Source organism: Sus scrofa, chromosome 1 (genome assembly GCF_000003025.6).
Source record: "Sus scrofa isolate TJ Tabasco breed Duroc chromosome 1, Sscrofa11.1, whole genome shotgun sequence".
Classification (NCBI taxonomy): domain Eukaryota; kingdom Metazoa; phylum Chordata; class Mammalia; order Artiodactyla; family Suidae; genus Sus; species Sus scrofa.
Window position 1 is genome coordinate 263087184 of NC_010443.5, and position 55940 is coordinate 263143123.

Below are 55940 nucleotides of genomic sequence, written 5' to 3' on the forward strand. Positions count from 1 at the left end.
TTTCCATTCCAAGTTCCCTGGAATAGTACATATCCATTTGATGTCATCTAGACTACCTCTGCTTTGATGGCTGTAGGTTCCCTGAGGTCCCATGTCATGTTGGGAAAGCAAAGGCCAATCTGACTCCCAGAAAATATTTTATGAGAATTTATTTATGGCTTATATTCTACTGTCAGCACAGATGTTAAAAACAGCTCAAACTATCTATACAAAATGTATGTTTAATTCATTTCATTTCCTTCCTACGGAACATAATAATACCACATTACAAAAATAAAGATGATTATCAAAAGATGCTAAAATAAGTGAGATTTTAACTGTATCCCAAGTTTTCATGTCCCTATCAGGTGGTCCTGCCATTTAACACAACACTTTCTGGTTATTTATGGCAAGATGAAATAATAACCCTGGAAGATGACCACATCTTAATTCCCAGAACCTGTGGATCTGGTACAGTAGATGGCAAGGGATAATTAAGGTGCAGGTGGAATTAAGGCTGCTTTATTAAGGCTGACTTTAATATGTGATTAACTTAGATTATCTGGGTGGACCTAATATAATCAAAGGAGTCTTAAATGTAGAAGAAGGAATCAGAAGAGTCAGAGAGAGATTTTAAGATGTTATGCTTCTGGCATAGAAGATGTAGAAAAGGGACAAAAACAATGAATGCATGGGGTCTCAGGTGGCCTTGAGAAGCTGGAAAAAGAACAGAGACAATTCTTCAGAGCCTTAGGAAGAAAACCAACAATAAAACTTCTGACATTCAGTACTATATGGTAACAAATCTGTGCAGTTTTAAGCCACTATATTTGTGGCAATTTGTTAGAGCAGCAATAAGAAATTGATATACCAGTAATGGGAAGATTTCAGGTATATTAAAGTACTCTGGTTATCTGGGCACCAGTATACATTAAAATCTTTGTGTCCTCCCCCTACTTCTCCCTAGTGTACAACAAAAAGTGGCTTCACAGAGCTACTCCTACTTAACATGGCAGGAAATGAGGATATTATCTCAGTAAAAGCATTTGACATTGATCACAAAGGTGACTGGATTGTTATGATCATTATACAACTATAGATGTGATAAATTCATTTGAGTAATAATAAAAGAAAAGAAAACACCCTCTCTCCTATATTCAGGATCTAAAGCAAATGAAATTCCTTCTGAAATAAATTTCTTCCCTGTGCCTCTATTTTATCACTCTTTTTTTCTTTTATCTCTATTTCAGTTTATACCTTTGCTTTTTCATTCCTTCTTTCATTTTCTCCTTCCTCCTCTCTTAGCTCTCATTCTCTCTGCCAATACATCTTCATTCTTTGTCACTCCATGTCTTTTAACTTGCCCCCACCCTCTCTCATTTTCTGTCTTTTGTATTCTCTCTTCTCTTCCATGTCAAATTCAGCTTTCTTATATTTCCTCTTCTAGACCCACATATAAGCCCATATGTTGCTGAGAAACAATGTTCATTCCATCCCCAATACTGACCTTCCTTGCATTTATGTTCCAGTGTGTGGTGGGTAAATATGCCCTGAGAGTCTATTTAAGGGACCTGAATTTTAGCTTCCAAGGTCCTCAACATCTCTTCATCATCAAAAAGAAAAGCAACAATCTCAGACTCTCACTCATGTCTACCAGCTGCAGACTTATGATCTGAGAATTATAACTAGACAAAGAGAAAGTCCACAGGGGCACGGAGGTGAACCTGTAATTTCCAGTTCAAGACATCCATCAGACCTGGATTAATTTCTACATTTCCCCCTTGGTTCCTCTAGAAAATGTGTCCCATGGGAGAGTGGTTTGTGCTGAGGACCTTAGAGAATGAGCCCATGGAGGAAGGACATCAGGCATCATCACTTTTCCTTCTTTTCTGGGCTCTGTTTCCCAGCCTTTTCACCCTTTAGCATAAGATAATCTCCAGAGAGTTTTAAAAATAATTACTAGCTCCAATGAGATCTAAAGGAGCGAATGGCTTCTGAGAATTAGGTAAAAATGTATCCAACTCAAAAGGCTCTTTTGGGGCCATATCCACAGGTGACCCAAAAGAAATTATTTTGTGTTTCTTCTCTCTGGCCATCATTAGAAAACGAAAAGTGACAAGAGACAAGGATAATCATTTTAGTTCTTTGGAGTATCTTAGGTTTGGTTACATCAACTAAAGTAAATAAACAAATAAATAAATAAATAAAATACATTGAATAAAATATTTTAAAGGAAGGAAAGACAGGAAGAATAAAAGAATGTTTAAAAAATAGATGAAAAATAACACATAAAGAAACAAACTTGCACTAGGGAATAAAATGCTGATGCACAAACTACCCAGAAATTTGATTCAACTTTTAAAGCTTCAGGCTCTTTAAAATTAACCTTTGGAAGAACATTATCATTTGTTGTGGCATTAGTGATTCTTAGGAATGAGATATACAGAACAAGGTAATATTTGTAGCTTAAGATCATGTTTGAGGGCTTAGTTTGCCCATTTTGAATTCTGAGTTTAAAAGATGGTAGGTAGAGCAAAGCTTTACCTGGGAAGCTTCTTTCCAGCTGTGATGACCCTGAATGACTGCCACAATGTCATGTGTATCAGAACAGAAGGACTGGAGAGACTCTCAACACAGACCTGTTGAAGTCCAACAGCATTTTAGATACAAGCCAGAGAAAAAAGTTACCAGAATATTGGCCAGTAACAACTCTCCAAAATCAAAGTGGACAAATCTGAGCTGTGCTGGAGTCTAGTGTTTCCTCAGTGGAATTAGTGTCAGTTACCTGGATGGTGATTCTTTGCTATTTGTCATTTGTCTCTGTCCTTACTCTCCCCATCTTCCTTTCCCACTCTCCTCTTGCTGCTTTCTTCAATCCCCAAATATACTCCTTGTCCTTAATTCTTAGTTCAGAGTTGGCTCCTGGAGGAATGCAAGTTAATCAATCTTCTATGGCTTGGTGATTTTTATCATGGACTGATGAGAGTCAGCATTTCTATCTTCACTATGATTCAGGAAGCACTTTTAAAGGTGTATCTTTTAGTGCTGCTTTAGGATAATACCCTTAGATCATGCATTTTATGTTCTATTCTATCTAGTTTATATTTTTTAAGCATAATTTTGACCTAAAAATGAATTATACATCTGCAAAAATGCAATTCCAGATAAATTGACACATGGAGAAACTCCTAGATGCTAGACACTCTGCTAAGCCAGATGAGAAAACCTAGACTGAGAAGGATCAACAACCATGCCCAAAGTCTCACAGTGGTGGATGTCAAGGGCTGAGGCCAGGATCTATGTGCAGGTATTCACCAGGTTCTATCAGGGCCTCTCATATTAATATTTTATTGCAATGTTTGGCTTTTGCTGAGGCTCTGTGGAAATACAAATATAAAAAATAAGGGAAATCATGATGAGAAGAGGGAGTGAAATGCAAAATAAGCAAATTCCCCCATCCAAAAAATAAGGTGGTATCTCATGGTACTTTTGATTTGCATTTCACTAATAATCAGTGACATTGAGCATTTTTTTCATGTGCTTATTGACCATTTGTATATTTTCCTTGGATAAATGTCTATTCAGGTCTTTTGCCCATTTTTCAATTGGATTGTTGGCTCTTTTCTGTTGAGCTGTATAAATTGTTTGCATATTTCAGAGATTAAGCTATTTTCAGTTGCATAATTTGAAACTATTATCTCCCATTCTGTAAGTTGTCTTTTTGTTTTTATTTTGGCTTCCTTTGCTGTGAAAAAAGCTTGTCAGTTTGATTAGGTCCCATTGTTTTATGTTTTATTTTATTTCTGTTGTTTTGGGAGACTGACCTGAGAAAAAATATGTAAGATTGACATCAGAGAATGTTTTCCCATATTCTCTTCAAGGAGTTTGATGGTGTCTTTTCTTATATTTAAGTATTTAAGACATTTTGAGTTTATTTTTTGCATGGTGTGAGGTTGTGTTCTTGTTTCATTGATTTGCATGCAGCTGTCCAGGTTTCCCAGCAATACTTGCTGAAAAGACTGTATTTTTCCCATTTTATGTTCCTGCCTCATTTCTCAAAGATTTATTGACCATATGTGCCTGGGTTTATTTCTGGGTTCTCTATTCTGTTCCATTTGTCTGTCCGTTTGGGTAAATTACCACACTCTTTTGATGACTGTGGTTTTATAATATTTCCTGCTGTCTGGGAGAGTAATGCCTCCTGCTTGGTTTTTGTTCCTCAGAATTGCTTTGGCAATTCTGCTTCTTTGTGGTTCCATATAAATTTTACAACTTATACAACTCAACAGGAAAAAAACCAACAACCAAAGTGAAAAATGGGCAAAAATCCTGAACAGAAATTTTTCTAAAAAACATATACGGATGGCCAACAAGCACATGAAAAAAGCTCCGCATCACTGATTATTAGACAAATGCAAATCAAAACTACCATGAGATACCACCTCACACCAGTCAGAATGGCCATCATTAAAAACTCCACAAATAACAAATGTTAGAGAGTGTGTGGAGAAAAGGGAACCCTCTAGCACTTTTGGTTGGAATGTAAGCTGGTACAGCCACTATGGAGAACAATATAGAGATAACTTAGAAATCTATAGATAGAACTACCATATGACTCACCAATCCCACTCTTGGGCATATATGCAGAAAAAAAAATTCCTTAAAAAAGACACATGCACCTGCATATTCATTACAGCACTATTCACAATAGCCAGGACATGGAAACAACTCAAATGTCCATCGACAGATGGTTGGTTTTGAAGATGTGCTATATATACACAATGGAATACTACTCAGCCATAAAAAAGAACAAAATAATGCCATTTACAGTAACATGGATGGAACTAGAGATTCTCATCCTGAGTGAAGTAAGTCAGAAAGACAAATGCCATATAATATCACTTGTATCTGGAATCTAATATATGGCACCAAGGAACTTTTTCACAGAAAAGAAAATCATTGATTTGGAGAATAGAATTCTGGTTTCCAAGAGAAGGGGCAGGGAATGGGAGAATTTGGGAGCTTTGGGTTAATAGATTCAGATTATTGCTTTTGGAATGGATTAGCAATGAGAAACTGCTGTGCAGCACTGGGAAGTATGTCTAGTCACTTATGATGGAGCATTATAATGTGAGAAAAACAATGTATACATGTATTTGTAACTGGGTCACTAAGCTGTGCAGTAACAAAAATAATGTATTGGTGAATTAAAAAAAATTAAAAAACAAAAACAAACAAAATTGTGGGTCTCTACATACTTGATACTAACAGATAAAAATCCAGGGATAAATTAGACAAAGATCTTGCTTTCTCTCTCTCTGCACATGTATTTAGAAAGGTTGAGGGCCCAAAAGGCAGCAGAATACAAACAGTTTGCTAGCAGCAATAAGCATTTGCTTATTGGCTGCAAGTTATTTTTAGGAGAGGGACTCTTTCCTGAGGTTCAAGGAACTTGTCTTTTGACGGTTTCATACCTTGATGCTCAGGGTCCTATCTGAGTGGATGCGGGTGAGAAGCAGAGCCATCAGACACAGCAATGGTGCCTATTAGGATTGGCTTCCTTCTGTTTCTTACCATTTGTCAATCCATAGACTTCTCTTTCTGGATCATCTCTTTCCTGTGAAATTCACAAAACTATACAATATTTTCATTATTTACAAAAGAAAGGCATGATTACATAAATATTAGGGTTGGGAAATGTTTTAATGTATAAATGTCTCCACTCCCAACAACAAAATACTTCAACATTTTGGAGCACAGCCTTCTAGGTTTTAAGAAAATATTCTATATTTTGGCAAATGGTCATAAACATGCAAATTTTCTATTCTGCCTTTCAAAAATAACATCAAAACTTTTCATAAACATTTTAATGGTGTTGTAATATTCCTGGGCTGTGTACTATAGTTGCCTTAACCCTCCCCTCATTGATGGAAACTAGGCTATAACTACTTATTCTCTCTTAAAGTTATACCACAATGATGTCTTTCCAATTCTAGTTCTAAGTGTAATTTTTTAATAGTTGATTTACGATGTTCTGCCAATTTCCTCTGTATAGCAAAATTACCCAGTGATACATACACACATATATATATATGTGTGTGTGTATGTGTGTATACATATACATACATATACATATTATCCTCCATCCTGTTCCATCACAAGTGATTGGATATTGTTCCCTCTGCTATACAGCAGGATCCCATTGATAATTCACTCCAAATTAATTCTAGTTCTTTTTTTTCTTTTTTCTTTTTATGGCTGCACCTGATACATATGGAAATTCCCAGGCAAGTGGATGAATTGGAGCTACAGCTTCTGGCTCATGCCACAGCCACAGCAAAGCTGGATCTGAATAGCATCTGTGACCTATGCCGCAGCTAGTAAAAAGGTTAGATCCTTAACTCAATGAGCAGGGCCAGTGATGGAACCTGCATCCACACTTCAGGGACACAATATTAGGTTCTTAACCTACTGAACCACAACAGGAACTCCTCTAATAATTCTAATTCTAATTCTAATTCTAATTCTAATTCTAATTCTAATTCTAATTCTAATTATTCTAATTCTAAGTAAAGCATTTTTCACCACTGAACAAAGGGTAGAAACTGTCCTATGTTGAAGCCAAGCCACCAACTACCAAACTCCACTGGCTCATATTTTGTTACAGATTTTGGCACTTGGATCAGTTTTCTTCTCTACAAATTAACTATCAGCTTGGGTGCATGCAGCATCTGCATGTGTGAACCACTCAACATGTGGCATATATATCCTCTGATCTCATCTTCAGTCATTCGACCTCCATTGCATTTTAGTCATCTATTCCCATGGTTATATTAGGAAGACTGAGATTGCTTTACATATTAAATTTAAACTTTAAGGATGCTATTCTTGCATTCCCCTCTACTCATCCATTACACAGAATCTTTGGCCTCATAAATTGATCCAGTCTTTGATCCTGTCCATTTCCCCAAATTAGTTTTCCTCTCCACTACAGATCTCATGGTTTCTCACTCTCTTACCTATTGCCAAAGTCTTTACTCCAATGACCTCCACCCCACCCATCTAGCAAAACTTCCATGTTGGATCAATCCAACTCTTCACCTTCTATGCTTCCTTACTTTCCATTTATTCCTCTATCTGATCTAGTCTAGATTCTAGTCTCACCACTCACTGACATCGCTCCTGGTTACATCACCAAAATTCTCCTTATTACCAAATTCAGTGGGTCTTTTTCATCCCTTAACCTTCTCCTTCCCTATGTTCCCATGGTCCCATGCTTTTTTTATTTTCCTTCCATATCTCTCATTCTCTGATGCCCTTTGGGGATGATCTTTCTCTGTCATTTCCTTATTTGCCAGTGTTCTCTCTGCTCTGTGTTCATCTCTGTTCACCTCTCTTTCTCTTTGGTCTTTCTTTCCCTCCTTTCTTCCCCTATTTTTCTTCTTCTTTCCACATTCATCCTCTTTTCTGATTATTTTTTATTCATCTCATTTCTTTTTACAATTTCACCCTCTTCTATAATGATGGGCCGTGAATATCAATATGGATCCAAACTATATTCCCCTACCTCCTGAATGTCTTCTTGTGAATGAGCCACAGGTACGTCTTAGTCAGTGTGTTAAAAACTTCTCAAATCTGTTTCTCCTAGGTCCCCTATCTCAGTAAATGGCACAAGCATACACTCAGTTGTTCAAGCTATATATTTAGGGAAGTTTTTAATGCCCTCATTTTACAGAGTCCTATCACTGTTGGCTCACTCTAAAATTACCACATCCTTTAAATTCTGATTCTGAAGGAAACGTAAATCCATAGAGTTCTCTCCACCTCCACTGCCTCAGACAGACTTCCGTAATCTCTTACCTGAGCAACTGTGACCACTTCCAAACTGATCTCCCTGCTGCTGGTCTTATATCCCATCCCTCCATCCTTGCCCTGCCAACATTCCCTCCATCTATGGCAAATACCTGCTCATTATCCTTTCTTCACTTATAGACATATGTTTTATCAAAACACTGTCAGTCTTTGAGCAAATCCTTCTAGAGTTCTCCCTTTCCTTTGGGAAAAAGTGCAAATTGTTCAACATGCTCTTTGTGGTTCTGCACCATTTATTCCTGCTAGTTTATTTGGCCTCATCCTGAACCTCTTCCCCTGTTGATGTGGATATTTCAGCTATTCTAATTTTCCTGATAACTGATTCTCAAATTTGTCATTTTTTCTCTTCTCCATTTGTTTTCTACTTCTTCTGTTTTTCTCCCTCACAAATGCTCTGTCTCTAAAATGCCCACATGATCTTTTACTGTTTGGATTGTCTTGGGTCTGTGCTTACTTGTGACTTCCTGAAACCTACTTTTCTTGAACCCTTACATTTGGATTTGATACCCCCTCCTCAGCGCTCCCATACAACACAGCAGTCATCTTCATTACATCATTTGACACACACTGTCCTCTCTATTCTGCTTGCTAGATTGGGAGCTCTTTTAGAGAAAAAAAAAAGTGTTTTCAAATCATTATTCACAGCACTTCACAAGATTCTTGGCATCCAGTAGTTAGAAAATATTTTTATGAATGAGTAAATAAATGAATTATTTAAAAGAAGAATAAAATACTACTCTTTCATTTGATTCTGTGTATTTATTTCTGCCAGTCTGAATGGAGTAGATTTCTTAAGGCTTCTCACACACATTATTATGGTTAAAGAATATATTTTGAGTCCTATTACAACTATCATTATGGGTCATAATTTTAAAAAACCTGTATGCATTCAGGTGTGTTTGTAAGAAGAAAAAAATCTCTATTTCTGACAAACAGAAGCCCAATTACTCCTGGCAATATACTTTTATTCCCCAGGGATGAATAGCAATTCTCCTCCCACTTCTGCACTGAATGTAGAAGAAAGAGGTCCACAGGATACAGAGACCACTGCTGCAGGAGAGCCATTGGGATGCAATGGAACAGGGCTTTAGATGTGAAGTTAATGTGTTTTTGTTTGAAACCCCCTCCTTTGCCCATTTTCTTTCGAGCCACTCTCACTGCAATGAAATAGAAAAAAAAAATCTATCCACCACAAGAATGATTGGGTGCATTAAATGAGCTTATCAATGTGAACATTCTCTAAATGAATCTGTGAGTAATGAGTCCTCATTTACATACCCAAAGGAGTTGACTATATATAGTATCTGACAAAGGCACACCTCCACACGGAATCGATAAGGGAAGTTCATTTATCACTCCCAAATTGTCCCTCAACAGAATTTATTGACCTTGGTTCCCTAGGTCCCATGCTGGCTGATAAAAATGAATACATTTGTAATTGCTTTGGATCTGGTTAAAAAGAGAGTGTACCACTTCCCCACTTCTGGATTGAGCTTATGGCTTCTCCCCATTCTAGATCAGTCTTTTGGGGAAGAATGAAAAATTAGTTCATACCTAGGATCTAACAGGTTTTAAATTGATCACTCCTGAAATAGGTATGGAAAATGCTTTTAGAATTCACTCAGCAGTGTGTGTGTGTGTGTGTGTGTGTGTGTGCGCACACGCATGCACACGTGAAAATGGTCTATTACAAAATCTTGCAGAAAATTAAAGTTCTGCCAATTACTTTTATAACTGTTGTGTCATCTCAAATAACTTAGGTAAATAATAATTATAATTCCTTGGGGTTTGTGCTTTTCCCTTTAATAAGATGTTCTCTTTCACAGTTTTGCTGAATATATGGCATGTACGTGAGCTGTGAACAAAACCTTCCAGGTTTAGGAAATCCTGTCATGGAGCAGTGAAAATGAATCTGACTAGGAACCATGAGGTTGCAGGTTCAATCCCTGGCCTTGCTCAAGGGGTTAAAGATCTGGCATTGCTGTGAGCTGTGGTGTAGGTTGCAGATGTGGCTCATATTTTGTATTGCTTTGCCTGTGGTGTAGGCTGGTGGCTACAGATCCAACTGGATCCATAGCCTGGGAACCTCTGTATGCCATTGGTATGGCCCCCCAAAAATACAAAAAAAAATTAAAAACCTTCCAGGTTTAAAAATAATAAAATGATGATGATACAATCCGCATTGTTTTTGCAAATAGTTGTAAATGCACCTATATAAAATTTTCTATTATGTTTCTTCAAAAACTACATCAGAAACTTCATGAATTCATTTTACTAGCTATATGATGTTACTTCCAGTAGGTGTGTATCATAATTGCCTTAACCTTTCACCTATTGATAGACATTAAGTAGACTTTGAAAACATTGACCAGGATTTTGTCTTGGAGCCCTGATAAATTCATTTTATGAGCAGCTGTCTTTGTAAATCCAGTAGCTGGTCTCCTAGCCTCTCTAGTCACTTCTGATCATCTGATTAAGGACTGAGGCAGTACATCCACCCAAAAGCTTTGGGGAAATGATGGGCCCCATCTTCTTCTCTTTAATGAGGAGTACATACCCAGATGACGCTTATCTGTTAAATCTTGCTCTAAGGGAATCAATGTATCATAGTGGTTAGAAACATGGGATTGAATGACCTGTCCATCATTTTCATGATGAGTGATCTCTAGCTAATTACTTTTGCTCTTAAGGCTGAGTTCCCAAAGGGTTAAGTGTGAATAATGCCTTTATTGTGGCACTGTTAGGCTGATATAAAGTATATATTACTGCAACTGGCCTATATTATTCACACAGTAAACATTATTAATGAATGATCATTATTATATTATTGCTATTGCTATTGTTGGTATTACCTTCAATGCTCATAGCTTGAAACCACAGATTTTTCACTCATCCTCAAACTTCCTGATTTCCCCCCATTTTTCTTTTTTTTCTTTGGCTGCACTTGAAGCATGTGGAAGTTCCCAGACTGAGATAAAATCCAAGATGCAGCTATGATCTATGTAACAGCTGTGGCAATACTGGATTTTAGACCCACTGTGCTGGGCCAGGGATCAAGCCTGAACCTCAGCAGAGACCCAAGCTACTTCAGAGAAAATGCCAGAGCCTTAAACTGATGTACTACAGTAGGAACTCCTTCCTAAAATTCTTGAATGTTCTTAGGCAGCAAATACTATCTAACTTGAGGACATAGTTAATTAAGGCACAAAATATAGTCAGATGAATGTGGTTTTTGAAGCCAGATAGACATGGAATCAAATCCTAGGGCCCCCACATACTACTGCTATAACATTGGGCAAGTTTTATCATGACCACCCAATGCTGTCATTTCTAAAATGAGGAGCAGAAGGTCTATGTTGAAAAGTTTTGGAAAGAAGTGAATAGTATTTGAAAAGCAAAAATTAGATGCTAAATCAGATTTTATTAAGTGTGACAATTTCTAGCCATAGAGCAGTCATTCAGCCAAATTGGAAAGATTGTACTTTTGTTTTCAGTGTCTACAGCCTTGGATCTTATTCTCCTTGTAATCCCCAACCTGCTTCCATCCTCACTTTGACTGAAGTGGTCCATGTCCTTGCATGGCCATCCAAACCTGGTCCCTAAATATTGAACTCTTTCTAGCCACTCTACCTCCATGAGTTGGCCATAGGGCTCTCTCTCCCAGGAATATTTACTTTTAAACCAAATCTATAGTTGGGATCTCAAAGCTTTTTTCTCTTGCTGAAAGAATCCAGCGGCCTATTGGGGTCGGTGTTTTGGGTAGAGATATGGAAAAGTCAATACTGATCTGAAAATCGCACTATACAGGCATAATTCTGCATGTCCTTTCCAGGAAAAAATGACCAAATAATCTAAAGAATCTTTAAAAATGAGATAGAGCATTCCGTTTCTCATTTTCTACAATCTGTTATAGAATCAGAGTTTGGTCCAAGGTGCTGGAGTCTGTCCAGAAAGCCTTTGGCTTTAGACTAAGCAGCAAACCATCTTTCACCTGTTTCTGGGAGATCTAGTGGTAAAGAATTCATACATACCTTAATTTGATATCAAGTTCTGACATCAGGAGATAGTTGGTTATGTTGCTGTATTCATTGTCATGAATTTTCACCTACTGGCTTAATTTAGTTTAATTTGTTTGTTTGTTTGTTTGTTTTGCTTTTTTATGGCTGCACTCATGGCATATGGATGTTCCCAGGCAAGGGGTGGAATTTGAGCTGCAATGCCAGATCCAAGAAGTATCTGTAAGCTACACCACAGCTCATGGTAATGCTGGATCCTTAACCAGAATTGAATGAGGACAGGGATTGCACCAGAATCCTCATGGATACCGGTCAGGACATTACTGCTGAGACACAATGGAAACTCCTGATAATACATTATTTGTTGTAAACAAAATAATTTTCTAATAAACTTTGATGTTGTACTGAATCTCCACATTCTTTACAAAAGATATAGACCAACAGTGTGTCATATGCATATTGTGGTACATGGAATGATTGGCCAATGTGGAGCTGTTGTATAGCACAGGGAACTCTACCTAAAGTTATGTGATGACCTATGTGGGAAAAGAATCTGAAAAAGAATGGATGTATGTATATGTACAGCTGAATCACATTGTTGTACAGCAGAAATTATCACAATATTGTAGAGCAACTATATGTCAATAAAACTTTTTTAATACTTCAAAAGATAAAAATAAAAAATATATAGAAATTTTAAGAAATAGTTTTATATTAGGAAATAAATCTCTCATGGGCTACATTAGAGACTCTGAAAAGATTAGAATTATTTTTAAAAGTGGTTAAATTTGGCTTTTAGGTTGTACTTCCTTGAATGTGCAAACAAGTGACAGGGGCCTCAGGATTACTAAGATTAAACCTGGGTTTTGAACAAGACCTAATGTAAGTTTTTTAAAGAGGTTGTCATGAAAAATTGAATTGGATGTGACATCTTCTATTTGATTTAAAAATTTATATTGTGTGTGCATGAATCACCTTTGATAGACTCTGGGTGGGTATACAACCAATGATCAAATTGGAAATAATTAAGGAATGTTGAGAGAAGCAGAGGATGCAGGATTCAATAGATCATTACACACAAAATTTTGAAGGGCAAAGAGATTTCTGATGTCAAAGAATTTATTTTGCTTACAGAAAACAAACTCTGGATGAAAATGCTTTGGTCAAAATCCCAGTTTCTCTTCTCACATCATTGACTATGAGACTGCCTGACTCAGCTATCCCATCCAGAAAGTATAGTTAATAACCGTACCTACCTAGCTTATATTCTTAAGATGTTCACATAACTTAATACATTCAAGCTATTAGCACAATATATAAGGACAGCATTTAATAAGCATTAATGTTTAGCATTGTCATTTGCAGAGATTGACACTATACTGAGAAAGAAACTTACACTTTTTCTTCATTTATCCAGCAAAATACAGTAAATGTATGAAAATATGAATGAAGACCTTCCATAAATCAAGAGAACATCTCTATTATACTAGGCTAAACTGAAAACTTTTCTATCCCAAGACATTCCACCACTCTTCCCTTCAACTTTCTCTATTAGTCCCCTCCAACTGATGTACCAGCATGAGGAGGGAGAACCAGAGCCACATGTCTGATTTCCTCCTCCTGGGACTCCCCATTCAGCCAGAGCAGCAGGGCGTGTTGTTTGCCCTCTTCCTGGGCATGTACCTGACCATGGTGCTGGGGAATCTGCTCATCATCCTGCTCATCCAGGTGGACCCTCACCTCCACACCCCCATGTAATTCTTCCTAAGCCACTTGGCCCTCACAGACATCTCCCTTTCATCTGTCACTGTCCCTAAGATGCTGATCAACATACAGACTCTGGATCAATCCGTCCCTTATGCCAGATTCACAGCAGACTTATTGTTTCATACTCTTTGCTGATCTGGACAGTTTCCTGATCACGTCAATGGCCTATGATATGTATGTGGTCATCTGTCACCTTCTGCATTATGCCACCATCATGAGTCAGAGTGTGTGTGTCATGCTGGTGGTTGGGTCCTGGGTCATTGTTTGTGCTTGTGCTCTTTTGCACACCCTTCTTCTAGCCCGACTCTCCTTCTGGCTGACAACACCATCCCCCACTTCTTCTGGGACCTTGCTGCCCTGCTCAGATTGTTCTGCTCAGACACATCACTCAACCAATCAGTAATCTTCACTGCGGGATTAAGAGAATCATGCTTCCATTCTTATGTATCCTGGTTTCTTAAGGCCATATTGGGGCCACTGTCCTCTGGGTTCCCTCTACCAAGGGCATCTGCAAAGCCTTGTCCATGTGTGGATCACATCTCTCAGTAGTGACTCTCTTCTATGGGGAAATTGTTGGTCTATATTTTCTCCCCTCATCCAACACCACTAATGACAGTAACATAATTGCTTCACTGATGTATGCAGTAGTCAGGCCTATGTTGAATCCCTTCATTAACAGTCTGATAGATAAAGACATGAAAGGGGCCTAGAGAAAACTCTGGAGTAAGAAAACCTATTCTTCCAATTGATGCTTAACCTTTCTTTTAAAACATCCCTGTGATTTTATTTCTTCATTTACATGTAAATACAAATTATTGAAAATATAGTTCACTTGTCTTCTTTCTTCAGCTGCCACTCAGAAATCTCTGCTACTCTTATTCTTAAACCTGTTAGTCCTATATGTGTCATAGGACTCAATTTTCCCTTTTCTCAGGAAACAGGGATTTTGAAATACTTTGAGGATGCTATGTCCCCTTGGCTGGTATCATTAAATGGAAGTTGCCAGGGCTAGCCTTCCCCAAAACTTTAAAGTTCTATAAACCCTGTCTGGACTTTCACATCTCCATTTCTGAAGCATTTTCCATTTCAGTAAGAATGTGGCTTCTCCCTGAACCCAGGCACCTAGGCATCAAGGGACCCTGAGTCCTGCCAGAACTTGCAGGGAATACATACTAAATTTTACTCTCCTTACATGAAAATGGATTGCTTTCTTGTCCTTCAGGAATACAGATCACATTTCCTTCCCCCCCCAATTCTTGTAGATATTCAACAACAACAACAAAAAATGTCATCTCCACTGATTCAGGTACTATAAAAGAGCTTATTTTTATTTTTTTAAATTGTTTTTTCTTTTTTAGGGCCACACCCACAGCATATGGAGTTTCCCAGGCTAGGGGTCTAATTGGAGCTACAGCTGCTGGTCTACAACACAGCCACAGCAATGCAGGATACAAGCCATGTCTGCAACATACACTACAGCTCACAGCAATGCTGAATACTTAACCCACTGGTGAGGCCAGATATCAAACCCATAATTTCATGGTTCTACACAGATTCGTTTTTTCCCTGCTATGATGGGAAAGCATGCAATGGTTAATTTTATATGTCAATTTTGCTAGCTATAGCACCCAGATATTTGGTCAAGCACATGTCTAGTTGTTTCCATGAAGCTATCTTTATGGGTGAGATTAACATTGCAATCAGAACACTCTCAATAAAGAAGACTGAGACTTATCCAATCAGTTGAGGACCTTAAGAAAAAGAATGACCTCTCACAAAGAAGAGAAAATTCTGTCAGCAGACTGCCTTCAGACTCAAACTGCATATTTTCCCTGAGTTTCCAGGCTGCCAAACTACCCTGCAGACTATACTTCCCATTTTCCACAATTACATTATGCATCTCTTTAAAATAAACCTCTCTGTCTCCCTTTATTTTTTCTTCTTTTTTGGCTGCCTTGTCGCATATGGAAGTTCCTAGACTAGGGCTCAGATCAGAGCCTTAGTAACCACCTATGCCACTGCTGTGGAAATTCCATCCTTTAACCCAATGCACAGATGCTACCAATCACATAACACCACAATAGGTACACTATAAATCTTCCTTACACACACACACCCTATTGATTCCACTTCTCCGGAGAATCTTTACTAATATACCTACTATGATCTTAAGTGCCCTAAATATCTGGTCCTCTGATATCTCTGAACTAATCACCCACAATCCCTCCCCCACTTAGTTCTGTCCAGGTACAGAGGTTTCATTAATGTAAGTGTTTGTAGGTGCTGATGTCCATGCTTTTGCCCAGGCAGCCACATGGATTACTTCCCTGTCCTCACTAATGTCTTCCCAATGAGCTCTACCTAGACCATATGGTGTGAAGTTATGAAGCCCACCATAGCACACTTGCTCCCCCACCATTCTTTTGACTTTACTTTTTTAGGACTACACACACAGCATAGAGAAATTCCCAGGCTAGGGATCAATTAAGAACTGTAGCTCCCTGCCTATACCACAGCCACAGCAATGTGGGATTTGAGCCACAACTGAGACCTATATTGCAGCTCATGGTAATGCTGGATCCTTAACCCACTAAGCAAGGCCAGAGATCAAATCCATGTCCTCATGGATATTAGTCAGGTTTGTTACAGCTGAGCCACAACGGGAACTCCTTGCTTTCCCCTTTTTATGCCTCCTATATTCACAGATGTTTTTACCTACAAAAACTTAAAAAATATTTATTTCAGGCATAGAAACTCATCTTTAGCCTAGTAAAGAAATGATGACAATTTTAAGATGGGATTAAGGTGGCAGAATAAAAGGACTGGAGCTCAACTTCTTTCATAAAAACAACAAAATTACAACCAAATGCTGAGCAACCTTCAACCAAATGGACTGGAAACTTTCAAAAATATATCCTACTCCAGAAGACAAAGAGGAGGCCACATCAAGAGGTAGGAGGGGTGATTATGTGATATAAGCAACCCCAAACCCCCAGGGAGGAAGTCACACAGACTGGAAAGTAACTGCATCAGAGAGATTCACCTACAGGAGTGAGAGTTCTGAGCACCACATCAAATCCCCATGCCTGCAGATCTGGCATTGGGAGAAAGAGCCCCTGGAGCATCTGTCATTAAAGGGAAGTGGGACTTGTGTGCAGGAGCTCTATAGGACTGGGGGAAATGGAGACTCCATTCTTGAAAGGCATACACAGACTTTGATGTGCACTGGATCCCAGGGCAAAGCAAAGTCTCCATAGGTATCTGGGTTGGACCTGAGTGCACTTCTGGAAAAACAGGGGCTGGCTGTGCCTTGTTGTAGGGAAAAGGCATTGAAGGAAAAACCCTTGGGAATTTTCATCAGTGTTTGTTTCTTTGAAGGTGTCCATTTTGGGAAAATCTGGCCCCACCCATAAGCACTGAGAATCTCCAGGGCAAACAATAATCCAGGTGGGATCACAGCCACACCCACCAGTAAATAGGCTGCCTAAAGATCACTACAGACAGAGCAGCCTCTAATTTCACCCAAAGACAAACCCCCACCCACCAGTGGGATAGGTATCAGTCCCAGGTACCATCAGGCAGGCACCAGTACCTACCATCGGGAAGCCTACAGCAATATCCCATACCACCTTCAGCCACAAGGGGGGCAGACACCAGAAGTAAGAGAGGATACAACTCTATTGTCTGCAAAAAGTCACCACACCTAAAACTGATAAAAATGAAAAGACAGAGAACTATAACTCAGATAAGGGAGAAAGAAAAAAAAACAGAAAAACAGGTAAGTGATCAGGAGACACTTGGCCTCCAGGAAAAAGACTTGAGACTGTTGCTGCTGAAGATGATGCAAGACATTGAAAATAAACTGGAGGCAAAGACTGATCATGTACAAGAAACACTGAGCAAAGAAATACAAGATTTAAAACTTAAGCAAGAAGAGGTGCAAAATACAATAACTGAAATAAAAAATTCATTAGAAGCAGCCAACAACAGAATACAGGAGGCAGAAGAATGAATAAACGAGGTGGAAGACAGACTAGTGGAAATCACTGATGCAGAACAGAAAAGAGAAAAAGAAAGATTTAAAAGAAATGAAGAGTGTCTCAGAAAACTCTGGGACAAAATTAAACACACCAACATCCGTGTTACTGGCAAGCCAGAAGGAGAAGAGAGTGAGAAAAGGACAGAAAAATTATTTGAAGAGCTAATAGCTGAAAACATTCCTAACATGGGAAAGGAATCACTCACTCAAATCCAGGAAGCACAACGAGTACCATATAAAATAAACCAAAGGAGGAATGCTCTGAGACACATACTAATCAAACTGACCAAAATTAAAGACAAAGAGAAAATATTGTAAGCAGCTAGGGAAAAGAAACAAATAACATACAAGGGAACCCCATTAAGGTTATCAGCAGATTTTTCAGCAGAAACTCTACAGGCCAGGAGGGAGTGTCACATATATTTAAAGTAATGAAAGGAAAATACCTCCCACCAAGATTACTTTACCCAGCAAGGATTTCATTCAGATTCAAAGGAGAAATCAAAAGCTTCACAGACAAGCAAAAGTTAAGAGAATTCAGCAAAGCTAAACCAGCTTTATGGCAAATACTAAAGGAACTTCTCTAGGAAGAAAAGAAAAGGCTGCATCAGAAACAAAAATACAAGTGACAAGGCTCACCATTAAAGACATTTATACTGTAAAGATATGAAATCATCTATGCACAATTATGCTACCAAATCATTTTATTCCCAATACTGCTTCTTCAAAATAACTTTTTCACTTTAATTTTTAAAAGTTTGATATTTCCAATGATAATCTAGTAAAGGGAATTTGCAAATTTTGTTGGGGTGATAGAGATAAGCCTTCCTGATGCACAAAGCAGGTGCCTCAAACATAAAACCTCCATTTGAGTGAGGTTCCATGACTGGTAGGAAATAGAAGCAAATTCCTCTGTAAATAGAGCAGCAAGAATAACTCTTGGGAGAGGGGTGTCACGCTTCAGAATGAGAGTTTATGGCCAGTAAGAACCCCAAAGTCCTTTTTTTCCTTTTTTACACATCTTGGAATCTTGTACTATTTTATCCAAAGCCACTTAACTCCAGACACAGAGAACATAACCCACCCAAAGCATGGGAGGGGTGTGTGTGAAGTCTATTTGCTAATGATCACATTTTATGACTTTCCAGAGAGAAAAAGAACAATTTAAAAACTGAAACCTGTAGATACCACCTTAACCCAGTGATCAAAGTTACCATCCCAGGTAATTAAACAACCTGACATCATGGCCTCCTGATAGGATACACTGAGAAGGAACCAATATCCCTTCCATGAGATTCCTGCCCCAAATGTATAACCTGAGTTTAATCATGAGGAAACAGCCAAGTGGCTCAAACTGAAGAGCAATGTTGAAAAAAAATTGGGCTGTGCTCTTTAACAATGTCAAGTTCATAAAGAAAGGCTTAAGAACCATTCCAACTTAATGGGGAGTAAGGAGGCAAGGCAACTAAATGCAATATGGGACCCAGAGATGGATCATAGATGAAGAAAAAATGCTACACAGGATCTCATTGGGACAATAGGCAAAACTGCACACAGCCTATAAATTAAGTAACAATATTGTTTCAAAGATAACATTCTGATTTTCATAATTGTACTGTGGTTGTGCAAAAGAATATCTTCAGTCTTAGGGATAAAGCGTCATGATGTCTTCAACTCACTCTCAAGTGGTTCTGGGAAAATTTTGTGTGTGTGTGTGTGTGTGTGTGTGTGTGTGTGTGTGTGTGTATGGAGACTGTGTGAGAATGAGTGGGGGATGGGAATGATGAAGCAAGTATGGCTAAATGCTAACAGGCTGAAAGGTGTGCAAGAGTTCTTTGCTCTAGTCTTGTAGTTCCTCTGTAGGGTTGAAACAACTTCAAAATAAAAAAGCTTTAAAAATTTAAAATAAAGGAATGTGCTTGAGGAATCAGTAAAAATTATTAATTGTATTATATCTGGGTATTTAGATACTTGTCTTTCTGTAAGATGTAATGGTAAGTACACATAAAGAATGTCTGGGTATTATACCCAAAACTTATGTAACACTCTAAATCAACCATGCCTCAGTAAAAAAAAAAGTAAATAAAATAAAATAAAAAATAATTACTGTGTACTAAAAAAAAAGAAATGATGACAATATTAAAAATAAGTAAAATTTCTGGTGTCTTGGAAGGTTAAAACCATCTGTGAAAAAAAGGAGCATTATGAGCTGGATTCAGACTGTTGCAATATAAACTCTATATGGGGATACATTTTTTTAAACATGTATTCTCAGAATACAGAAAATTGCCTGGCACATAGTAGTCATGCAATAGATATTTTATAGTGCATAAATTTTTTTTTTTTTTTTGTCTTTTTGCCATTTCTTGGGCCGCTCTCGCGGCATATGGAGGTTCCCAGGCTAGGGGTCTAATCGGAGCTGTAGCCACTGACCTACGCCAGAGCCACAGCAACGCAGGATCCGAGCCGCGTCTGCGACCTACACCACAGCTCACGGCAACGCCGGATCTTTAACCCACTGAGCAAGGGCAGGGACCGAACCCGCAACCTCATGGTTCCTAGTCGGATTCGTTAACCACTGCGCCACCACGGGAGCTCCAATATAGTGCATAAATTTTAAATGCATGCATTTAGCTTTTTCATACTAGAAGTGATATCTCTGGAGAAAAGACCACACCCATTTCCAATACCAAAATTAATCCAATAGCTGTGGACTATTCTTAACACAAACATCCAAATTAGGCAGAAAAGTCTGTCATCCTGGAATGGGGAAATTTGGTAATTGATTGACTACTCTGTGCTCCCCTTTTGTCAAAAGCACAATCCAATTAAAGTTTATTTAGGTTTAGCAAATGAACAAAAGTTCTTTGTTAACTTGATACTGCATTAAGATAAGATTTTTGGTCTTTACTAAAACTAAACATTAGAATCTTAACTGAATGTTTGTAGCTTTGGAAGGTGAGAAGCTGAGATATGTAAGCAAACTAAATGCATATCAATGGATGAATGATAGAGAAGATGTGGTACATATATTTAATAGAACACTATTTGTCCATGTAAAGAATGAAATAATGCCATTTGTGGCAACATGGATGGACCTAGAGATTATCATACTAAGTGAAGTAAATCAGATAGAGAAAAACATATATAATGTGATATTGCTTATACATGGTATCTAAAAAAAGATAAAATGAATTTATACACAAAACAGATAGACCCACAGATGTAGAAAAACAAACATCAGGGAAAAGATGAAAGAGGGGAGGTACAATTAAGAGTTTCGGCTTCATATACACACTGCAACACATAAAATAGAAAAATAACAAGGACCAATTGTATAGTATAGGGAACTATTCTGAATATATTGTAATAACTATAGGGGAAAACAAACTGAAATATATACATATTATATATATATATATATATATTATATTATATTATATATAAAATTTAATCACTTTGCTCTACAACTGAAACCAACACAACATTATAAATCAGGTATAATTGAAATTAATTAATTAAAAAATTAAAAACCCATCCCCAATAGAATGATCATAATAAAACTTAAAGTATATACTTACTTCAAAAAATCTGTAAAAAAGCCAAATGTAATAATAATACAAAACATTGAAAAAACAAAATGTAAACATACACACACACAGACAAAGCAGTTTGGTGCTTTAAAAACCACATGTTGAATGTGTATTGTGGATGTCATATTTAGGGTTATGGAAGATTAAATGGGCAAGATGTATTACCAAAGGGAAAGAGATTGACCCAATAACAATGACCATTTAAAGGACAGTTAGAAAAGTGCTAGAGACATGGGTGGTCAACACAAAACTTGTTAAGGTATTTCTAACAAGGTCATTGAATAAATAAGAACATGGTTACATGATCCTTACTTCACTAAAAGGTTAATGTTTCTGAAAAGAATCCCTAGGGCCAATGCCATGTTTCTGCTTCTCAGGCTGTAGATGAAAGGGTTCAGCATGTGGGTGACCACTGTGTACATTATGGAAGCAATGATATCTTTGTCATTGGACGGAGATGATGAGGAGGAAAATTACACTGTCATCACTGTCCCATAGAATAGAGACACCACTGAGAGGTGGGAGCCACAGGTGGACAAAGCTTTGCCTTTAGTAGAGGGGACCCTTAAGATGGAGACCCCAATGCAGACATAAGATACAAGGACACCACTCAAAGGAAAAATGACAACTTCGGGCCCCAGACTAAATATGACCAGCTCATTGAGGGATGTGTCTGAGCAATAGAGTTTTATCAGAGCAGATAGGTCACAGAAGAAGTGGGGGATGATGTCATCAGCACAGAAGGATAGTTGAGCCAGGTGGGTGTGTGGGTCAGCACACTGGCACAGGAGAGGAGCCAGGACCCAGCCAACAGACACAGACACATCTCCTCCCTCATGATGATGGTGTAGCATAAAGGGTGACAAATGGCCACATACCTGTCATAGGCCATCTCTGGAAGAAGTTTATCAGTGCAAGCAAAAAAACATGGAAAAATATGTCTGTGTTACACACACTGCATAGGGAATGGATTGATCCTGAGTCTGCATCTTCATCAACATCTTAGGGACAGTGACAGAGGAAAAGGAAATGTCAGAGAAGGCCAGGTGGCTGAGGAAGAAGTACATGGGGGTGTGGAGGCAAGGGTCCTGCCTGATGAGCAGGATGGTGAGCAGGTTCCCCAGCACTGTGGTCAGGTACATGCCCAGAAAATGGGAAAAAAAAATCACACACCCTGATGCTCTGGCTGGATGGGGAGCCCCTGGAGGAGGAATTTGGACATGCTGCTCTGGTTCTCCCTCCTCATACTCCTCTCCTGTCTGCTGGCATGTATACAGTGAGAGAAGCATATCCATCGCATCATGATTCATAGCAGCCAGATAAAAAGGAAGCTTTTTAACTGTTGAATATGCCAAGGTCTGTCTGCATTGCTATGACCCTAAAAATATCCTTTAAATTGTATGGTATCAACAAGGGAAATGAGAGAACTTACTATCAGATAAGTGTGGCTACAGAAAAGAAATTGGCTCTGTGGCAATATTTCATCATCTAGGCAAGAGTCAGCCTCTTAGTCATCATTTGCAGCTATGTATAATTGGTAAAAAAAAAATGAACTAGAAGAGGGATATAAAATTAAATCTGCATTATTTACATTTTTTCCTGTGCATTTAGGAACAAACATAAGTCTTTACCTTCAAACTGTTAAATATTGAAGTTTTGAAATCCAAAATCCATTAGCAAGTTGTATTCAGAGGAAGTTTCAATGACATATAGTCAAATCAAAGTGGATCAAAAATAAAAAGTCAAAGCATACATTATATACAAAGGTTGAAGAAAAAAGATGCATACCTGTTGCTTGGACTTAAAGAGTCCTGGAGCTCAGTCTTGAAATATAACTGCTTAAAAAACTAAAAATATTACTGCCAGTTATACATATTTTTACTAGTACTCATGTTTATCATTCTCCTACCTCTTCTGAATCCATGACCTATCTATCCAATATCATAGGATAGAATGTGTTGGAAGATAATATGAGAAAAAGAATGTAAATATATATTTATGACTGGGTCGATTCACTGTCCAGCAGAAATTGACACAACAATGTAAATAAACTATACACTAACAAAAATAAAATTGTATATTTACTTACATATATAAATACATACACACAAAAAATTTTCATGACCACACCAACATGCATAATCTAAAATGAAAAGAGATAATATTAAGAAAATTCAAAGTGTGAGGCCAAGAATGTCTCCTCTATCCATCTTAAATAACTTGGAATAAGAATTGGCTTAAGGAAGAGCTCACAGAAGTGCTCTGGATCTGTGTCCACACACACGTGTGCATGCACACACACATATACATACATGCTTCTAGTAAAAGATATGCTGTTCTGCTCCAAAATTTATGCTCAAGTGATCTAGCTGCCAGTAGCATGGACTGGTTTCTCACCTTTTCTGTAGGACACCCTGAGACCAGATGAATCCACAACTTCTGAGTTCCTGAATCTCTCATTAGCATCAGAGAGAAAAGCCATGATCCTGGAGCTTAATCCTCATTTAGTTCCCCACCTTCAGAAATGGAGATGTGAAGACGATGCTCTACCCACCAGGGAAGGACACGAGGGCACAGGGAACTTGGTAAGAGACATGCATTAAACCTGTGTTAGGGAGATTGGGCTTATCAGACAAAATTTAGAATAGATTTACAAGGAGATCCTGCTGAATAGCATTGAGAACTATGTCTAGATACTCATGTTGCAACAGAAGAAAGGGTGGGGGAAAAATGTAATTGTAATGTATACATGTAAGGATAACCTGACCCCCTTGCTGTACAGTGGGAAAATAAAAAAATAAAAATAAAAAAAATAAAAATAAAAATAAAAAATAAAATTAAAAAAAATAAAATAATTCAAAAAAAAAAAAAAAAAAAAAAAAACCTGTGTTAATGGCTCGGTTTTCTCCTCCTGCCTCCAGGACACATGCCCTAGTGAACTGGTCCCTAAACTAGGATGTTCTGTAGAATTGCCTGGGAAGCTTGTTAAAGATGTGACCCCAGCTCCACACCCAGTGATGTACATTCATGAGACCTGGGGCCAGGTGATTCTCAGGCAGATGGTTCTCAGGGCAAACTGTGAGGCAAAACTGTCTTTAGGAAGAACATCAGGGAGATGCCCTATATGTGGGTGCCCAGAAAGATATGTGGGGACATCTCCTACCTGGCCCATCCTACCAGATTCATGTTTCCCCTGACAGGTTATAGCCTGGGATGTGAAGAGGAATTTTTCTCCCCAGGGGATATTCCTGTTTGATTTGCTGATTTTAAAATCAATTCTGCTTCATGATGGAAATCCAAATAAAACAGGCAATGAAAACAAAGGAAAAAATCAAAATACTCCACCTTTCCATTGTTCATTTTTTTATCTTTCTACAATGAGTTTTATATGGAAAAGTTTAGATTTACATAAATCCATTTTATTTTACATCTTATTTTCTAGCTTTATTTTTCTATGATAATTTAATATTTGCATTTCTATTTCTATTCATGTGCATACATTGAACACATAAAATAGCCCTACATCAATTTACATAAAATTTTTAATTTTTAGCTGAACATTTGGGGAATGAACACTTTCATTGTGAAATTTTATTAAAGACTATACTATGCCTTGAAATCTCTTTTGTCAGTTATCTAATGAAGGGTACTTGAACATTCCCCAATGTACTCACTTTTATTTTCATTTTCATTAGACTAATGGATTTACACTGTTGTGTCAATTTCTGCTGTAAAGCATAGTGATCTCTCTCTCTCTCTCTCTCTCTCTCTCTCTCTCTCTCTATATATATATATATATATATATATATATATATTACTATATATATATATATTATTTTTCTCAAGCTATATTTATCATGTTTTTAAAATTATGCCTAATGGAGTTCATTGTAAAAGTTCCTAATTGCCTTTGGATTGCTCTGATTTTATTTTTAATGATTTTTAGTGGACTATAGCTGACTTACAATATTGTTTTAGTTTTAGGTGTGCAGCAAAGTGAATCAGTCATATATGTGTGTATATATATATATATATACACACACACACACACACACACACATATATACACACATAGACATACCTATATATATACATATATCAGTTTTTCCCCCTATAAATTATTAAAAACTGTTGATAACATTTTGCTGTGTATACAGTGGGTTCTCATGAATCATCTATTTTATACAGTAGTGTGTATATGTTATCCCCACCCTTCAGATTCTTCCCTCCCCACAATGGTTCCACCTATGGAATGAATCTTATGGTTCCACCTATGGTAACCATAAGATTCATTTTGAATTCTGAGTTTCTTTCTGTTTTATAAATAAGTTCTTTTGTATCATTTTATTAGAATTCATATGCAGGTGATATCACATGATATCTTTCCTTCTCTGTCTCCATGATTTTACTCAGGATGATAATCTCTAGGATCCACCCATGTTTCTGCATAAGGCATTATTTCAATTTTTTATAGCTGAATAATAGGGAAGATGTGGTACATGGTGCTTGCTCCTTTGAAAAAAGAACCTAACTTTGAAAAGATCCAGGAAAATACATAATGAATGGAAATCTAGGGTGAACCCCATGGAAAGAGCAACAAAGCCATATTATCTTAATTCACCTGTGGGATCACCTAAGTCAGAGCTTATGGAATGAGCTAAATGAATGATTAAGGAAAGTTGTTATCATAAATTCTGCACATGTATCAAATACCAAACTCCTTCAAAACATTTTGATTCCCATCTTCACATTCCAAACAGACTAGAATTGGGAACATCAGCACAGCCTTAAATATTACACCAAATGCTAGTTATATACTATTTAATCTTATATTTATGTATAAAATTTGTAAACTTCTTGCATTTAGCATAGGGCAGACACACATACAAATACAAAATCAAAATTTGAGAAGACTGCAGAAAAAAATCTTGAGTCTAAAAAATAAGATATATACCCAAGAAGAAAATAATAGAGATAAAATTAGTAATACAAGAGTTCCTGTCATGGCTTAGCAGGAATGAACCTACCTCATATCCATGAAGGTGTGGGTTTGATTCTTGGCATCATACAGTGGATTAAGGATCCCACATTGTCCCAAGCTCTAGTGTAGATTACAGATGTGTCTGGGCTCCTGCATTGTTGTGGTTGTGGTATAGACCAGCAGTTGCAGCTCTGATTTGACCCCCAGCCTGGGAACACATGTGCCTCAGGTGCAGCCCTAAAAGCAGGAAAAAAAAATACAAACCAAATTAATCTAAACAAAGGCAGGAAAAGAGGGAAAGAAATCAAATTAAAACAATCTAAATCTATTTGAAATATATGAGTTTAACATGGTACTATGAAACAAGGTGAATGAAAAAAGCCAAAAATCAATGGTATGTCTATTTCCTCACAGTGAGCATTGTGAACTGAGAATTCTCATATAATATTATAGCTGTAGAAAAACCAAAACATACACATGGATAAATTTATCAAAACACATGCAAAACAAGTTGATAACAACCATGAAACATTACTGGGTGAAATTAAAGAGGACATAAATAAAAGACATATATTTCACCCATAGATTGGATAATTCAATGAAATTAGATAGGTAGCTCTCCCCAAAATTGACCTATAGATTCAAGATAATCAAAGTCATAATAGCAGCAGCCTATTTTTGAAGTTAAGTCTTAATTTTATATAGAAGTGAAAAGGAAACAAAATAGACAAAATAACGTAAAAATTCAAAATAAACCAGCAGACTTATTTTACCAAATTTCAAAACTGTTTCTTAATCCATAGAAAGGGAAAAAAACAATAATCTCATGAGGATCAGAATTTAGATAAAGGAATAATTTGAATAGGGTGAATGATTTTGAAACAGATCTATATCTATATCTATATGCTCAAATACTATTTTACAAATGCACCAAGGCAATTAAATGTGGAAAGGATATTGTTTCAATAAATGGGGTTAGCATGATTCAATATCAATATGCCTTAAGTGAACATAGAGTCTTGTGTTGTACCACATGCAAAACATATAACTAGAAATGGGTCAAATTGTCTAGAACTATAATGAGAAAACTATTTTGAAGAGAATATTGGATACAATCTTGGAAAGCTTGGGGTATCAAAATTTACTGAATAGGACAAAAATTCATTAAATTTTTAAAGAAAAAAATAATAATTTGGATTTCATGAAAATAAGATGCACTTAGGCTTCAAAAGAAACTCTTAATAGAATAAAACAACTAGCTTCAGACTGACAGAAAATATTTATAAAACATATTTCTGATAAATTGTGAATCCAGTACACCTAGAGGAGACAAGGAAGCCAATTCTTTTTTAAAACTAGGGGTAAAAGATTTGAAAATATATTTCAGAAAAGAAGATAGAAGATCAGTCTGTAGAAAGATACCTAACATCCTTAGTCATTAGATAAATGGAAATGAAAACTATAGAAAGTAAACCCACTAGAATGGCTGAAATCAGTTGACTGGCAATACCAGAGGCAGTGAGGAATTAGAAATTGGAACTCTCATATGTGGTTGGCAGTAACATACAATATAGAACCTTGCTGGGAAATTGTTGGTCAGTTTCTAATAAAGTTCAACATACACTTGACCCAGCAATTCCATTCCTGGGTAATTAGGCAAAATAAATAAAAACCTTCTTCCCACAAAGATTTGGATGCAGAGCTATAAACATGAACGTATATATGAGACAAAAGTTATATTGACACACAGGAAGGGAAAGCTAATATTCATTATTCTTGGTCAAGGTCATATTAAGCCAAATTTAGAATTGCATTTGTTTCAAATCAAACATATTTATGGTGTTTGGGAATGTTTTCAACTAGCACAGAAGAAGAAAGTGATACTGAGAGGAGTGAAAGGAATTGCCTGAGGCCACACACTCTGGCAGGTACAGCCTGTGATTGTGATCTGTTTTCCAAAATACTCTTCTCTTAAACTACGTGGTGCTGAGCCACAGAAGCAGTTTAGATCATATTCATCTTTAACTAAGTATAGCCTGAAGAAGGAAAACTATGCCATTTTTCAATAGATGTAGAAGAAAGAGATTATTACTTAGACTCATAACATAAAACTTGTATCATGAAGCTGAGTAGAAATTATTTTCACAGAGATTCAGAATGAAGATGTTAAATAAGACAGACACCAAATTCAATGGGGGAAACAGAAGTCTCCAGGTCATGTGTTCTTTTTTTGTTTTTCTCAATCTGAGTATGTACTGAGCAGGCATTTTCTTCAAACTCATGCATGCAGTCAGAACACCCCAGAGATGACTAGTCTGTGAGTGAACTGCTGAGTGTAGAGAACAGCAGTGTCTTAGAGTGATCATTGTTTCTAAAATCCAGAAGAAGCCTTGAGTCCCTAAGTGGAGGAGCTGAACTCATAGCTGTGGATGGTTTCTTGGAGAAATACAGGCTGCTCTACAGTTTCTTCTTCTGAGTCACCATCATCACCACAAGCAACCCAAAACAGGGAAAGAACACTGAATATCAAGTGAGAAGAGGAAAATAAATAATTTACAAAGTCCCAGCTCTGACACCTTTCTATGCCACAGGATCCTGCTCAGCCTGGAGCTTCCACCCATCCATAGGGACACACATTTCCTCCTCCCAACCCCTAGCAACCACCATCCTATCTTCTGCTCAATGAATTGGTTATTTCAGTTTCCCCATAAAAGTGAGATCATGCAGTATTTGTCTTGTTTTGACTTATTTCGCTAGCATAATGGACAATGTTCAAATCAGTTCTTCTGAGGTATAATATACATACAGCACAGTGACTATAGTGAACCAGACTGTATTGTACACTTTATATTTAATCCAATAGTACGGTGGGTCTTAAGTTCTCTCACACCACACACAAATAAATTAAAATGGTAACTAAGTGGAGAGGAAGAATATATTAATTCACTGGATTATGGAGGTTATTTCACAATCTACACATTTCAAAATAACAATCTGAATACTTTAAATAAATACTACATTTATAGAACAATTTTACCTCAATAAAGTTGTTTTATAACAAACTAATAAATTCCCATGGTATAAGAAGAGAGACATAAGTACTCCCGTGTATGTAATTTCTTAATGTTGTAGACAAGAGCAGTAATCAATAAGGTCAACTCAAAATTCACAATTTATACTAATGAGTTGTTAGAAAAAGAAAGAATGAATGTACCAAATTGCAATTCAAATCACCAAATATTTACTGAGTACTCATTCCAGGCTGGGCTCAAGATTAGACATGTAGGATATGGGATAATGTGACTACATGTGTCTGTTATAAAGATGAGCAAATGTCATTGAGACAAGACTGCTGCCTTGTAGAAGAGTTTCTTCAGGGCTCCCTTCATGTCCCATTTCTCAGGCTGTAAATGAAAGGGTTCAGCAATGGGGTGACCATTGTGTATATCACAGAGGCAATTATTTCCTTGTCACTGGAGGTGCTGGTGAAAGGAATAAAATAAAGCCCAATAATGGTTCCATAATAGAGAGAAACCACAGAGAAGTGGGAGCCACATGTGGACAAGGCTTTTCAGATGCCCTTGGTGGAAGAAATCTTCAGGATGGTAGCCCAGATGTGTGGCCATATGAGACCAAGATGCATATTAGTGGGAGGATGAAGACTGCCAGTCCTACTGTGAATATGACCAGCTCAATGAAGGACATGTCTGAGAAGAAGAGCTTGAGCAGGGCACTAAGGTCACAGAAGAAGTGGGAGATGGCACTGTCAGCAGAAAAGGACAGCTGGGCCAGGAGGAGGGCATGACAAAGGGCACTAGCCCTGGAGAGAAATCCAACATGCTGTTACTGTGGGGCACACAGTCCCTCTCTCATGATGGTGTAGTGGAGAGAGTGACAGATGGCCATGTGCATGTCATAGGCCATTGAGATGAGAAGGAAATCATCCAGAACAGGAAAAAATATGAATAAATACATCTGTGCTATGCACCTGGCATAGAGGATGTATTTATACTCAGTGTGCATGTCCATCAGCATTTTTGGGACAGTGACAGATGAAAAGGAGATGCCCATAAGGGCCAAGTGGCTGAGGAAGAAGTAGTTTGGGGTGTAGAGGCAAGTGTCCAGCCTGATGAGCAAGATGATGAGCAGGCTCTCCAGCACCATTGTCAGGTACATGCCCAGGAACAGGGCAAAGATGTTCCTGCTGCTTTGGCTGGAAGTGGAGCCCCAGGAGGAGGAATTCAGACATGCTGCTCTGGTTCTCCCTCCTCATGCTGTTCTTGCCTTTGCTGGGAATTGGGAAAAGTGGGAAATGTTGATGAACATGCCATAACATTAGAGTCATGTCCTTTGTACAATGAAAAGTCTTAAGTTTGGCTACCTTTCCCTTTATTTCTGTTAATTGCTGGTGAATGAATCAGTCTTTTCAATTCTGGCTTTAATAATACATCAAATCCTCACATTAACCAAGTCTTCTCCATATGAAACCAATGGAGCAAGTGCTTTCTCCCATATGGAGAAATAATTATAGAGCAAGTGCTTTCTCCCATATGGAGTACTTAGGAGTCAACAAGAACTGAGAAGTTCAAGTTTATATCTTTACATCAAGTCAGGTTCACACATCTGTCATTTGTTAAGATGAAACTGAAAAAAGCACCAGGGAAGTTGTATCAATCATTCATTTCCTCTTAAAAAAATGAAACTCCTTACATTGTGGAGAATTACTAAAGCTATGTCATGAGCTTTTAGTGTAGTTCACTGCATCCTATCTGTTTTGAGTCACTTAAAATGCCCTATTATCAAAAATGTCCAATCCACGCTTCCAAACAAATATCAAGTTTGGAAGTTCCAGTCATTGTTCCAAGTGTTTTACTCACACTTTCAAATTAAATGTTCCCTGTTTCTCTAATAAATATTCTTACACACATTTTAACCAGAAGAAAACAAAAGCATACATTATTTAAATGTGCAACGATACACACAATTAAGTGCAACACGTGGAATCACAACACAATTCTGTCTCACCAAGATTCATGCTCTTAACCACTCAGCATGGAAATTACACTCAGTAGTTAAAATATCCAGAGAAGCTCTATCATGTCAGCTGCCTCCCTCCAAAGTATTACTAACTCTCTCTAAAATAATTTATGACTCCTATTTATATATCATACAAAGGATATTCAAATGCTTTAACCACTCAAAACAATAATTATATTTTCAGACTGCTTGGTACACCAGGCAAATATTATGTCTTCATTTGATAAATGTGGAAAGTGTAGCTAAGAGATAAATTACTTACCTCAGGTGACCTGGCATTTTGATGGTCGATTCTGGGTTAATATATAGTGGGAGGGGGCCAAGCCCTCATAGATCAAAGGGAAGGTGAGGTGCAGCGCTGCCAGCATCTGTGGGTGCATGCATAGTTCTGTAGCAATGTAGCATAAACTGTATCCATGAGTGCAGGCACATCTATAGTTGTCTGCCCAAAATTTATAGTCTACATGACAAGGGGGACAAAGAAACTTAGATGCTGTGGGAAAAAAAGTGGGGTATATAAGGTGGGTCCCCACTGAATTTGGGGCTCAGTCTCTGGACACTAATCCTCTGAGCCAGTGCCTGCATGAATAAACGCTGCTTCCTGGTTAAAAAAAAATCCTTGCTGTCTAGTTTCTCTGTTATGTAAGCCCTGCTAACATATTATTGGGGTTCATCCAGGATTCAGATACAGTGATTTTACCTCCCTTGTCACCAGGGTATAATCTCTGAGATGCCAGGAGAGGTGACCTCCCATGGTGCCAGAGGACTGATTGACCCAGAGGGTCTAGCACTCCCAACATATCAGGGTGAGGACCCTGGGACTATGACAGAACCTGGTGAGGTCCAAAAACCTGCCTAGGGAGCACAGCCCCTCAGACTGGTAAGAACTTGGGTTCACTTTAGAGGCCTGTCCATAACAGGCCAAAGGGGAGCCTGATCACCTTCCAGAATTGCCCTAGTAGTCTCACAGGAGTTGTCCTAGAGGAGGCAAGAGAGGAAACCACACCTCTAAGGTGCTGGGTGGGAGGTTGGAGATGTCTTGTGAATGAGAGTAAATGTGAGTGACTGAGATGGACATTGGGAGAGTTCTGACTCAACAAGAAGGCCAAAGCAAGTGCTGAGTTCCAATCCATGGGTCTATGGTGACCTCATATAGCTTAAGATAACTCTCTTCAGAGAGGTCCTGATTCAGGGTTTATACAATCGCACCAATACTAAGAGGTGCCTGAAATATCTCTGTGAGGGGAGCAGCTGGAGACAGATGAAGAGTTTGTTTACTTCTTCCCTTTTCTCCTCCCTCCCCCCTTCATGTTGTGGGTGGAATGGAAACCAAAGTAAAGAAACCCCCTTGGAGTGCATGGTAAAGAATCTTCAGAAGGGATATTCAGGAAATTATGGTAAAAACTGTCTCCTGGAAAATTCCAGACATTCTGTGAAATAGATTGGCCTGCTTTTGGGCATTGGTCACTAGATAGAGAACTGGTTAGTAGGGTGTTTAGGATTGTTGCAGGTGACCCAGGGGAACAAGACCAACTCTTTATTGACTGCTGTCAAGACACAGTCTTTTCCCCATCACCTAGTCTGAGAGCCTGTCTGGAAGAGAATTGAAATGTCGTGTTAGCTCAAATAATGGCTTCTTTAAAGTGCTGAATGTAACTCAAGAAGCCTCATTTATCTGGGGGAACTGAGGAAATCCCCCCACCTTATGCACCATTTTACCCTCCACTGCTTCCTGTGCTCCCAGCTCCCAACAGCCCATACAGGAGCAATGTCTCCCCAAGTGGCTCAACCCCCAGCAACCCCTCCCTTGACTAACCCTTGACATCACCAGTAGATGCCTCTCCTGAGCTGCCAGTGTTAATCCCTTATACACTAGTGGGAAAGCAACCAAAAAGTCAGGCCAACTGGGACAGTAAATGCACAGGTTGATGCCCAGAGCCAGCTCCCTGAGAAAAGAAGAAAATCCCCAAATGGGACCCTAATAAAGCCTGGAGATTTCAAATACTGGAGCACGACAAAGGGGCTCTTGTAAACAACATGAATAAAAAGGTTAAATACCTTGATTTCATATCCCCCAGGAATAATATCAAATTGGCCCTGAGAAAAAGCAGGCTGTCTGCTCAACCCTGGGTCCCTCCACCTGATGCCAAGTTCACAAATTTCAAGGAGCCACAAGTTTCTGCAGGATATTGATACCTAACTTCTCCATTTTGACAAAAAAAAAAAAAACCTTAATCAGGCCACAAATGGAGCATAGCAGGAGCCTTTGTTTGGGGAACTAGTACAGCAAAAGGCCTTTGAAGAAATGAAGCAAGTCCTCAAAAAGGCACCTGGCTTGGGACTCCCAAATATCTCCAAGACCTTCTTCTTATACCTACATGAGGGCTCCAGGGTCACAATAGGGGATTTAACTCAAATGTTTAAGTCATGGCATCATCCAGTGGCATCTTTCCAAACAACTTGACTCTGCCATAATAAATGCTGCTTCCTGGTTAAAAAAAAAATCCTTGGTGTCTCATTTCTCTGTACATAAGCTCCACTAATATTATTGTTTTATAAGTTAGGTTAGATGTAAGAATTACCAGCCACAGAGCCCCAAAGAAGGACTCAAGATAGACATTCTCACTCAAATATAGGGACAGGACAGCAAGTCCCCCTCAGAGCTTGAAATAAAAGAACAAATCTGACTCCATGTTATTCTTATTTCTTTTACTTTCACCTTTGTATCCCATTGCCTTGCTACAAGTGAGGAGTGTTGCCTCTAGCCTGAAATATACAGAAGAGCCCATTCACAAGCCTCTGACCTTTAAAGGTATAACACTTTCCCATTCATATGAAGATTAAAAAGCTGCAGATCAGAGAATAATATTTGTCTCCTTCTAGGTTTACTCAAGCACTGGGACCTGACCTATATGGACAGCTGCAAGAAGAAAAGATTCCAACTCCAAGAAGTTTGCAGCAAACAACCATACACTTACCCACTTGAGTAAAAGACAAGCCTGAATTCTAACTCAGGGAAGATGGTTCTTTAGGATACCATCTTCTCTATTTGTTGGCTTTCCAAATAAATTCACTATTCCTTGCCACAACAAATGGACTCTCCATTTACTGGCCTATCATGCAACAAGCAATACAAGTTTGGACTCAGTAACAAGACCACATTCTTGCTTGGGTCACTGGTTATTTCAGTTCATGGCCAACAAGGAGAACAATGATTACCATTTAGAGGCATGACTATTCCCTGACATACACGGTGTTGGTCCTCACAGAGAAACTGGAAGAGAACAAGATGATATGAAGCAACAAGGAACCTTGATTCAGATAAGACCTTGTGAAGGAGGTAGCTTGGCCATGAGCCATGGAAGATAGTTTGGACTGTCACCTTGAAGTTTGAGCAGGAGACTTTGGATGGACCTGTTTTCACAGACTTCTACATGTTAATATAAACATGAAGTTTGGAGCAAGAAAATAAAAATATCTCCTTTATACTGAGCACCAATTATGTGTCAGGCTCCATGCTGAATAATTTTCATGCTTTCCTCACTTAGACCTCAAAATAACACTGGGATGTTGAAAGACTTCCTTCTCTTTCACCTGTGAGGATTTGTGACCCTCAGATAATTGAAGTCACTTCCTAAGATCACAAAAGTATTTAAGGAGAAGACAGAGGATTGGGACCCAGTCTGACACAGTTCAGACACTGAGCTCATATCCATTAGTACATGGCACCTACTCGGGGGCACAAATGAATGTGAACCTGCTCACCAATGCAGTGATAGAGCCACTGTTAAAAGATAGTTAAAGGATTATTTGGAATCACAGGCATTATAACAGAAGCCCCTAATACTTGTCTGTGAAACACACACTAAAGTGCACACTTAAATTACTGATTTATAATTTCTTAGCACCTGTGATCTATAGGACAGTTATCATAGTTCATGGCTCAGTTATCCAAAGATTCACAAAAATAAATTCCTAAATAACACACAAGATGGTACATGCAAAATAATCCACATAACTATGAACAAACAATTCTTGCATAATCTCAACAAATATAAAACCACCAGCAACACTTAAAAATCACATATCAGATATATGAATTCAGACTCTAAATAGAGATTGATACATGCTATTATACATTAAGAGTAAACACAAAGGTTTTCAAGAAATCTTTTCCAGGAAACAGTAGATGAAATAGATTGAGTCCTTGGGCTCGGACTCAGAATTGAGTCTGGGCTATGCATCTCATTAACTGTGGGCCCTGAAGAACCTGAATATCCTCTCAGCCCCGTACAACTGTGAAGTTTCTGGGTTCCTTCTGAGCTATATCTGGGCTTTGGGATCAAATACCTACTACTTCATTCTGTTACCTGAATCCTCACTTTCTGTCCAGAAGATGCAGGATTGAAAGAAGAAGCAAAAATGTGTGCCCTGAGGACCTTACAGTCTTTCCTGTTGGTTCTCCAACTTCAAAACGATATGCAAGGAGATCCCCTTTTCTCCATCCAAAAGAGACCCCAGAGAGAATCCAGCATGAGCCCTGACTAGAGAAGACATCCACTGGGAAAACTTCCCAAATTCCTCCTGCCCCCTTGGGAAGGAGGATAATTAGTGTCCACAGGGGCTGAGCTACACCTGGTTTCACAGGAGAATGTGTCCATGATATCAGTGGTAACTTGGGCTTCTGGTCATATCGCCAATGAGAAGTAGGAGTTCCCCATTCCTTGTGTCCTCTGTTTCATGAGCTTCTCCCAAGGACACTGTATGTCACAGGCAGTGGAAGGACTTCTTCAGACTTCTTCAGGTTCCCCAACACTGACACAGACTTTCATTAGAATACAAAGCCCCTTAAAATGTGCCCATATCCACACTCCATTGGAAGATTTTTAGGGAGCAGTCTATGCCTTGTTCAGGAGAAGGGGGATTGAATATAAAACTCTGGAAAAAGGACTCTGTGTTCTTCGCCTACTATGAGAGCATACTTAGCAAATTATCAAAGGCCATTGAGACTCAATTTCTTCAAAGTAGAAATAATAATTGTTCTCTTTGTTTGAATTTGAAGGCTGGTTTAATGAGCACTTAATCAAAGCTTACTGAATGTTAAGGTTTATTTTCAATGTCTTTGTATCACTAGAGATCACCTATGGCTCATAAAAGGCAAATGTGACTAGTGACTGTTGAATGAATTCATCAGCTCATTCATTAACTCATTCCCTTAAATAAACATTATGGTTCCCACAAACATAATACTGATATATTCTCTAGAGCCATAACAGTTAATAACATAAACAGAAGTCCCTGTCTTAGAAAGCACATCCAAGTGGCAGGGAGCATTAAATATTTTTTATGCAAAATGAATGGTATATAAATGGTGACAAGTGCTGCAGAATGATGAAAATCATGCTTGGAGCTATTCCATAAAATACCCAGTGTTATAGGATTCTTTTTCTAGAACACAGACACACCTTAAATCAAGTGTCTCCATGACTGTAGCTAATTTACACCATTACCGAACTATTAGACTGGCTAAAATTGAAAAGTCTGCTGCTCTCAGTGTCACTGAAGATATGATGGAAGTGGAACACTCATACACTGCTAATGGGAATACAAAAAGTGAATATTTTTTTTTAAAGTTAAACACATACTTAGCATGTGACTAGGTATTTATACAACATAAAAGAATCTGTATAGTTACATATAGACCATACACGAATGTCCATAATAGATCTATTTAATAGCCATAAATGGGAAAAGCCCAGATGTTCATCAGTGGACTTACTGTTAGTAAGTGAATGGACTTAATTTAGAGCACAGGAGTCTATACTCAATATTTTGTCATGACCTTTCAGGGAAAATAATCTCAGAAGAATATATAAATTGTCTGTGTGTGTGTGTCTGCATAACTGAATCACTTTGTTTTACACTTGAAATTAACACAACACTGTAAATGAATCATACTATAATAAACATAGTCAAATGAAAGTAAAAAATTAAAAGATAAAAAGAAACAGTTTTAAAATTAAAAATAATGAAAAATTTTCATTAATAAAAAATTTCAAAAAATTATAAAATGTGAGAGGACACAACAGCTGTGGTACATCTGTACAATAGAATACTACTCAGTAATAAATAGAAAGAACAATTGATACACAATAGAACATAAAAGAATCTCAAAATTCTTATGCTGAGTGAAAGAAGGCAGCAAGAAAAGATTGCACACTATATGATTCCACTGAAATAAGCTTCTAAGAGATACTGACTACCTAATGCGACAGAAACAGATCATTGGTTCCCCTGAGGACAGTTGGGGAGCAAAGAGAGGGCAGGAGGGTAGACACCAGGGAAATTCCTGATCTTGATGGCTGTCTTGACAGTTTCATGAGTGTATACATATATCAAAACCAGTCAAATGTTATATTCATTTTTTCACCTTTTGATTGATGTATAGCTGATTTACAACATTGTGCCCATTTCTGCAGTATAGCTAAGTGACATATAAATATACACACACAAACATATACATATAGCTAAGTGACATATAAATACACACACACACACACACACACACACACACACATATACACACATATACACATTCCATTTGTGATATTTCCTCTGTCATGGTCTATCCAACTATATCCTGATATACCAGATATAGTTCCCTGGGCTATACAGCAGGACCTCATTGCTTATCCATTCTAAATGCAAGAGTTTATATCTACTAACCCTAACTGCCATGTCCATCCTTCACCCCACCCCCCTATGACAACCACAAGTCTCTTCTCTATGTCTAAGAGGCAGCTTCTTTTTTGTAGATAGGTTCATTTGTGCCTTATTTTATATTCCACATATAAGTGTATCATGTGATGTTTGTCTTTGTCTTTCTGACTTACTTTATTTAGTAGAAGTAATGTACTTGCACCATGTTTCTATGAATGGCATATTTTTTTTCTTCTTTAGGCCTGAGTAGTATATATATACCTCATCTTCTGTATCCATTCATCTGTCGATGGCCATTTAGGTTATTTCTATGTCTTGCATATTGTGAAAATTGCTGCTATGAACACAGTGGTGGATATATCTTTTCAATTGTAGTTTTATCTGAATATACAACAAAGAGTGGAATGGTTAGATCATATAGTACACCTATATTCAGGTTTCTGAATCAAAAGATATACTTTAGGTATAGAAAGTTCATTGTATGTCATTTATACCTCCAAAACTCTGGGTGTTTTTAAAGAAGCAATAACAGAGAGGGGATTAAGATGGCAGAATAGAAGGGCTGAAGCTCAACTTATCTCCTAAAAACAACAAAATTCACAACTAAAGACTGAGCAATCTTCATCCAAATGGACCAAAAACCATAAAAAAATACCCTACTCCAGAAGAAAAAGAGGAGGCCTCATCAAGAGGTAGGAGGGGTGATTTCACAATATAAACAACTCCAAACCTCCTGGGTGGGAAACCCCACAGACTGGAAACTAACTGGTTCACAGAGACTCATCTACATGAGGGAGAGTTCTAAGCCCCACATCAAACCCTCACATGTGGGGATGTGGCACTTGGAGAAAGAGCCCCTGGAGCATCAGGCATTGAGGGCCAGTGGGGCTTGGGGACAGGAGCTCCATGGGACTAGGGGAAATGGAGACCCCATTCTTAAAAGCCACACACACACATTCATGTGCACTGGGTCCCAGGGCAAAGCAAAGTCTCCAAAAGAATCTGAGTCAAAGTTGACTGAAGTTCTTGGAGGACATTCTGGGAAAACAGGGTGAATGTGGCTTGTTGTGATGGAAGGGCATTGAAAGCAAAGCTCTCAGAAATATTCAGCAGCCATGAATTTCTCTGGAGGTGGCCATTTAGGGAAAATCAGGCACCACCAATCAGTCAGCTGCTGAGAAGCCCCAGAGCAAACAACAATCCAGGTGGGATCACAGCCCACACCTCAGTAAACAGGCTACCTAAAGACCCCTCAGGCACACAGCTGCCTCTAATCCCATCCAGAGACTAAGCCCTAACCATCAGAGAGATTAGAATCAGCTCCACCTACCAGTGGGCAGGCATCAGCCCCTCCCATCAGGATGCCAACAGCAAGACCCCCATACCGACTTCAGCCACAGGGAGGCAGACACCAGAAGTAAGAGAGGCTACAACTTTATTCTCTGTAAAAAGGTCACCACAACAAAAACCTGTAAAAATGAAAAGACAGAGAACTATAACGCAGATGAGGGAGAAAGGAACCAGAAAATCAGCTAAGTGATGAGGAGATTCTCAGCCTCCAGGAAAAAGACTTTAGATTGTTGATGCTGAAGATGATGCAAGACATTGGAAATAAACTGGAGGAAAATATGGGTGACTTACAGAAAACACTGACCAAAGAGATACAAGATATAAAACTTAAAGAAGAGAAGCAAAATAAAATAACTGAAATAAGAAATTGACTAGAAGCAGCTAACAGCAGAATACAGGAGGCAGAAGAACAAATAAGTGAGGTGGAGGACAGATTAGTGGAAATTATGGATGCAGAACAGAAAAGAGAAAAAAGATTGAAAACAAATGAAGAGAGTCTCAGAGAACTCTGGCACAATGTTAAGTGCACCACCATCCATATTATAGGGGTGCCAGAAGAAGAGAAAGAGAAGGGGACAGAAAAAAATTCCAGAAGACAATAGCCAAAAACTTCCCTAACATGGGAAAAGAACCATCCACTCAAATCCAGGAAGCACAATGAGGACCACACAAAATAAACCCAAGGAGGAATACACTGAGACACATATTAATGAAACGGACCAAAATTAAAGACAAAGAGAAAATCTTGAAAGCAGCTAGGGAAAAGAAATAAATAACATCCAAGGGAACCCCAGTAATGTTAACAGCAGATTTTTCAGCAGAAACTCTGCAGGCCAGAAGGGAGCAGCATGATATACTTAGCAAGATGAAAGAAAAAAACTCCAATCAAGATTACTCTGCCCAACAAGGCTCTCATTCAGATTGGAAGGAGAAATCAAAACTTTCACAGATAAACAAAAGCTGAGAGAATTCAGCAACACTAAACCAGCCTTACAACAAATACTAAAGGAACTTCTCTAGCCAGAAAAGAACAAGAGAAGAAGGAAAGAAAAAAGAGCAACAAAAACAAATCCAAAGCAATTAATAAAATGGCAATAAGAACATACATAACAATAATTACCTTAAATGTGAATGGACTAAACGCCCCAACCAAAAGACATAGACTGGCTGAAAGGATACAAAAATAAGACCCATATATATGCTGTCTTAAAGAGACCCACTTCACTTCTAGGGACACATACAAATTGAAAGTGAGAGGATGGAAGAAAATATTTCATGCAAATGGGGATCAAAAAAAAGCTAGAGTAACAATACTCATATCAGACAAAATAGACTTTAAAATGAAGAATATTTTAAGGGACAAACAAGGACATTACATAATGATCCAAGGATCAATCCAAGAAGATATAACAATTTTAAATAACTGCAGACCCAACATAGGTTCACCACAATATATAAGGCTACTGCTAACAACTTTAAAAGGACAAATTGACAATAACATAATAAGAGTGGGGGACTTTAACACCCCACTTACAGCAATAGACAGATCAACCAGACATAAAATCAATAAGGAAACACAGGCCCTGAATGATGCATTAGACAAGATGGACTTCATAGATATTTATATGACATTCCATCCAAAAGCAATAGAATATGCATTTTTCTCAAGTGCACATGGAACATTCTCTAAGATTGATCACATCCTGGGCTACAAATCCAACCTCAGTAACTTTAAGAAAATTGAAAGCATATCAAGCACCTTTTCTGACCACAATGCTATACGGCTAGAAAACAACAGCAAGAAAAAACCTGCAAAAACCACAAACACGTGGAGACTCAACAACATGCTACTAAACAACCAAGGGATCACTGAAGAAATCAAAGAGGAAATTTAAAAATACCTAGCAGCAAATGACAACGAAGATATAACACTCCAAAACCTATGGCATACACCAAAAGCCATTCTAAAAGGAAAGTTTAGAGGAATACAAGCCCACCTCAGGAAACAAGAAAAAGCACAAATAAACAAGCTAACTTTACATTGAAAGCAGCTCAAGAGAGAAGAACAGATAAGACCTAAAGTTAATAGAAGGAAAGAACTCATAGACATCAGAGCAGAAATCAATGAAATAGAAACCAAGAAAACCATAGAAAAGATCAATGAAACGAAAAGCTGGTTCTTTGACAAGAACAACAAAATTGATAAACCCCTAGCCAGCCTTATCAAGCAAAAAACAGAGAGGACTCAAATCAATAAAATTAGAAATGAAAAAGGAGAGGTAACAACAGACACCACAGAAATGCAAAGGATCATAATAGACAACTATATGCAACTATATGCCAATAAAATGAAAATCCTAGAAGAAATGGGGAAATTCTTAGAAAAGTACAATCTTCCAAGACTAAACCAAGAGGAAATAGAAAAGATAAATGGACCATCACAAGAACTGAAATTGAAAGAGTGATTAAAAAACTTCCAACAAACAAAAGTCCAGGACCAGATGGCTTCACAGGCGAATTCTATCAAACATTTAGAAAAGAGCTAATACCTATACATCTGAAACTATTTCCAAACATTGCAGAGAAAGGGATACTCCCAAATGCATTCTATGTGGTCACCATCACCCTGATACCAAAACCAGACAAAGATACCAGAAAAAGGAAACCTACAGGCCACTTTCACAGATGAACATCGATGCAAAAATCCTCAACAAAATACTAGCAAACAGCATCCAACAATACATTAAAAGGATTATACATCATGATCAAGTGGGATTTATCCCAGGGATGCAAGGGTTCTTCGATATCTGCAAATCCATCAGTGTTGTACACGACATTAACAAACTGAAGAATAAAAACCACATGATCCTCTCAATAGATGTGGAAAAAGCCTTTGACAAAATCCAACACCCATTTCTGATACAAACCCTTCAGAAAGTGGGCATAGCGGGAACCTACCTCACCGTAACAAAGGCCATCTATGACAAACCCACAGCAAACATCATTCTCAATGGTGAGAAGATGAAAGAATTCCCGCTGAGATCAGGAACAAGACAAGGATGTCCACTCTCACCACTACTCTGCAACATAGTTTTGGAAGTCCTAGCCACAGCAATCAGAGAAGAAAAAGGGATAAAAGGAATCCAAATTGTAAAGGAAGAAGTAAAACTATCACTATTTGCAGATGACATGATACTATACCTAGAGAACCGTAAAGACTTTACCAGAAAACTGTTAGAGCTCATCCATGAACTTGGCAAAGTTGCAGGATACAAAATTAATACACAGAAATGAATAGCATTTCTATACACCAACAATGAAAGAGCAGAAATAGAAATTAGGGAAGCAATCCCGCTTACCATCGCATCCAAAAGAATAAAATACCTAGGAGTAAACGTACCTAAAGAGACAAAAGACCTGTACTCTGAAAACTATAAGCCACTGATGAAAGAAATTAAAGATAACACAAATAGATTGAAAGACATACTATGCTCATGGATTGGAATAGTCAATATTATCAAAATGACTATACTACCTAAGGCAATCTACAGATTCAATGTAATCCCTATTAACTACCAAGGACATTGTTCACAGAACTCGAACAAAATATTTTAAAGTTTGTTTGGAAGCACAAAAGACCCAGAAGAGCCAAAGACATCCTGAAAAAGAAAAATGGAGCTGTAGGAATCAGGATCCCAGACTTCAGATTACACTACAAAGCAATAGTCATCAAAACTGTATGGTACTGGCACAAAGACAGAAATATAGATCAGTGGAACAGGATAGAAAGCCAAGATTTAAACCCACGCACCTACAGACAACTAATCAATGACAAGGAAGGCAAGGATATACAACAGAGAAAGGGCATCTTGTTCAAAAAGTGGTGCTGGGAAAACTGGACAGCCACATGGAAAAGAATGAAATTAGAACACTCCCTAACACCATACACAAAAATAAACTCCAAATGGATTCAAGACCTAGATATAACAACAGACACTATAAAACTCTTAGAGGAAAACATAGGCCAAACACACTCTGACATAAATGACAGCAATATCTTCTCAGGTCCACTTCTTAGAGTATTGACAATAAAAACAAAAATAAACAAATGGGACCTAATCAAACTTCAAAGTTCCTGCCAGCAAGGGAAACCTTAAACAACACAAAAAGACAACACACAGAATGGGAGAAAATCTTTGCAAGTGAATCCACTGACAAGGGATTATTCTCCAAAATTTATAGTCACCTTCTGCAGCTCCATACCAAAAAAACAAACAACCCCATCCAAAAATGGGCAGAAGATCTAAACAGACAGTTCTCCAAAGAACACATGCAGATGGCCAAAAAACACATGAAAAGATGTTCAATATCACTCATCATTAGGGAAATGCAAATCAAACCACTATGATGTACCATCTAACACAGCCAGAATGGCTATCTTCAAAAAGTCTCAAACAATAAATGCTGGAGAGGGTGTGGAGAAAAAGGAACACTAGTACACTGTTGGTGGAATTATAAATTGGTGCAACTGCTGTGGAAAACAAGATGGAGATGCCTCAGAAAACTAAACATAGAACTACCATTTGACCCAGCAATCCCTCTCCTGGGCACCTATCCAGAGAAAACCATGACTCGCAAAGACACATGTACTCCAATGTTCATTGCAGCACTATTTGCAATAGCCAAGACATGGAAACAACCTAAATGTCCATCGACAGAGAAGTGGATCAAGAAGATGTGGTACACAATGGAAGATTACTCAGCCATTAAAAGGAACAAGATACCAGCATTTTTAGCAACATGGATGGACCTAGAAATTATCATGCTAAGTGAAGTCAGCCATACAATGAGACACCAACATCAAATGCTTTCACTGACATGTGGAATCTGAAAAAAAGGACAGACTGAACTTCTTTGCAGAACAGATGCTGGCTCACAGACATTGAAAAACTTATGGTCTCTGGAGGAGACAGTTTGTGGGGTGGGGGGATGTGCTTGGGTTGTGGGATGGAAATCCTGTGAAATTAGATTGTTATGGTCATTATACAACTAGAGATGTGATAAATTCATTTGAGTAATAAGAAAAATAATACTTCAATAAAACTTTTAAAAATGAAAAAAAAATTAACAACCAAAGATCAAGCCACAGGAAGTCAGGCACTAAGACAATGGAGCCAATTAAAATGGATTCTTGGGAGAAACTTCATTAAATAACTATGAAGCAAACTTCATTAAATAACTATGAAAATAGATTTCAAGGCATAGTATAAACTTCAGTAAAGTTTCACCATGAATCTTTGTGTTACTTCACCAAATGACCAGCTAAAAATTAAAAATTATAAGTAGACCCATGTAATGATATGCATTAAAGTAGATATGCAAATATTATAATAAATTATCATAGAAAAAAGGTATACAATACCACATAAGATAAATTCTGTTTATGGGAATATAAAATTAATAAAAAACAACTGTATGAAGATAAAAAATGTACAATGGAAGGGTGAAGTACATTGACTTCATTATTTGTTATCTTGTCTGTTTTAATTGGATTTCTCTCAGGTAGAAGAATTTATTTTATTTTATTTTATTCTAACAGTAACCAAAGTGACTTAGAAAAATTCTAGGTCTGGGGCAAGGACACAACAAGACCAGGGAAATTTTTCTGAGCTTGAAAATAAAAAGTGCTCAGAGAATGAAGGGGACACAGAAGCCTGCTTAAAGGGGCTCCTATTGGCCAAATCTGGAATAATTAGAGCTTCAAAATGAATAATGTCAGTAATTGGTTACAATTCAGAGAATAAATTTGAATTCATGACTCTGTTATGATATATAAATCAATGAGAAAAATGAATGAATGTGGAGTAAGGCAAGTTCCTTCCTATAGGAGAATACAGCTAGTCAACATAGAGGAAATGATAAAGTTTAGAAAAATCACCATTTCCCCACCCTTTTGCAACAGTTTTTTTCTATGTACAAATCATCAGTGGATGTTTGATATAGTAGGTGTAATTTTATTAAGAAAAGTGTTGTTGTTATACAGTCTCAAAATATCTACCAAATGATAGTTAATTACAAAGGTTTAAATAGTAAGTTACTGTAGAGAAGATGGCAAACACCACCTTAAACAATTAATTGATTAATGATAAAGATTAATAGTAATTGGAAATTTTTTTTTCTTTTTATGGCTGCACCTGTGGCATATGGAACTCCCAAGGCTAGGGGTAGAATCAGAGCTGCAGCTTCTGGCCAACACCACAGCCACAGCAACACCAGATCTGAGCCACATCTGCTGCCTATAATGCAGCCTGTGGTAACACCAGATCCTTAACCCAATGAGTGAGGTTAGGGTTTGAACCTGCATCCTCCTGGATACTAATGTTTTTGGTAACCTTCTGAGATAACAAATGAACTCCAAATAACACTAATTCTTAATGTATCTGTGCAATTTTTGAAAAAAAAAATCTTGGAAAGTAAGGCTGATGTTTGGTATTAATTAAGAAACATGGGTAAAGCCCTTAGTCTAGAATCCAAATGTTCATAAAAAATTTCAGCATTATGAATAGATTGTGGACTATTCTTGTGCCAAGTCATTATACTAAATTCTTTATTGAAATATAACTTGCAGTGGCTGTGTAGCTCAGTCAATAGAGTATAAGGCTTTTAATCTGAGGGACCAGGGCTCAGGTCCCTCTACACTCACTGTGTGAAATTAAGTTTACAAACAATATTGTGTTAGTTTCAGGGGTATTACATGGTGACTTGACATTTTCACACATTATGAAATGATCACCGTAATTATCAATCTAGTAACTCTCTGTCCCCGTAAGCACTTATGTTATTATTGATCATATTCCTTATGCTGTATTTTACATCCCAAATTTTCTTTATTTTATAACCAGAGGATTGTTTCTCTTCATCCACATCACCTATTTCATCCCTTTCCCCCAGACACTGTCCCCTCTGGTGCCCACTGGTTTCTTCTGTGTATTTATGAGTCTGTTGTCATTTTGTTTTATTGATTTATTGTTTTGATTTTTACTTTCCAATTATAAGTGAGATGCCATGATATTTATCATTGTCTCTCTTATTTCACAGAGCATAATACCCTCTGGATCCACCCATGTTGTTGGAACATGGCTGTGAACTATGAGATGCCCCTGAATATCTACCTTATGGCCACATTGTTGCCAAAGAAGGTGGCAAACATTTTTGTTCCCAGGATGGGATGGCACAGACAGTTGTTTTCACTGGTGGGGATTCACTTTCCTGGTTATGTGTGTGGATATCCAGTTTCCCAGCAGCATTTATTGAAGAGACTCGCTTTTCCCCATTGTGTGTTTTGGGTTCCCTTTTCAAAGATCACTTGATCATATATGTGTGGGTTTCTTTCTGGGCTCTATATTTTGTTTCACTTATTTATATGTGTATTTTAAAGACAGTAATATATTGTGTTGATTTTTAAAGGTTTGAAATATAGTTTTCAGTCAGGAATTGTGTTGCCTATAGTTTTGTCCATTTTGCTCAAGATGTCTTTGGCTTATATGAGTGTTTTGTGGTTTCATATGGATGGAATAAATTATGGTGATGGGATGTGAGCTGCAACACAGGGTGAGTGGTGTGGGATTTCAAGTGCTAATGCTACTCTGTTTGTTCGTTTCTGCAGTGGCTGGAATGGCAGATTCCATTGTAGGTTCTTCAAAGTTCAAGGGTGTTTGCGACCTCTATTTCTCCTCATGAACAGGAATAGGGAAGACCAATATGCCACTGACCTTAGAGATGTCTCTGGGACTCCTGTAATTCAGCCCCTTTAGACCCTGTACTGGATCCATCTCCAGAGGATGGCAAGGAATTGGGCAGTTAAGTCAGTTGTCTTCTCTAACCAGAAGCTTGGGTGTGTGTTCCCTGGGGTCTCAATCCTGTTGGTAAATGTGGATCTTCTCTGCTCATTGTTCTCCTTCTTGTAAACAGGTGGGGAAGTGCTGAAAATCCTCAGGCAATGGAGGCATAATAGATGAATTCTCAGGTAGTAGCCTGGAGCAGCAGAGATTGGAGCAAGTTGAGGAACAATCCCTTGGCATAGTTGTGTGCATTAATGTGAGGACTAGGAAGAAGAGGTATGGAAAATATATGTTTATGTTGCTGAAATAACCCTGTCTTTCTAAATGACTTATTCACAAACTGACCTATATGGTGCCTCCAGCCTCAAGTGGACATAACATTAAAAGTAATGAAAATGAACTAAAGTTAAAATTTGGGTTCCTCATTTCCACCAGCTGTAATTCAAGTCTCCAGTAGCTGCAGGATACTGGTGCTGCTGTATTGAAAACACAACTATAGAGTATTTATTACCTTGTGGAAAGCCCTATTGTACAGTGCTAATAATAGATGATGAAGGCTGGAAATCTACAATACATGTGTGTGTGCTTGGGTTTCTGTGTGCATTTTGCTTCTTTTTATGTTATTTGTGTGTTGTGTTTGACCACACCTGATTCTTAATGCGTGTAGTGGAGTTTCTGTGTGTGTGAGTGTGTATGGCTTGTGAGTTGTGTGGGTGACAGGATGTGGTTTTACTTGCTTTGTTTTTAAACAAGGTGAGGTGTAATTTATATACACAACACTGCACATATTTAATATATGTAATTTGAGGAGTTTGGACTTGTGCACATTATTGTGAAGCTATCACCACAGTCAAGGTCATTAACATATCTGTCTCCTTTAAAATGTCCTTTTTCCTTTTTATGCAGTAAGAAAACCTAACATGAGATCTACTCTTTCAAGGCATTTTTAGGTGCACAATATAGTGTTATAGACTCTAAGCATTATGCTGCACAGCAGGTCTCTAGAAGTAATTCATCTTGCATAACTGAAACTATATTTCAATTAAATAGCAACACTGCATTTCTCCTTCCCCATAGACCTTGGTGACTGCCATTTATTCTCTGTTTCTATGAGTTTCTCAAAGTGAATTTTTTTGGTATTTGTCCTTGTAAGACTGGCTTATTTCATTTAACATAATATTCTCTATTTTATCCATCTTGTGAGAAATGGCAGGATTTCCATTTTTTAAGCCAAAATTATAATCCATTGTGTCTATATGCCACGTTTATCCATTCATCTGTCAATGGGCATGTGGCTTGTTTCCACAGCTTATCGGTTTTGCACAGAGCTGCAGTCCACATGGGAGAGTAGATACTTCTCTGAGATCCTGATTCCAGTCCTTTTTGATCTACACTCAGAAATGGGATTTCTGTATCATGTGGTGTTTCTATTTTTAATGTCTGGGGAATCTCCATACTGTTTTCCATAATGGCCACACCATTTGACATCTCCACCAACAGTGTAGAAGGGTTCTTGTTTGTGTGTTTTTTAAATTGTCATTGACAAAATATTTAATTTTAAAGTTGTAAGTAAGTTGGTAAGAATACATACAAACCTAACTTCTGACTAGGATGAAGATAGCTTGGAGAGGGACAAAAAATCAGCACCTGGGGTTTTGTTTTTATGTCACTCTGTTTCATGCTGAGTGTCTGTTTCTGTGTATAACACACACAATCTACTTCTCCTGTCCTTGGATGGCTGTAGAGCAGAGAGGCCCACGTGAGGGCCTGGGAAATATGTGTATGCATTTGACCTGGTCAGACAGTCTCACAGCCTGAGTCTTCCTTTGTCTCAGCTCTAGACATAAACAGGCAGCAAACTAAGTCCTCTTTATGCTAAGTTGGTGGCACTTTGTCTAGATGGTTTGAAGGCTAGAGAACTTCTTGCTGTGTTCGTGATTGATGTTTAATGATTTCCGCATTTCCACTCTGGGGAACAGGGTGGGACTAATTTTGGAACCATGTATTACTAATCAGATGACTGTGAATTCTGACATAGGTCCTTGGTCATACAGCATCTGCAGTATCTCTCTCTCTAGTCACCTCACTGGGCAAATTCACATATCCTTCACTTTGCCTGTATGCTCAGAACTGAGCCATCTTCAAGCCCTGGTGATGGAAGGGGAGAGAGAGAAAATGGCAGACATGAAGGAAGCTATTCCTTAGAAAAGTTTTTTAAAATAGAATGAGTCAAGTTCTGTGGATCTACTAATCACCAAGGGCCATGGTCTGGGCCTGTGCTATTTTCTGGATGTGAGAGCAAGTCCTCAGAAATAAACATGCATTTTCAGGAAGCTACTTGATCTTGCTTGATGACCTCCTATATCTTTGTCATCTTTAGTTTCTGATGTCTGTTTACACATCTTACCCAAATAATGAGCTGATTTATTTAATTTTTGTGTCACTCTCCTTTTGATTGCTATTTTTAGTCAGTATTTATTGAGATATATTTTCTAAATTAAAAATTAGTTTTGTGATAAAATATATGGAACAAAATGTACCTTTTCAATAATTTTTTCATACATTTCTGTGGCACTAAATAATTCATGTTGTTGTACAACCACCACCACAATCTATCTCCAGAATTTTTTATTTTCCCAAGTGGAAACTCTTTAAACACTGAAGAATAACTCCACCTTTCCTCCCCACACCAGCCCCTGACAGTCACCATTCCAATTTTGTCTCTATTAATTTGACTCTTCTAGGAATCTTATATTAATGGAATCTTACAGTATTTATACTTTTGTGACTGCATGATTTTACTTAGCATAATGTCTTCAAGGTTCATTCGTGTTGTGTCTGTATCAGGATTTCTTTCCTTTCTAAGGCTGAATAGTATTCCACTGTATGTATAGACCACTATTTTATTTATCCAATCATTTGTTAAAGGACATGGGTTTTTTCCATGTTTTGACTACTGTGAATAATGCTGTTTGAAATATGGGTGTATAAATACCTATTTGACCCCTGCTTTCAATTATTCTGAATATATAAGCAGGACTAAAATTCCTTAATCATATGGAAGTTCTATGGATGTTTTTTGAGGAAATTTATTAATATTTGCCTTTTCCTTCCTTCCACCCTGTCTCCCTACCTTCTGTCTTACCTTCCTTCATTCACTTCTTCCTCTTGTTCTTTCTTTCCTTCTTTCTTTCATTCTTTCTTCTTTCTTTCTTTTGTATTTCTTACAGTCATTCTAATGATAAAATAACATTTTATGTCAAGCACTTTATTTTGAACATTGTATAATAATCTTCCAAATAATGCTTTAACTGCTGTGTGTATCTGTGTGTGTAAGCCAGACAGAAGCACATAAGCAGTCTGACAGTAGAGCCATGAAAGGGACTTTTCTTATTTATTACATCCTCCCTACTGTATATCATGATGTCTCCGCTCTGTAAAAAAAGAAAATGTGCTGTTCTCTACTTCTAATGAAGGGTTTGATTAAGTCATATATTTTCCCCTGTGACTGTGTCAATGTTCAGACAAATCACACTGTGTTCTACTCACCAGACTGTATGATACATCAGTGTGTGAGTGCAGTGCAGTGAGACCTGTCTGTACACTGAGACACTCACTCTGAGAAACCATGTGTCCACAAGGTAACTGCTAAACTCAGTACTGCTAAGTTCTAGGCATTTCCCATTTCTCTTCATTCCCAGATGAGAGAAAAGCAGCATGAGGAGGGAGAACCAGAGCCATGTGTTTGAGTTCCTCCTCCTGGGGCTCCCCATCTGGCCAGAGCAGCAGAGTGTGTTCTTTGCCCTTTTCCTGGGCATGTACCTGACCACAGTGCTGGGGAACCTGCTCATCATCCTGCTCATCAGGCTGGACCCTCGCCTCCACACCCCCATGTACTTCTTCCTCAGCCACTTGGCCCTCACGGATGTCTCCTTTTCATCAGTCACTGTCCCTAAGATGCTGATGAACATGCAGACTCAGGATCAATCCATCTCCTATGCAGGGTGTATAACACAGATGTATTTTTTCATATTATTTGCTTGCATTGATAATGTACTTCTTTCAGTGATGGCCTATGACAGGTATGTGGCCATTTGTCACCCTCTACACTACACCATCATCATGAGAGAAGAGCTGAGTCTTTGTCTGTTGGCTGGATCCTGGATCCTCTCCTGTGCCGATGCCTTGACCCACACCCTCCTCCTGGCTCAACTGTCCTTCTGTGCTGACAACATCATCCCCCACTTCTTCTGTGACCTTGCTACCCTGCTTAAGCTGTCCTGCTCAGATACCTCTCTCAATGAGCTTGTCATATTCACTGCAGGGGCTGCAGTTCTCCTTATTCCATTGATTGGCATCCTTGTCTCTTATGGCCACATTGGACTCTGCATCCTGAGGGTCCCCTCTATGAAAGGGATCTACAAAGCCTTGTCCACCTGTGGCTCTCACCTCTCTGTGGTGTCTCTGTTCTATGGGACAATTATGGCACTGTACCTTTCCTCCTCATCAGGCCAGTCCCAGGACAAAGACATCATTGCTTCTGTGATGTACACAGTGGTCACCCCCATGCTGAACCCTTTCATCTACAGCCTGAGAAACAGAGATATGATATTGGCTCTGGGGAGTCTTTTCAGAACCAATAACCTTTTTGCCAAGTGAGAATCATCTAACCACAGTCTCATTTGACTTGCTGCCCTTGTTAGAAATGCCTGAAACAGTTGTGTGTTGATCAGCCATGTCTCTAGAACTTTCCTCACTGTCCTTTAAATAGTCATTGTTATTGGATCACTCTCTTCCCCTTTAGTCATTCCTATTGTACATTTATTCATCTATAACCCTAAATGTGACATTACCTACAATGCATGTTCAACTTGTCATCTTCAAAACACTAATCTCCTTTGTGCATATGTGTAAGTATGTTTAAATTTTTTTCAATATTTTTATCACAGTTGGTTTTTAGAGCTTTATCCGTGTATATATATTTTTTGAATTTTATTATTGTCATCTATCATTGAGCATTGCCTTTGCAGTTGTTTAATTGATTTTTAAATTAATGATTTAATTATTTAGAAGTACAGGTACCTTATGATGTTGTGTTAGTTTCAAGTGTAGTTTGAAATAACTGGGTTTTTTTATATAGTATATAGTGTGTATATATGTGTGTATATATACATATATTATATATATAATATATATATATATATATATATATATATATATATAGTTATATTCAGGTTGTTTTCCCTTATATATTATCATAAAATATTGAGTACAGTTCCATGTGCTATATGGTTGGTCTTTGTTAGTTATCTCTTCTATATACAGCAGTGTGTATATGGTAATCCACACTCATAATTTGTCCATTTCTGTTTTCCCCTTAGTTAACCATAAGTTTGTTTTCTACATCTGTGTATCCACTTCAGTTTTGTGTATGTCATTTGTATCTTTCTTTTTTTGGCTTTTTTTGGGAAGCACCCAAGGAATATGGAAGTTCCCAGGGTAGGGGTCAAATCAGAGGTACAGCTGCTGGCCTACGTCACAGCCACAGAGATGTAGCTTCTGAGCCACATCTGCAACCTCTCCCACAGCTCATGGCAATGCTGGATCCCTGACCCAATGAACAAGGTCAGGGATCAAACCCACATCCTCATCAATACTAGTTGGATTTATTTCTGTTGCATCACAATGGAAACTCCTCATATCATTTTTTCTTGGATAACCAAGTATAAGTGATATCATATGATGTATGCTATTCACTCTCTACTTTACTTCATTAAGTATGATAATATGTAGCTCCATTCATGTTGCTACAAATGGCATTATTTCATTCTTTTTATGGCTGAGTAGCATTCTATTATATATAGGTACTGCATCTTCCTTTTTAATTCATCTGTTGAAGGACATTTGGGTTGCTTCCATGTCTTGGTTTCTTGCCTTCCAAAGCTACAAACATTCAGTTGAGACTCTAATATTTCATTTTAGTAAAGTCCAAAACACTTATCTTGTCAATGCAGTATCAGGTTAATGAAGTACTTTTGATGGTTTGCTAAACCTAAACTTTAATTTCATTGTGCTTTTGACAATAGGGGAGCACAGAGTAGACAATCCAATTACCAAATTTCTACATTCCAGGAAGACTAAGTCTTGCCCCCTAAATTGGATGTTTGTGTTACAATCAGTCTACAGTTATTGGATTAATTTTAATATTGGAAATTAGTGGTGTTTTTCTCCAGAGATCTCAATTCCAATATTAAAAATCACTAAATGCCTGAATTTATAATTTCTGCACCCAAAAACAACTACTGCTTGACTAATATGTGCCAGGTAATGTTTAACAGTCTACGAATACAAGTTAAAAAAAATGCATCCCCTTTTACAGTTTATATTTAAGCACCCATGATCTAGCTCATCATTCTCCTTTTTGTCTGTAGAAGTTTTTAACCTTCTAACACACTGTAAAATTTATTTTTTTAATTGTCATTGTTTCTTTACTTGGCTGAAAGTTCTATAGAAAAATTTTTAAAATTGTCTATTGTTTCTTTACGTGGCTGAAAGTTCTATAGAAAGTGCTATAGAAGTTTTTAACCTTCTAACACACTGTAAAATTTATTTTTTAAAATTGTCATTGTTTCTTTACTTGGCTTCTATGTCTGAAATAAATAAATTCTAAGTTTTTAGTGGGTAAAAAATTCTATGAATAAATGAGGCATGAAAAGGTAGGAGCAAGGAGTTCCTGTCATGGATCAGCTGTAACAAACCTGACTAATATCTGTGAGGACATGGATTTGACCCCTGGTGTTGCTTAGTTGGTTAAGGACCCAGCATTGCCATGAGCTGTGGTAAAGGTTTAAAATGCACCTCAGATCCCACCTTGCTGTGTCTGTGATGTAGGCAGGAAGCTACAGCTCATTTTCCACCCTAGCCTTGGAATTTCTATATGCCATGGGTGTAGCTCTAAAAAAAAGTAAAATCAAAATAATGGTGGGGAAGCAAGAGTTCTGGGGTGGGGTTCATAATTTCACACCATGTGGTCTAGGTAGAGCTTATTGAGAGGGTAACATCCAGAGACATTAGTGAGGACAGGGAAGTGAGCCATGGGGCTGCCTGGGCAATAACATGGAGATCAGCATGTATAATTACTCTGAGGGGAGATGGTGCCTGGCCTATCCCAGGGACATTAGTGTAGCCTCTGTTCCTGGATAGAATAAAGTCAGGTGGGATGGTGGGTGATTAGTTCAGACATATCAGAGGACCAGATTCATAGGTTACTTAAAGTCATAATAGGTGTATTAGTCAAGATTTCCAGAGAGGGAGAAAAAAATAGGGTGTGTGTGTGTGTGTGTGTGTGTGTGTGTGTGTGTGTAGGAGAGAGGTATTTATGGAGTTCCTATTGTGGCATTATATGATTGGTGCCATCTCTGTAATGTGTTAAAGGATCCAGTTACTGCAGCCATGGTGTAGGTTGCAACTAAGGATCTGATATGATCCCTGGCCTGGGAACTTCTGTATGTCATGGGATGGCCAAAAAAAAGAAGAAAAAAAAAGAGGGAAAAATATACATTTATTTTAAAGAATTGGTTTGGATTTCCCATTTGGCTCAGTGGAAATGAATCTGACTTGTATCCATGAGAATGTGTGTTGAAACTCTGGCCTTAATCAGAGTATCGGGGATCCAGTGTTGCTGTGAGCTGTGGTGTAGAACAAAGTTGTGGCTTGGAACCTGCATTGTTGTGGCTGAGGCATAGGCTGGCAGCTGCAGCTAAATGTGACCCCTAGATTGGAAATTTATGCAGGCTATGGGTGTGGCCTTAAAAAGCCAAAAAAAAATAGAAAAGAAAGGAGGGAAGGAAGGAAGGAAGGAAGGAAGGAAGGAAGGAAGGAAGGAAGGAAGAGAAAAAGAAATTGGCTATTATAATTTAGGAGGCTAGCAAACTTAGTCTGAAGGGTAGGTTGGCAGGCTGGAAGCCCAGGAAAAGTTGAAATTTGAGTCTAAAGGCAGGTTGCTGACAGAAGTGTATCTTCTCTGTGGGAGGTCATTCTTTTCCTTATGGTCCTTAACATATTGGACGAGGCCCACCCTCAGTATGGAGGACAGTATGCTTTAATCAGTCTGTGGATTACAAAGTTAATTTCATCCACTAAGACAACTTTATGGAAACATCTAGAATTGTGTTTGATCAAATATCTATGTACTGTTGCCTAGACAAGTTGACATATAAAATTAACCATTATAGTTGAGTTTTTGGTTCCCAGTCTGATTGTGAACCTGCTGAAAGGGATTCTAATGAGGAGTAACATGGCCATACTTGATTTTGTTATTGTTTCTTTAAAATCACCCAGAGCTTTGGAGATATAAATGACATACAATAAAATTCATATACCTGAAATATACCCTGTGACTCAGAAAACTGAATATGATCCAGCCATCTCACTCCTGGTCATATATCCAGATAAAACTACAATTGAAAAAGATACATGCACCACAATGTCCATACCAGCACTGTTCACAATAGCCAAGACTTGGAAAAAACCTACCTGTCCATCAAAAGATGAATGGATACAGAGGGTGTAGTATATACAGAGAATGGTATACTACTCAGCCATAGAAAATAATGCAGTAATACTATTTGCAGCAACATGATGCAACTAGATAGTCTCAAACTAAGGGAAGTAAGTCAGAAAGACAAACATCATAGGATATCACTTACATGTGGAAAGTAAAATATGGCACAAATAAACCTATCT

General features: G+C 37.9%; 1 pseudogene; it reads left to right on the forward strand.

Annotated features, from left to right (window-relative positions):
* On the forward strand, positions 13252 to 51854 carry LOC110259681 (annotated as a pseudogene).